Genomic DNA, 72,089 nt, shown 5'->3' with positions numbered 1-72,089 from the left:
ATATTTTCATAAATGCAGATAATCAGCAATTACACAGGCACACAGTACACTGCCGTAATGTAAGGTATTCATATATCATCATATAGGATGACTTAATGTCTCAATACGCATGCTAAAATTAATAATTCCTTTTAATAATACATTTATTCAAATTCCGATTTCTGAATTTGTGTTAGTACAATAAATACTGGATTCAATATCACATCTATTTTATATTTGTGCAAAAATCCATTTTTAAGGACTATTATTCACAGTATAAACATTTAATATAATTTAGCCATGAACTAGTTTTAATTAAGATACATCAACGAATTTAAAAAATTGATTTTCTTGACGATTTAATGTATAAAAAGTTAGTTTTCATTAGAAAAAAAAGAAAATATATTGCCACAATAAGATGCTTCTAAAACGGTACAAAAATATTTATGATTGCAAACATGGCCTTTAAATACACCTACATCCAATAATTATAAAATATGAAATTGAATTATTAATAGAAAAATGGAGAAAATATGATTGGTGGTTTGTTAAAGCACCTTGTATATTATACTCGTATTATACAAACATGTAAAGCAGTGAATTATATTTCCAAATTGTTCAAATGGTCCCCAAGTTAAGTCTAAGTTGGGGAGCCACAAAACCTGTACCGTTACATTAAAGAGGGCCTCCAACTTTTTTAGGCCCCAGGACCACCAAGTTTCATGCTACGTCACTGAACGTAGCCATTTCTTTGCTCGTTCTTGGCAATGATATCACTTTGAAAAGGTGTCATTGATATAATTCGTGTATCAAATAACATATATATAACGTGTAGGAGTTATTATATGTAGGTACCGTAACTCTGAACATATCAGCCGGGTTGATTCCAATATTTATAAACTTTGGTTTCGTAAAGTTTAGCGTGCAGTAGGCATATTCAATGAGTTATGAAGGTGAAATCGGTGAGACATATTTAAATGATTTCTTATAATATATAGTCTCACTATTTACGATTGAATCGACCATGTTCAAAAACATTTGTAAATTTAATTTTTAAACACTAACAATCAAATAAAACTACTACTAACAAAACTGCAGACATTATTCTACTATATTTATACCTAAAATAGGGCGGTGATCGAGACTTAAAAGCTTTGTATACTACACTCGGATTATTAAAAAACATTTAAAAGTTGTACACTTTCACATTTTACAATAATATATATACTATAGGAATTTTACGCTAAGGCCGCGTTCTAATATAATATTTCAGTACATATTTAACTGTGTGCGTTTAAACATGACTATAATTTTCACTGTACTTAGAAGTGAATACCATAGTTATACGTGTTGAAGTCATTGGGTGGGGGCGGTTAGGTTAGGTTCTTACGTGATAGGGTGAGTAGGAAGGACAAGGCCGGGCATGTACGTGATAGAGGAGACCAGTGTTGGCTCGGACCGTGGTCGGCTGGCGGCCTCAGGGTCCGATATTGGGACAGAAAGCATAGCTTACCATTTGCGCCAGTGGTGGTTCTTCTGACGACTGCGACTGGAGAAAATCGCTGTTCAGTTGCTGTATTGATCGCTGGATGACCATCGTCCGGTTTTTCCAGCCCTGGCGGTATTTTTCCGCCCGCGCTGGGTCCTGTAGTACATTTTTTTCTTATTCAGTCTATTTAAAAAATATTTCATATTACTCAAAAATTTATATAACATTAAAAAACAATTGTAGATTAAAAAGTTAATATAAAAATTAATATGCATATGTCGTAGGCATATAGCCAAATCAGGCATTTTATTAAATTTATAGGCAAATAGTCAAACAATTTAATTTTCATACAATTTTACTAGACACGGGGTCCGGGACATGAGTCTTATAAAAATATCGTTTATAAATTGGTCAATATTCTCCCATCGTTGTTCATAGTTTATAATATTGACGTATGCAGTTAATTCCCACGTAGTGATTATTATTTTAATAACATTGGTCCTCGATTTTCAAAATATATACCCGATTGTTGAGAAAGTTTTTCGTCAGTGAACCTCTGCGAGCTCACTTCAAGTACTCCATCATATTAAAATGTCGATGCTAAAAAAGTCCTGAAACAATTTGACTTTAAAGCTATCAAATAACATTTGATAAGAGTGTATACTGTATAGTTATCTTAAATGATTATTAACCATCATCGTAATTTGTTACGATAAAATACGATACGAAATAATAATATAGGTACTAAACTTCAACTGCACTGGATCACTGTTGTTTTTGAAATATAAAAGTGCTATATTATATTTAAGAAATAAATGTAATGAGCATCACATTTTAAACTGAAATTTTAAGTTTAACAGATACATTATTGTATCAGGCAATACAAATTATTTTTGCACTTTTATCCCACTACTAAATAAGGTACTATAGAAAAAAAATAGACGATTTGCTTTATTATTCACTTGACACTAATACCTGACAATTTGTTACTATACTGAACGTACATTTGATATGATGTATGTTTGCAAGACGAATACAAAACGTGCTGCCAATCACAAAGTAAACCCACCACCAATAATAGTGAAGAATTTATTTGTTTAACTATTTTTGATCACTAAACAGAATTACTGATAATACCTTTAAGGATCGCTATTACAGAGATATATTTGATAAGTTTTGACGCCCTATATGTAAAGTTTTTATGCTACCTCTATTACCCTATCACCTTTAAAACTTATAGACACTTATAGCAACTATTTAAATACAAAAAGTTTGCGAGGACTTATAAACATTCAACATTTGATAAAAACGTGTTAAATCTTCATGTTTCTTTGTCATAAAATAATTTTCAAATTTAAAAACTTTTGAATTAACAAGTGCATTTTTTAAATGTTTTTCTTATGGATAACTTTTTAAAAGTTTCTCCACGAAGTTTTATTCAGCTGCCAGTCATTTTAATCATTTTATTAATACGGTATTGTTTTTAAAATATCAAAAAATGATCGGATTATATTAATTTAAGTCCAAAACAATAAGTATAAAGATTATTAATAATTAATAATTAATTAATAATAATAATAATATATAATAATAATTAATTGTTGTGGACTATACCTCTCCTTACATTGATTTACTGATGAATTAAAATATTTAATAACAAAAACATAAAAGGTGTAATAAGTCATTGCATGTATGTATTATGGCATTATGCTATACATTTTAATAGACTTGATATGTACTACTCTATGTCTCTGTATAGTAGGTACACACATCGTTGACACATGCCAAGACACACCTTAAATGGTACGAATAATTTAAACGTTTTAAGAAACGGTCCTTTTTATATGTACGTACTTAAAAATTACAAACACCAGATTTTTTTAATAAATTCTGTTTTAAAGAAAAAATTTAGGAGAGTATTATGCTTAGTGAATCACTCCGTATATCTCAATAGCCAGATAGGTAATTGTATCCAAAAATATCTCTATCTCATCTGGATGTTTTTGGATTATTTTTTTTTTTTTTTTGTCATCTGTGCTCAACACTGACGAAAACCCGTGGAAAAATAATTATATCCGAACCTCGTCATCGCCTTCCGTATAATAATTAAATATACGTAGATATATATATATATAAAGATACCGAATGAGTTTTGCGAGAAAAAAAATAAACAACGACAACGATTCGGCGCGCGCCTTATATCTTACTATACTACTGCACTACCAAAGGACGAACAACAATAATTACGGGCTAAATATATGTATATAATATACACGAGTACGGCGGTGTCACGCGCTTCGGGGCTAAACTGCGAGGAAATTGGCCGTTTATTGCCATCCCCGGTTTAATGGTTAAAGGGGGTTTTTTTAATTTAGTTACGAAAATAGAGAATAACGACACTGTCGTCGTTTGTATGATGATTTTCGTAATAATAACATGCACATTATTGTTGATGTATATATAGTATATATACTCTGTAGCAGCACAATATGTCTGCGTGTACCTCAGCGCGGAGCTACCCTACCTACGCGCATCTTTCAGAACTTCCGAGAATTACTTCTCCAGAGTAAAAACAATGTAATTTTACCCACACAGCAAATTAATGTTGGGTGTATGCATTTTCTTAAAATATTATAGTATAATTTCAGAGTTAAATACATATAATGTAATATGGCATTTTAGTATCAAACAACTACTTAACGATATCGATAACAATAGTTATAAAATATCATTATTTAATTATTTATTGAGTGCAACTATTTTCTACGAAGGTATACGATAAAAACAGCTAGTACGTATATGTTTTGAAAAGTTTATAAAAGTGATTAGTCAATCAATTTTTTTTTTTTTTATATATATATAAACGGCAGATATCAGCGTAATAAACGTTTTTTATAATATAATTATTGGATATAATATTTATTTTATTTTATCATAATATCTGATCATGAATGATAAATTAACTGTATAATATGGTCTAATGAGGTATTTCCGAGACGAAATTGAAAATGTTAATTTTTGATTTCATATTTCTGTTTGTAGTATAAGATGATATATCTAATGTTTTAAGTCTAACTTTAAAAACATTAAAAATACATTTAACTATCAATTTTTCAAGAATTAAAAAAAAATATATATATATATAGCTGCGAAACAAAAAAAGCTAGTGACAACAAAAATAGGTGATTCAAGTGTCATACAGCAGTATTAAGGCTAGGCGATTTTAATGTAATATCAATTATTTTTTCAATAATTTTTTAAAATATGGTTCCTTAAGAGGTAGGCATTTTGTTTTTCTCTATCGTTCTCGCATGTAATATAGTAACATAGGTATTTCGTATTTATACTACGTTTTTTAAAGAAAATATTGCTTGTGCATTGACGGGATATTCTTTTAATATTTTTATTTTCTATCAAGATAAATGTATTTTAATTTACATTTTTTTATTTGTAACTGTTCATAACTTATAAACAAAATAAAAAATAAAAATATTAAAAAATATCTAGTCAATGAAAACAGAAAATATTTAAAAATTTATTTATTATAAATAGATAATAGGTCCAAGACTTAACCAGAGTACTGTAATCGTAAAATTACTGAATATCTTTTTACTATACTAGGTACGCATAACACTCAACGAAAACAAAGTGTGATGAGGTTCCCCCTTAAGGTGCTATGGATTAAGCCAATAATTCAGTTATCTGAACTTCAAGCATTGATGACTTTAATTGATTTTTTATCAAATTTAAGTTTTTTTATTGCGTAAAAATTCTCAGAAAAAAATTATGCTTCAGAGTTAAAAATTTACATCACCTTTCAAAAATATAGTTTCTTAATGATATTAAATAAAAAAAAACATCGATATTTTTTATGATAATAATAGTACTTGTACTTAACCTAAGCTATCAAAATAATTTTCCTGTAAGGTATACGCGTTGATTAGGTAGTATATGTTTAAGTTGACTTCGAGTTAAAAGTTTTGCGTCTGCAGTTTAAAATCAATAATTAATTATTCGTCGAATATACACCAAGAATACGTGTATGTAAATTATGTAATATATATTATATATATTATATATAAATTATAAATGTACCTACTATGTACAGTATACGGGGTGGTACTCATCGTGGTTTTCTTCGTATGCGACAAACTACATATACCCATTGAATTATTTGTAAATGTATTTACTTTTCTACCCACCTCCTGACAACATACTTTAAGATTCACAATACTATATTCGTTTTGTTAATGGAATTTAGTAAATCGATTTTCGAAATATTCATATTATTATAAATTAACTCGATGTTAATATATATACATATTAAATTATACACTTATATGTTACATTTGGTTATTTAGAATTGAAGAAACACGCTCAAGTATAAATGTTAATAATTGTTTCTTGAACTGTGTATACTAAGAAAAATTATAAAAATGTATGATTCTCAATTATAAATAATAAGGTATAAACATATTTCAATATTATGCAACTTGAATGTAGGTATATTGTCTTTCAAAAACTTAAAAAATAGTGACAATGCAAATTATTATATGCTATTTCAAAAATGTTTATACTTAAATGAAAGCTTTCAACATAAAACTAATATAGCTCAACAGTTAGATATCGTATAATATATTACATAATAATAATCATACATTAGAACAATAAAGTAATAATAGTAATAACACATTACAGCTAGTGAGTATGTACTATGTACTATATAATATTGCAGGTATTAAATATAAATACGATAATAATTTTATGAACAGAATTACATATTAATATAACCGAGTACCTGGTTAAAGTTGGACGAATGGCAATAGTCATTTCTAGTGTTACATTAATAATTATTCTATGGACAATAATTATGGAGTAGGTATTATGATCGCACGAAAACATTTATTTCATAAAATAGATGTAAGTAATTTAATTAACGGATTAGTGATGTTTTTAAATTTGTTTATAAATATGTTGATGTAATCTGGTGAGACACGACTGGCTGCAATATCGACATATAATATGTACATTTATAAGTGGAATTGCAGAGGTCCTCAGACTGCGTGAGATTGACTGGACTAGAGAAGAGTTTTACCCCTATGGAATTTTTGGATGTTACCGCTAGCTTTTTATAAATAGTACTACTTTCGTACACAGGATGCTTTGTGAGACTTTCCCAAACATTTGGTTGGGAGATTGTAGTCTTTTAGGAATTGTCCGAAAAATGTTCTTCGCTGTATTTGACGCAACGAGGCTTATGAGAACAATATGATTTCGTATGACCTTTGTAGCAATACACTTGGCTGTAGTGGCATTGAGGCGAATCAAGATTTATTTTGAATAGTTTTTCAATCAAAACGGAAATGCGCAGATATATTAAAAATATTATCTAAATTATTAATGTTATAACATTAGATAATTATTTTATAATGACTTAAAATTACGTAAAGATGAATATTTTTAAAAACATTACTTATCGAGATAATCGGTGTTTTAAATTATCTTCGCACAGTTTATTAACAATTCCAAAATGTATACACATATTATATTTAGATAAACATTTATAAAGTTTCAACAATGGATAAACTTAACAAACAAAAATTATATAATAAACAATAAACATATTAATATATACTATTATTGACACGACTTGCTATAACGGTTCATCCCATCGGCTGAACCTAAAACACGTACACATTTATCATTTTACTATTGACTATTAAGTGATAAACTATATAGATTATAACAAAATTATGTTGACTATTATACGCACATGCCATTCAACTCAACTATAAATCGCTAATAGAATTATACATTAAAAATGTATTATTGTAATTAAAAAACTTAATATATACATCTTAATTCAAACTTTAAGGACATAAACATATATATTAAAAATATACTACTATTAAAAAAAACATAATTAATTAAATTAAAATTAGTATTTATTACTGAATATTGTAATGTCATAAAAGTAATCAACTGTTGGTATTTGATAGTAATTTTCTACGATTTCTTTTATAAAAATCCTTGTACTTGTTATGTCGTGGTAAGCTCGATTCTCTGCACCTGCATATATATATATATATATATTAATATATTGTATAAATAACACTCGTGCGTAATAATTATATATTTATATAATTTGTTTCATCTTTGGTATTTTAGGTATTTAGAACACGAACTATATTTATATTTATTATTATACTCAGTGCAATGCCAAATACCTTTTTTTTTTTTTTACTATTGTTATAAAAAATATAGAGATATCTATTTTGGTTATAAATAAGTGCAGATAACTGTAGAGCGCGGATTTGTATGCATTTGCGTATTTATTCTGGTTGATCTATGATATGCTTATTAGTGAGCACAAAATTTGTTTCAAGACATAAAGATTTGAAAAATTAAACTTTTTTTGTGCATATTTTTGCATATTTCGACATTTTTTTTATGTTAATGGCTTATTTAACAATTTGAATTGCATATTTTATCTTTTAGGGCATATTTCGATGTTTTTTTTTTTTTAGTTTCAGTTAATATCAAAATAAACTAATAGGTATACTCGTATATTTGTAGGGATAAACGGTTTTCCCAAATATGATCTTAAGAATCGGTGAAATAAAATACGTATACCAAGATGACGAAAGTGACGAAAAAAATGAAAAAAAGTAGATATGTATCTACAGTAGGGTTTTTTAATTTTTGAAATATATTTTATTAATTATTAAATGTTCAAAAAATAAATTTTTTTGCTAATTTTTTACGCATATTTTAATAGTTTAGTAATAATTTTAGTTTATGCATATATTTATGCATATTTAAGATTTTTTAGTGCATATTTAATTGGTTTTTAATGCATATAAATCCGCGCTCTAGTGATAAGGATCAAAACATCAAACACAAACATGAGCGATGAGCAGAAAAATCAATGATTGACGGATATTTATAGATCTGTATTACATCCAAATATTTGCGTATATATCTGTACTTTTACTTAACCGTTTGATGATTAAATTTCTTTAAAATACAAAAACATGAAAAGAATTAAATATTAATGAATATTATTTTTAATGGACATAACTAAAATAAGTCTAAAGAAGTAAATACATTTTTATATACTTGATACAACATTTAATACCCTTGTTGTATCAAACTGCCCCATTGACGACTTCTATAATCAACTTTCATAAAACCTATCATCACGCATATACTTTGTATATCTCGTATTAGTCGTAGTATAACTTGTGACTATCGAAGTATCGATAAACTTCTAATAATGGCATACCAATATAAGACCAATGCGACTTGAAAACCTCTCAAGTTCTTAATTTAATTCTAAAAAATTTTACAATACAATTTATAGTAATCATTAATTAGTGAACATCGCCTTAGATTCTCCTCTTAATTACTGAAGTTTTTACATCACGCGTATCGTATTTAAAAAAAACAAATTATAATACAATTTTAATTCTCCTCTCGTATACTCCAATAAAACGACAATTATATCTTAAAGACCTAAACTATTTAAATAATATAACTATAACCGTTCATGGAAAAATACGTATACATATACATTCCCATGAAGGGTCATGGATGGGTTAATTTCTTCTCCAAGTCACTTGTGCCACAAATCTCCAATATAAAATTATTATGTATGCTTATCGTAGTGTACAATGCGTATATATTCGTGATACACTAAATAAATTATGTATTTCCTAGTTAATTTAAAATAATTTAGGTAAACCCATAACATATATTATATATTACATGTATTATTGTATTTTGGCAATCGTAAAATAAAATAAAATATATACTTACCTAATGTATTGGTAATTATCTAATCTATATTTATACATAAAGTGCTATAGCTGGAAATGGGATCATGCAACAAGTTTAATAAATAATATAATAAAGTATAAAAATAATTGAACAAGTTAAACCAACATAATGATATAAATGTAAAAAAAAATTGTATTCTCATCTAATGGCCATGATGCCAAGGTCCAAGGATTACTTTTTTCTGTAAATAAAAAAAATGGATAATGTACGATGTATCTATAACGAAATATCGAATAAGTGTATCTCGGGAATTGTGTAGCTAAATTGCCTATCTAACACGCCGTCCTACTGGTATACAAGTAACAAGATAACAAGTAACAATACACCAATAATAATATAGTCTATTATTTATATAATACGAGTAATTATGTATATTAAAATAGAAAGTTTAATAATTCAAATTTTCCAAATTGAATATAGTTATTATTAATGTTAGTTTACATTGCATAAACATGATATATACCTATCTAACCAGTGATAACTAATGAATAGCAATTAGCAAGCATTAATAAACGTGGTTTTCTTTAACACTAAGGCTGTTGAAAGCGAACCATTTTTAAGGGGTGGTATTTACGCAATATTCGATATCCATCGTGAGTTATATGTAACTGTGTGTGTGTTATGACTGATCATTAGTGTGCGTGAGTTCCCCGAACGCTTTATGTAATTAATGATAAACTACGGTTAAGATTCTTGGAAATCAGTGTCGTACATACGCGCAATCACACTCACTAAATTTTGCGATAAAAAAAGCTTTTACATGAAAATCCCAAAAAGAGGAAGAAATATTCACCAAGTATCAAAAGTCAGATTTTAATTTTAAAAACATATTTGAATTCTTTATTCTTTTTTCTAGGTTATGTAGGAAATGGATTTTCGATTTTTTGTATTGTTTAATTACTATAATATAGTAACAAATTAATTATATTTATAAATAGTTTTTTTTTCAAAATTCACATTACTTTAGTGTTACTAAAAAAAAAAAATCGTAAATTCATTTCCTACACAACCTAGAAAAGAGAATAAGGAATTTAAATATGTTTTTAAAATTAAAATCGAACTTTTGGTACTGGCTGAATTTTTTTTTCGCTTATTGGTCTTAACGCACGGAAAAATGACGAGAAAATGACCCACTTTCAACAGTCATTTTATCATTTAATAATGATCCTTTCTTCTTTCTACCACAACAATATGATCATCAATAGAATTAGGATGTTGATGAGTTTTGCATTTTTTTCCTTTGATTTTATACAATGCTATTTTAGCTAAAAATATGTTTCATGCTCCTTTTATTCAGATTATTCTAATTTTATTTTGCATTTTTAGACATTTTTAGCTATCAATGCATTTTATTGTTTTTAAACGTAATTTTTCAACATTTTATCATATTTTGGGTCATTTTTTGTAGTTTTTGTACAATGTGTGTGCATTTTTCTCAAATATAAATTTTAGATTTTAAAGAAAATTTATATAATATTAAAAAAAATAATTTTGATATTATTATAGTAAGGTTTTTGTTGTGATTAAATTTATTGCGTACCGATAAGATTTAATATTTAAGTGTTATACATTGATAAAATAAGTGGTCTTTCAGACATATAACGATCGTGCACACTTATTGAGCATTATATTTATAAATTGTATGGTATAATGTATATTATTGTTTATTAATATTATAATTCATATTTTAAATAATCTAACCTTATTATCACACCCCTATCTCTAATAAAAGTTATTATTTTTAATAAATATATTTTTTCACTTATTTAATTAGATTTTTTAGATAATTTTTTGAAGTTTTTAGTGCATTTTTGTGTGTTTTTTAGGTCATCAACATCCTAATTCTAATCATCAATTAAAATATCAAAATTTTGTCACTTGCAGATTGCAGACATTTGGACTACGTGAGTTACAAATTTCCTAATTGAAAGTTGTGTAGTTTACATAAACACCCGACTATCGCGAATGCCCAAACAACATAGTATATCTATATTACTATATTTTATTAGTTATTATTATTGTAATATATAAATATGTAACAATAATAACCATACAAAAATAAAAAAAATATATAGAATAGCTATAACAGAACCATAATATAAAAATATACACCCCTACACTGGCCCCAATTAGCAACCCGTGTGCATTCCAACGAACAGCCGTCAGATATAGCAGCCGTTGAAACAAAATAACACAATAGAATAATATCATAACCATATAAAAATAAATTATTTGATTTTAAAAACAACTTAGTCATATAAAATATAAAATCACAGACACGCCCATCAGCCACATTAACCATCTTATATTCATTGAACTAAAAGTCTCAAATATAGATACATAAGAATAGAAACTATTTTAAAGTGCCATTATGTGTACTATGACTGTGTACGTCGAATAACAAAAACTATCTCTGTTAGTGCTTTCTTGAAATCTCATATTCTAATAAAATATTATGAAATAATACACAAAGTGCGGGGGAGGGGGGTGGTCAATATTTATTTACTTTCATGTACCTATTTCAAGTGTATAAGTGAATTTATTTTACTAGATATTAATTCAGCATATATGTACCTATACAATATACATAGGTCATATCGTGTCATATTATTTAATAGTTATATTAAAAAAATAATAATAATAATTTATGATATATTAAAAATTGAAATACATTTTGAATAATTTGTCGTCATATATATTAAATATTAGATCATTTTCCTATATATCGCTCACACGACACGAAACAATGCGAAATAATAACGCGCGTGTTTCACGACAGCGATGCAAGGACACCAAGTCCATGTGAACCTAGCCTAATCAAGTTCCGCATATATATTATATTATGTACAACTTTTATTAATAATTATTTTTATTTTTCTGGGCCTCGGGGGGGGGGCTGTGAACACTCAACCCCCCTAGGCACGCCCCTGTGTGCGTTTACTCTGTAAATTGTTTTGATCTTCTATAGTGCATAATATTATATTCTTATGATTCGAACGAACGTTTGAATATTTACAGAATATCAGTTTAAATTAAAATGTTCAAAATGCCATGTTTATCGTTTACTTGTTAAAGTTTGTTTTTAGGTTTTTAGTCAGTGGCAAAACTATAAAAGAAGAGACTTAGGGACTTAGTACCACCTGGTTAAGATTTAGATCTCCCCCTCCCCAAAAAAATATAGTTTAATTTTATTTTTTTGTTATTCTTGTGTAAATAAATTTAATATACGAGTAATAATAGTAATATATGTACTCTGTCCAGCGAGAGAACGCGCCGCAAATCGACAAAAATCAGTTTTTCTGCGCATCCCCAAGATACCCAGGCATAAGTGAACCAGTTTTGATAGCATGGTGACGCGAGGAGTTGCGCAGAATCGGCGTGTTCTCTCGCTAGATAGACTATAGGTGTACACAATTTTGAGTAGTTCATTATAAAGATTGGCTTGCAATATAGACATATTATAGTCACATAAATAAATAAAAACACTTCGTCGTAGATCAATTCGTTTTTTAGGTTTAGAGTTTTGTTGTGGGATGTTGTCACTTGTCAATAGGAATTTTAACCCTAATACGTTTAAACTATTAACTTTAAAAAAATGTTATACTTTATAATGTTATTAACTTCTAAATTAAAATAGAAGCAAGTAATTTTTATGTTATTTTCTGTTAAGATGATAAAATGGAAGCGCAATCGTATGTTTGGTAAATTGTCCTGTATTTGTGTATATATTATAAATTTATAAGTATAACGTAATATAGGTGGAATGTTTTCATGTACGAAATACCCATCAAGTTACATCATTGAATCTGGTTACTATTAACACTTAGCTCAAATATTATATAATATCAAGTAAATCTAATCTGCTATTATACACTTACACCGAGTCATCGACATAAAATAAAGTCTCCTTCCTGATAACAATTGCCCAAAAGACGCCGATCCATATTACATTACATTAGTAGGTACATTACAGTCATTTACAGATGCACAATACGTCATATCATAGTAGTATAATACACTTTAACAATCAGGAGTAGTGGCCTGTAAATATACGAAAGGTAAGAAACTAAGAAAACCACTCCGGCGTAGCGCCGTATCACACTATCTTCTCAATCACCACATACAATAACTGGTTCGTTGACGCATTACTCAGGCGCGGTCGTATCTTCCTTTCAATTTATAACTGCATACCACCTTCAGAAACTATCCCACTTACTAATTCTATAACAATTAATTAGTTTTTTTTATTCTACTGTGTGTCTGTGTTGTTATAATTATTTAAAGTAATACAACTTATTAGTTATTACTTATTAGTTTATTACTAATCTTATTAATGTTAAATAAATGTTATACCTAGCGAAGTCAGTGGACACCCACGGCAGTTTTTCCTTTTTAAAAGTGAATTTTAAATACAAATTTAGATTCAGAAGTTCACGTTTAGCTTCGTCAAATAAAATATTGAGTTAACTTACCTATCAAATCGAATTAATACTGAAATATCGAAAAATACAGGCAGTACTTATTATCGTTAAATTTGATAAAACTAACGAAGCTAAACGTGAGTTGTAAGTTTTCATATAGGATTTGGACGTGTAGCACTATATTATAGATATTATGTAATGTTTGTCGATAATCGTTTTCTTAAGAAGACGCTACACCCGTAATGTTGTCTTCGTCTTGTATACACACAACATAGCAAATTCGCGTCCAGTAAAAGCTATTGTATTTTCAGTTTTAATATTATATTGCAGTGAATTTACCAGCTATTATCAAAGTTAAAGGTTAGCACATTATTAGCGATGCTATATTGAATTTTTTTCGATTATTTAGTTTTTAAACTTGATATGAGCCCTTTTTAATTTATAATTTTTTACAAGCTCTTACTTAAAAATTAAAATATTGATATTGTTTTTTTAATTACACAAAATTAAAAAAGCATTAGGTAACAATACTTCTATTTTAATGTTATTATAGTAATTTAAAGTACCTACATTTGAAAAAATAATTCACCATTATACAACACATTTTAACAATATCATTTTTAAACGCTTTTTATAGTGTAGATTTTAACATTCTTTTCATTTTTAGGGAATTAAAATTAACAGATAAATTTTAGCCTTTACTAACAAGTGTTGGACCAACACTGCTATAATATACGATAATAATATGGCTACTGTAGTTGGTAAATGAAAAAATAAGCAATTTAATGGTGGTAGGTGGTACGTTGACGATGTACAGAATGATGAAAACGAAGGTATTTTCGATTTAAACCATAATTTTAGATAAATTTAACTACCCACTCAGCAAAATCGAAAACACGGGGAGATGTTTAATTTCGAAAACACTGACACTCGTTTAAAATATACTCGTGATATCATGTTTCCAAAGGCGGGAGATATCATTTGAAATTTTAGAACGCATATTATGTATAGTTTTACCGCAGAATAATTTAATCAATTACCCGTTGCCAACACATATTTAGTTTGATTAAACATTTGATACGTACAAAACATGGTGATTTTTTTCATATTATTATATCCTAATTACATTTTTATGTTTATAGATATAAAAACTAATACTTTTTTAAGCAACAAAATAATTCTTAATTTTACGAAAACTACTTTTCAGATATTTATAAAATAATTAAATTTCGATTTTTATGTATGAAGATTCTCGTACATATTTTGCTTAAAGCTAATGAATGTATACTGTCGTTTACAAAACTAAGTAACTTAAAAAATTATAAGAGCATAAAATATAAACTCTTCAAAAAAAAAAAAGTAGAAACAAGCAACTAAAAACCCTTCAAAAAAACTTTAAACATAATGAAAGTTTACTGTATAAATATAATTGCAACGAGTGATTACATATTAATAGTATCTACACACAATTTATGAAGGTTATTATGTTAAGGTTCTTAACATTAACTTTGCTGGTAAGTGGGTACCGTTCTATTGTACATTAGGTGTCAAGTGGATCATTATTATATATATATCGGTGTTAATTTTAAATTCAATGATATATTATTGTATACGAAAAACAATTCTGGGTGGAAATGGTCTATCAGCCTATATCACCAAGTGATTATACTCAGTGATATGCTTTTTTTTATGTAGCTATTAGTAATTTATTTTACTTTAAGTATTATAGTGGGTATTGATATAATTTTTTCCAAAAATATTGCATATTTTATTATATTTTTCTGTGAATGCCGTAAAATAGTAAAAATAGATAATATACAGAGTGATTGTTTTATCACGAACCACTCATTATTTTAAAAAGTATTCATTTTTTTACATTGTTTCAAGTTGTTAAAAAATCAATGTTTTTATTAATAAAAAATATTTTTAAATATTTATTATTCTTATATTTTTTTAAGTTTTTTACTTTTTTGAATGACAACATAGTTTCAATTTCATATTCTAAAGCAGAATAATTATTTGAGTATTTTGATACACAAAAATCAAATTTAGGGCGAGTAGTTTATGAGTTATACGTATTTAAAGTTTATACAAGCGGTGTAGTGGAAAAACATTTTGTGGGGTAACCAGTATCACTCCACTCCACGCATCAAAACTTTAAATACTTATAACTCATAAACTACTGGCCCTAAATTTGATTTTCATGTATCCAAATACCTAGAAAAATATTCTGTTTTGGAATATGAAATTAAAACTATGTTGTCATTCAAAAAAGTAAAAAAAACTTTAAAAAATATATTTTTTTTAATAAAAACGTTGATTTTTTAACAACTTAAAACAATATAAAAAAATATTTTCAAAAACATCAAAACTTTTTGAAATAATGAGTGGTTCATGATAAAAGAATCACCCTGTATAGTAACTATAAATAATATTTTAAAATAAATATCAAGTGTTATTACATAAAAGTTTAAGTTCCCACGAAGCCACAAATGTTTTTAAATTATAATAAAATAATGAACATATATAGTTCAACGTTTAAATTAATAATTTTGTACTAATTGGAACTTATAAGATCTATAAAAAATAATTTATTTTTGTACATACTCGTATTTTAGATTTTAGTTTCACAATGAACTGCTAACTGCTAATAAAGAATCTTGTATTAAATTTTCAAAACATTGATAAAAAAAGAAGTTTTTATGAATTTCTAACTCCAAACTCGTAATTTCAAATAAAATAGTTTACAATTTAATCAAAAATCTAACTTCAAATGTATATAAAAAAATTTATGAGCTAGGAATTGGAAGTTATTGCATTTGCAATGTGCATGTTTTTTGGGCATTATATTTATTCCAAAAAATTAAATTCACGACAGTACGAGAAAAATATTAAGTTTATAGTGAATATTGTTTAGTGATTTTGTAGTTTTAAGAGCATATTTTTCAAATGTTGAAAATTTGATAATTTATGGAATGATAGTAATACAATTTAAAAATTTGACTATAAAAAAAATAAGTGCATATATTTATACTATTATAATATAAGGCATTAATTGAAAAAAAATTTCGAGGCAGGGATCGAACATAGATACTGAAATTTTATAGTCAATCAACTATATTCACCGTTAAAATGTTTTTACTTCTAAAAATTTCGGTGGGTATCCGGACCCCAGACCCTCGCGCCAGTTACGGACTGATTATAAATGCACAAGTGTACGCATATTTAGTAATTTTTAAGTTCCGACTATTCCAAGCTCTAAATTTGTGACCCATCAAATAAATTTTTATCGAGATTTATAGAAAAAAAAAAATGAAAATTTTTTATGCCTATAAATAGCTCAAAAATATTCGAAATATGTTATTATAAATAGAAACAATAATTTAAACTTTTTGTGAAAATTCGTTTTTTCTTCATTTTCTGTTGATTTTTCCCAATTATTGTAGATACTTTGAATTTAAGTTTACCTCTCTATAAAACAAATTAGATTTAATTTGATATACAAAATACAAAACCACCTCCATTTTTGAAAATTAAGACATTTTATATTTTAATCACACAAAAAAATCATATTAGATAAAATCAATACATTTATCGCTATGCTCAAAATCTAAAACTAATAAATATTATGTTCTGCATTATGTTAACTTGAAAATCAGACATAATAATTGCACATTATATAGTCATTATTCAAACTATATTATACATGATAATATAAGATAAAAAATCAGTACTTTACAGGGGACATTAAACCAATATTAATATAAGAGAATCTGAATGAAATGAGAGTATGTGGTGTAGTTTAGTGCAGTATAGAAAGCAGTGATACGATTTATTCATTTGTGAGCAGTTAATATATTAATCAAAGATTATTTAATACATTGTTTGTGTTTGAAAAGTTTCTTATCTAGATAAACCCATAACTTCAAAAATATTTTGAAATGTGAAACATGTTCAGCATAACCATAGTTGATCACAGGAACTACTGCTTCTTTGCTTTATCTATTAGTATAATGGTAAATTTAGGTATTATACATTGTATGCACCTAATGCTCAACATACACTTATATATTTTGATTTTTATCCATTTTTTCTTATGCCCAAAAATTATAAATAAGCCATAAAAACATATTCAATTTTGAAAGTTCATTCAGCATTTTTTTATCGAGTGTTCTACAAAACTAGGAACCATAAAATATTATACTCTAAACATATATATATAGCTAATCATACAGTAATATTAGTTATGGTGTAAAAAAAATAAGAAATAATTAGTTATATGTTTATTTTTTTAAAACCAAATATTAAAGTAGAATATTATAAATAATAAATGTATATCCTATATCAGTAATTTTAAATTGTATTTATAATTTATATACTTATTGGTCAATAAAATTTACATAAGTAATAAAAACGATCAGTACTTTCAGATAAATTTAAATTTGTTACTTTATAATTAAACGATATAAATTGTTATCTCATCATACCAAACTAATAAAAATTAAATAAAATAGTATATATAAACGAGCATAAAATTTCTCTGTAAATAATATTATTATGTATTAAGGTAACTTAACATATGTATTAAAAATTTGTTGTTTCAAATTAATTAAAATTTAAAAACCAAGAATAGTTATTGTTATTTTATTGATTTACATTTGGTTATTGCAAATTAGTTTTGAATATATATAAAAATAGTGGCGCAAGAAAAAAAATGAAAATACATTAATCTTAAATTTGTTAAAGCAAATAATTAATTATGTGTTGATTTGTTTGTTTAATAAACAATTTTTTTTTATATAATGATATAAAAATCATTGATGTATGAAATTAAATAGTAGTTTATTATTTTAAAATAACAAAATGAGATATCTATTGGTTCAAATTTAATATTAAGCTTCAAAAAAAAAAAAATATATAAAATTAATAAGCAAGTAAAAATGTTGAATTACACATACCTAAGTATTTAAAACTATTTTAAACTACTTAATGTCAAAAAAAAAAAATTAACATTAAATTATAAGACTAATTATTATACCTAAGGCAAAACCATTTATATTCTTCTAAATTGTTACTATGCTGATAGCCAAACCAAAAAAAATTTTAAATAAAATAATTTATAAGTCTTAACCAACTTATTATAACTAATTTAAAGTAATTAAATTACTATGAATCTATGTACAAATTACAAGTATACAAATTATAATAATTAATCAATTTAGCAATGTAATATTCTTAAATTAAATTTTACATAACTTACTAGAAGTTAACATTTTATATATTCACTTATCCCAAATACGATTTTAAATTAATCTTTGTGTAACATAGTTATCCACATAAAATAATGTCATCAATCATCTATTTAAACAATTATTAATAGAAAAAAAAATAAACAAGTAAAATGATTATTACTTTTATAATATATATATATTTATATATAAATACATATAGATACATTTACATATATATTTATATGTATTTATACAATACAAACAAGACATACATAAATATATATACATATATTATATATCAATTTACTTATATTTTTTCCATACAATTATATCATTTACTTTAAAAATACATTTATAATATAAGAGAAATGGGATGGATGCAAATATTCACAATTCTAATTATTTACAATTTTTTTCTTCTTTTTTTAAGTAAAAATAATAGTTATTATTCATCTATATTTCCAACAAAATAATTTGTTATGTGAAAAAATTCATCAGCTAAATGTCATTAATATCAAAAAAAAAAAAAAAAAAAAAAAAGGAAAAAATTAAGATTATGAAAAAGTTCTATAAATCAAAATTTAGTTCGGATATACACAGCACTTGTATCATGATCACTATAACCCAAACGTTTTGCATGTTTAAATACTTCATTTACATTTGCCATGACTGGACAAGGTTGTTCCAAAACATCTGACCAGACTAATGATAAATTTAAGTCCTTTTGAATATGTTTTAGAGCTTGATTTGTTTGAAAATTATTGTCCATCATAGCTATAAATAACAGGTATACACAATTTATATAATTCTTATTAAATTAAATTAAACTAAATATATATCAAAACACAAGATACCTTTTCCTTTTTCTATTAACAATGGACATTTTAATGAAGTCATTTCTAGAATTTCTAACATATCTTTTTGTGGTATATTAGCTCTATCTGCCAGAGCCATACCTTCAGCTAATCCAGCTAGAGCTACTGCTTTGACTGAATGTAAAATCAAATTCATTTTAGTGGCTGCTCCAACGTCACCTAGAAAATAATTATATTAGAGAAATTTATAAAATAAAACAACATTTAATTTACCTAGATAAAATGAATTGGTAGAAATTGCACAAAATGATGATTTACAATCATTGAACAAAGTCTGATCGCCAGCTGCCATACAAACTAAATTCCCTTCTTCTGCATCCTTTTTACTTCCCTGAATCATAGCTTCTAAATAGCGGCCTCCTCTACTCAAAATAGCCTGTAATAATAATATAATACATTAATAAATCATATGATGTTTGTAATAAAAAATATTTAGTATGTGCTTTGCAACAAACCTCACAAATGTCTTGAGATGTTTCAGGATCAATACCAGTCATTTCAACAAATCCTTTTTCTCTATTTATTTCAGGAAGTACACCACAATTTCCAAATACCATCTGTAAAAGTCACCAAATATAAATAACTATATAAAAATAATGACAAAAATCTTACATCTTTAGCAACTTGTGGATCAGAAACACATGAAAATGTTATATCTGCTCCTCCTATAACATCAGATGGAGTTAATGCAACTGTGGCTCCAGCATCTTGAAACTTTTGACACTGTTAAATCAAAAAATAAATATTTGTAATTTATAAAAAAAATATTTAAGTAATAATGTATTAACATGAGATTAATGTCAGTTATTATTTTTGTATAATTATCATATTTTAATTAGATCCTTAATACTATTTTATACATCAATATTAATTATTTTTATTTATATAGAATAAATAAACATAAATATTTAATACTACTAAGTTTGAGTTTATCCATTAAAAATAACAATATTTTAATTTAGAACCTATAATAACACCTGAAAATAATAATTTATATTTTTATAAACATAAAAATAAAATAATTGTTATATAACTATAAACAATAATTTTATTGGTGTATTTTATTTTAATTATAATAAACATCTCATTTCAGATATAAAAACAAGTACTTATCTAATATTTAATACAGGAATGACATGATTAGTAAGACGGTCAACTAGTTGCCATAAACAGGTCTTTCAATAATCTTAATGTTATTTATCTTTTTAGAAATCACTGGTCTTAATACACAATATACTATTAAAATGTTATTACTTATTAGTAAGAAGGCTATTATTCATAAGTAAAGTCCAATAGATACAAATGTTTACATATTTATAAGATTAAAAATATTATTTTGGTTTCACAAATATTTTTTTAATTACATACTATAATATTAAAAACCTATAAAAATATAAATAAATTCAGAAAAAAATATTGCACCATGAATTATATATAATTTATATAATTAATATATAAATTCAATGGGGTTTGAAGGAAGAAATAATATATAAGAATGAACATGTTAGGTTAGTATGTTGATATATTAGGTTAGTGTATGTAACCAGCATACCACAACTATTTAATTTATAAAACTTTACATTGTGTATATAACAAATCAATGATAATCCATGTTGACATAATAATATTGTAATAGTATAAATCATTGATTGATTGTAAATAATAAAAAATGTTGTTTTAGTATTTTAAATTAAATACAAAATAATCAATACTGCAACAGATTATAGATAACAAGAAAAGCATTTAAATTATGTACTGTATAATTTATAGGCGTTTTTTCGTTCTAGTCGATAATAATATAATTAATTTTTACATCAGTTAATTAATTACATAACATTTCAAATTAAAATTACTACTAAATACAGTAATATCATGTGTTCTGGTCGATCGACCTCGGTCACATTACAATATAAATTGTATTTTGACTAACTTTTATACAAAGACAATTTATAAAAACTGTGTAACTTAAAAGTTAAAACTCGAACATACATGAATATATATAGTGTATCTAGTATTAACGATTAAAATATGAAAAATTTGAAAATACCAAAAGTTTTATTTGATTCATATTATGTTTTAACTATCAGTTATTTAAAACATATATTTATTTAACTAAGGTGACTTCACAGTTCATATGGCTTCGCCTGGTTCGATTTAAAATATTTAACTTATAAGCTGGGTTTTGCATAACTGGGTACACGAACTCGTGTACGTGCAGCATAAAAATCCTTAGCTACGATTATTTGGTATCTATAGTAAGTTTTTGTTATTAAAAAGTAGGTTTACAATTTTACCACCCGATTAACCACGTTACCGTATTGTTGAACTTAGCTCATAAGTGTTTATGTACACAGTATAATAAAAAATATAACCATAGCTACCTAATTTAACCATTGTGAAATTTTGGGGAACTGTTCGTAACGAACGGACTCGATCGCGTACACTCAAGCGTGTATAGTGGAAACTCGCCTTTATAGGCAACGACTTGTAACATGTTACCATTATTTTGTTACCTACGTAATAATTAAATACCTATACAAAGAACGATACAACACTACACAGTGTAGTAGAAACCTAAAACTTGACTTAATTTATGGTGGTCCGTTGTGGTAAGATGGTTATTAATTTAAGTATTCGTATTTGAAATACACTAAATAATATTAGTAAAACAACTTGCGAAGTCACCACATCACTATTCTTCACAAAAATCAATACATCAACCTCATTCAAAACTTTCAACATTATCCATCACAAAATAATGGAATAATGGCTGAAGTGTTGGATAATCTACCTCTCTCCAACAAACTGAGAAATATAAAATTGTATGTAAAAAAAAAATTAAAATATAATATTAAATTAATAAGAAGTAATCATCATTCGAATTATAATAGGCCATGTTCACTTAGCACATGCTTATCTCATCAAACATCACCAATAAACCAACACTAACAAGTATTCGATACTTGTAATGCAACAATAGAGTATATAATCTCAAACTAACCCAATCCCCACCAAATACACCGAAGTCCGCTAAATCCTCAACAACCTTCTTAGTTCTTACATTTAACCAAACCCTCAACGAAGAGAACACCGTCGACAAGGGCGTAGTCAGGGGGGGTTTCATAGTTCAAACCCTCCCATCGAAATTTTTTGTTTAAATAAGATTGAATAGGTTTAAATGCCTATTATATTTAAAACTTGTATAATATAACATATTTATACTCTAGACCCCTCCTCCCAAAACAATTTCTGGCTACGGCCTTGACAGTCGAAATTAGTTCGATTTTACAGAATTAACTATATAGAGTATAGGACATAGGACGTAAATTATAAATTTTCCAAAATATATCAATATTTGTACTAAAATATAATTTATATCAATATATATTTTTAATATTAAGTTAAATGTAAGCTAAAACTTCTGGTATTTGAAGCTTTTTACCTAATACAAAGGAAAAATATTAGTAAATACGCATTTAAAATTGTGTAATAAAATTGTATTATATTAATTTAAATATGAAAATTATAATACAATATATTAATTAATATTTGAATAATTGATTGTATTTTAAACAAATAAGGCATTCAGACAGACAATAGATCGGATGACTTTGACAGGTTGAGGAGTTATATAAATCTGTATCCTAATATTTGATAAATATTTTGTTTTCTTTAGGATAACTAAACATGATAAATATCTATTTTAATCATTTAAAAATTGAAATATAGCTGATTTTATTAGAAAAACATTAATAATATTTTTTTTGTACTATATTTTTCGTAATATACATATAGGTAGTTATGTATTTTTTATTTGCAAAATGTATTTGAAGTCCTTAAAAATGTATTATGTAAAATTAATTATGGAAGTTTTGTTTAAAATACTGGTCAAATATTTTTAACTGATAGCGTTGCTGTATAGAATATTCGAAGGCTATTGTTAACGCATATACAAATAATTTTATCATTAATAAACCGACAATTGACTCTAAAATAAACCTCTAGCGACGTATAATTGTCCGTCGTGGAAAAGAGTTGCAGCACTGAATAGTACATACACCACTAAGTACAGTCCATGAGTCATGGAAGTGTTCAGTTTCCCAGTGACTGATGTCTGTTAAATTGCTTCGTCCCTTCAATTTGGTATATTAGATTTCCAGTTTGGAACTGTGTTTATTCTTTTTTCGGTACTGCATAAACCTATAATGAAGGTCTGTACAACGAATAAACGGCGTCCATTGAATTATTCCCGTTGTTTGGTTTAGCATACTCAATTAGCAGAGTGGTTTCATGGACCAGCATATGTCTAATACTTAATAGTTAAAGCACAAGTACACTGTGGACTGTCGGTGAATAAATGATGATTTTATTTCGATACGCCACTGTCCACGATTTTTCGCGACGGACAAAAAGCCATTGTACATTTTGCCGTAACAACGACGAGGAATCTAGAAAATAGCTTGAAACTGCTTGACAAATAAGTTTATTATTGCGACTGGGCCACGCGCTACTAAGACTACTCATTTCCAATATTTAACCATCGTTATAATGTAATTATGTAAACCATGATTTTCGAAAAAATTATTCAATACAGTGCTACTTTTTTTTCAGTATGCGCTAAAATGACTTTGGTCTGCTTGTTTAATAGCAAATAATAGCAAAGCAGTAACGGTATTTAAATTAAATTAGTATTATTATAAGGAAGTCGTGCGTGAGGTGACTGATTCTAATTTTGACATATTTTGAGTTGTCACTACAATAAAAAGGTTTTAAACACGATCATTTTTAGTTCAGCAAAAACCAATATTGAATATTAAAATTTATTATCATTCGATGTTACTAAAACTCATTTGGTAATATTAGTAATAATATTATCTATTTGCTTGTTACTGAATAATAAAAACATTGAAGGCCGGTGAAAGTAGGAACTAAGTGTATTGCCGTCAAAACACGATCATCGAAAACCAAGACTTTGTAATGAGCTTTTAAGTGTCAATAAAAAAGGTATAACGATAATTATAATATTATCTATTTGAATAATATTTAATATTTTCCAACGCACTATAGTGTTTCTCAACCAACAACTGGTGTGTCGCGGGAAGTAGTAAGTACTAATATTAAATGCACGAACCTTGTTCACACCACTATATTTACAAAAATTAATAAATATTATTCTTATTTTTTTTTTAATGTGTGTCACCAAAGAATGAACATTTTTAATAGTGTGTCGCCATAATACAAAGATTAAGAAACACTGCTCTACAGCTTCTACTCATTTGAATAAATACAAAAAAAGACCGTTAAGTAATAAGTATAGCCGTTTCTTTCCCGATGGTTGACGGTTAAAAATCGTTGCTGGCAAGCGCTCGACAGTATAGCCACAGGACGGTCAGAGCACGTTGGTGTGGTTGGCCGCACTGACACCAGAGAAACTGGCTTAGGAGCGTTTAATACAGTTGTCAGTCAGTACCCACTACTCAGTATCCATATTCCATATCGTTTTAAACGTTACGCGGCCGCTGACATTTTATGATTATCGTTTTTTTCACCATTTACCCGAGTAAAGTGTCTGACAACTCGGAACAAATGAGATCTAACCGGCATATAAAACGCATAAAAAGGTAAACGCACAAAATATTATCTATTACGAATGCAAGATTGTAATATTTTTCTAACAGTTTCTATTTTACATGAAATATTTCAGATAACTCAAAAATGGATTCATTAACGATTATTTTGACGACCATCATACTTCACAAATTAACTAATGTAGTGGAATCGACTACCGTTTGCGATAACGAAAGTGCTTGCAATTGTGTCAATAATACCGTGTCATGTACTATGTTACAACAAGACGGAGTATTTGTCCTCCCAAACGGCACAGAAATTGTGCATTTCGACAACGTTCCAATTACAATTGTCAACAACAGCACGTTTGCCAATGGGAAACTGCAGAAAATTACATGGGTGGCAAGCAAGATTGAATTAGTTGAAGCCTTAAATCATAATGATCTAAAGTATTTAGATTTATCTAGAAACAACATTTTTAAATTGTCAGATGATATATTTCACAACTGTCTCCATTTAGAGTATGTAGATTTGTCTGACAATCAATTAAATATTTTATCAGACGATTTATTTTTACACACTAGCTCATTGAGAGTGATCAATTTGGAAAAAAATATTTTTAATTCAATATCAAAAAATTTGTTCAAACATACCATCAATTTAAAAAATCTTAGTATAGGAAATCCAAATTTAACTTTTCTAGATAAAAATGCAATGACAAACTTGTACAAACTGGAATATCTTAGTATTGAAAATTGTGGGATAAGAAATCTCAATCAAAGTTCCTTTGGTGTACATGTATATCTATATAGTATCTTACTAAATAACTGTACACATTTAACATCAATTGACAATGATTTCATTGGTTCATCATTAAACTTAAGAATTATAGAACTCAACAATTGTGGGACGATTGATTCCTTACCACCCAGTATTGTTTCTCTTAAGAACCTACAATATTTACGAATGTCAAATACACAAATTCAGCCAAATTGTCAAAATGGATGGTTTAGCCAATGGTTCAATAATGAAACAACTACTGTAGTTGGTTATGAAAAGTATTCAAATTTTATAGAAACACTGAATGAAATTAACTGCCCGCCAAAAATATACTATACAAACAGTCCTATTACATTACAGTTAACAAAAAAAGGTATCATTAATTGTATGGCTTATGGAAATCCACTTCCAGCATTTACTTGGCTAGCGCCTGGTGGATTAACATTTCATGAAAATAAACAAGCTGATATGGATATAGCACACCACCCAAACATCCACAATTGGGATCTAAATCAAATAGTTAGTCAATCGCTTATAACTGACAAAAATGGATCTTTACATATTCTACGAATGCTAAGAACCCATATTGGTAATTATACTTGCTATGTATCAAATAAATATGGAAACAGTTCTAAAACAGTGGAAGTACATCTAGACAGCGGAGTATTTTTCAATATCAAAATAAATGCATTGTTATTGGGAATATCATCAGCATTAGGATTTTTAATGCTAACTATATTATGTTGTGCTTTCAAGTTATTATTAATAAGGTTAGTATTAATATTAATAACTTATAATTAATCTAAAAATGTTTATAATAATTTTGTTATAGACTGAATTGTATGAAAAAAAGAAGTCAACCAACTGAAACAGAAATGGGATCTGCAGAAAAACCAAAAATTTTTCCAGCAAATGTTTAGTTATAAATAATTGCTACATGAAATTTTTCTTGTGGTATATATATATATATTTTTTTTTTTTACCTAAAATCAGTTAAAATTATTATTAAAATAGTACAAAATAAATTGTGAAAATATTTTTTTAATAATTTTACCGACTTATTTTATATATCTAATTATATAATCACAGAAATTGTTAGAATACAACTGTAATATAACTGTATTCATTTATATTTTAACTAGATAAAACTCAAAAGCATGAATCTAAACCAATAAACATTTTACAATTAGTGTCTTTAGGTAATTCAAAATATGTTTAAGTATAATGTAAAAATTAATTAAGTTATATTATTTTTAGAAAAATTATAAATATAATTCATTAATAGAAAAACTATCATTTTTTTTATTCTAATTAACTATCACATACAAATATAATATTTTTAAGAATAAACCTAGAAACTAAATTCATAAATAATAAGAAAGATCATTTTTTGATTAACTGATAAAATAAATTATAACGTTCATTGACAAGAAACAATAATAAGATTATAGTATAAGAAATTTTTATAACTGGTTAAAAAAAATTGTATAAAATTCATAAATTAAAAATAAATCTGATAATGCCATAATAATTTAATGATATTAATTTAAAATAAACTATACGAAACTTTATGATTTAAAAAAAAAATAATTAGTATATTTTTTCAATAGGACAAATTAAAAAATATTTTGACTGAGGGCCAGTTCTACTGATAGAAGAAAAAATTTAAATTGTAATTTACTGTACACGAAAAGTTAAGGTTTGATATATAATGAATTAATGAATAATAATAATAAAAAAAATTAACATGTTATTTCATTATATTTTCAAATTATTATTATTTTTGTATAATTAAATAAAACTAAGGATATTTTAAATGAAAAATAAAATTATTTTAGTAACCTCTATAATTAATACTTAAAAGATAGTAAAAACTATTTTATATTATTGTATATAATATTTTTCTTTTTGTATTACATCTTATATTTACTATTAAAACAATAATTATTTTACATTTAAAATTTAAATATCAAAATAAAATGAATTTTAATTTTGAACTTATCTCATTTTAATATGATTATTATTCATAATTGAAGATTTAAAATTTCAATGGTTTAGGACAGCGTTTCCCAAAATGTGTTCTGTGGGACAATCTAAATGGTTCCACCAGATGTATGTGATTATTAAGAAGATTATTTTTATTATATTTGGATTATTATTTTAAATTATTAAAAAAAGCGAGTTCCACGAAACACAAACTAATTCTCAAGAGTGCCGTAGTCATAAAAGTTTGGGAACTGCTGGTATACAAATTAGAAAGAGGAAAAGTAGGTAACTGCTTAACAGTATAGTTAATGTCAAGTCTACCTCATAATTAAGTCTATAATTATGATAAATTTGAATTCAATGATAAAAAATATGAGCGAAGGTTTGCCAATATAATATATTAATTGGTATAATATATTTTATGATTTTTTAATTAAGGCTCAATGATATTGTTAATATTAGAGTAAGTTCACTTAATTATATTTTTTTTTAATTGTTATATTGGTATGTACTTATATCAATGGTCAGTAACTTTTTTGGACTCTCGGGACACATTCACAAATTAAAAGTTTGTGGGCTAGACAAGATTAAAAATTGTATATTCTTAAATTATTTACTATGAACAAAAATTCTGTTTAAAACTTTAAAATAATGAAATTTATAAAAACAGTTTCGTCATTCTTAAATTTAAAACAGGCCGTATACAATAGTGGTGCGGATTGTCAACCAGAGATTTATATTGCATATTATTGTAATTACCTCAAGAATCAATAATAACTTGCTGTCGATTGGTTTGAATAGTATCATAGTATAATTACAAAATTAATTTAAGTTTTATATCTCCAAAAATAATAATTTTGAATTGCAATAACTAAGTGTTATACTAATTTAAATATAAAATTTTAACCAAATCTTAACTTTAAATACCTATTAAAAAAAAAATCAAGCATTTATTTTCTACATTTAATTACAGTATGGTATTACTTATGAGGAACCTTGTATTAAATCAAGGTTTTTTACTAGGCAATCATCTTTTTATTGATGTTTATAGAAAACAAATATTTAAATAATCAAAATAGTCAAATGATAATAAATATCTAAAAAAATGAGTCAACGTGAAGTTTAAGATTATACCATGCATAAAAATGCTAATTTAAATACTTGAAAAAATTTCAAATACCTCAATTTAAATTTTATAAAAATTTTTTAACTTCAAATAATTAGTAAAAATATTTATAGAAAAAAACTAGGATTTTTTTTTTAAATTCCAATAATAACTAATGGACAAACTTGTATTAAGTTTTCAAGTTTTTTACAGAACATATTTAAAAAAAAAGTTAATTTTTCTGGGACAAAATGAATAAAAATATTTTGAATATTGTACCAAGTAAAAATTAGAACTATCTGTGGTGATTATTTTGTGTATTACAACTAGGAAGACTGATGTTGTAGAAAACTAGTTTTAAGTTAAATTTCTTAGTTTTTTTTTTTTTTTTTGATTTTCCCGAATATTAAGAAAGTACTTCAAATTTTAACCTCATAATAGTATCAACTAGATTTACTATTTTTTCGAAAATAATATTGAAACTTAAAATCAAAGCATTTTATACAATTTTAAATAGTATATAATAGCAAACAAAAATATTATACTGAATAATTTAAAGTTAAAACACAAGTTTTCAACTTAAGACAATTGTTGTTGTTTTTTTTTAAATAATGTAGCTTCATTTTATGAAAATTGCCAGTTAAAATAATACCATAAAATAAAACATACCTAGTTAATTTTATTATTAATAAATCTTATAAAAAAATACATATTAATTCATTTTTATTTGATTGTAAATGTTTCTTCAAAAATTAAGGTAAAATACTACTATTCATTTACCTAATCATTAAAAACTAAATATAATTTCTTACCTTATCTGGTGTTCGATTCCAAACGATCACTTTATGTCCAGAATTCAATAGGTTTTTAACGATTCCTGAACCCATATTGCCCAAACCAATGAATCCAAATCTCAACTTTGACGGTAAGATATTCTTGTTCATTAATGATTTAGATATAGTTGAAATATCTAACTGGGCAATTTCCTAAAAATCATATCATATCTTTATAGGTGAAATGCCAAACAAATATTTTTTTTTTTTTATATTTACCGGAGTTGTAACTTCAGGTCTGTCTAATAAAGTATTATTCTTCCGAAGTGGACTTGTATGGCTATTTGTTAATCCAAGATTTGTAAGTATATCAGTGTTGTTACTAGATTGTCCCACTTTTGAGTTTAAACGGGGTTTTTTAGGTTTATCCTTCTTAGGCCCATTAGAGGTAGATTCAACTGGTTTGGAACGTCTCTTCTTGGCTTTTTCAGGGCTTGGCATTGATGCGTTGCGAATGTTGGACTAAAAATTAATTATTAATAATTTAGACATTTTGTATAACATAACAAATTATAATGTTCATCACAAAATATTTAGGAAAAGTAACTACAAGTTTTAAATTTTAGGAAATAATGAATACTTAAAAATAAATATAGGTTATCTGTTTTGAATATTTATTAAATTTTTTGAAATTAATAGACAGTTCTTAGCCACTCAAAATAATATCTTATATATACATTAGTATAAAAAATAGAAAAAACATTGTCTAACAAACTTAATATGAAAATAAATAAAAAAAAGACTAAAATACTAGTATGTAGCAACAACTATCATACTAGGTAAGATTAAATGTACAAGATAATTGAGAAATAATACGTAACATAGCAGAAGTTAAAAGGAAATAATAAAAAGAGTATGTCAAGCAAAGACACCATTTAACCAAAAAAGGAGACTTATAACTTTAAGAAATGTTTTCTGAAAACATACTTATGGAGTATAATGCTGTATGACAGCGAAACGTAAATGATTGCCATAGAATAGAGAATAGAAGCTTTTGGAATGTGATGTTATAGATTAATGTCCAAGTTAAGCTGAATGGATATGACAACTAACGAGGAAGTATTAAAAAGAATATAAGGTAAAAGAACTCAATGAAATTATATTAAGAAAAAAAGAAATTAATGAATTGGAAATATTCTGGGAAATACTGGGTAACTGGAATTAATTAAAGAAGGGTTTGCGGAAGGTTAATATTATAAGGGAAGATCACGTTTGGAGTATATTGTATATGTGATAAATAATGAAGGGCCAAGATTATAACTTTTATAAAGAAAAAGCTAGTAACAGGAGAATTTCTGTCAACCAGTGTTTCCTAACCTATAGGTTACGAGTCGCAACTGACTAAACAAATCCATAAATAAATACATGAAAATAGTTTTAGTCATAAATTTATAAATGCTTAAGTTGTGTTATATTTGATACCTCTACGTAAAATAATGTGATCTGTGAAGAATTAAAATTTAATGACAAAATTGCATATAATAAAAATGATTATTAATAATACTATATATCAGGGATGGGCAACTGAAAGTTATTAGGGGGCCAATTTTTAGAAAATAAAAATTTAGCGGGCCAGAGTATAGAGAAAGAGCAAAAAGTCATTCAAAATATGCATTTTAATTTAGCATAGACGATTGACTTTGAAATTGTATGATGTAATTTAAAAATGTAATACGGGACAGATAAAAAAGGTTTGCGGGCCGCCAGTTGCCCATCCCTGCTATACATGGTGGATCACATAACCAACAAACAGTAAATTTGTGGGCCGCCATTATAAAAAGATTGGGATACACTGTTGTAAACCAATCATGGGATAGAATAAAAAAAAGAAAAAAGTTAGAAAAGTAAATGACGCTTATAATGAACATTGAATATAAGTATAAACATACATTCACCAATTAACAATATACTTTTTAATAGTTAACAATAAAGTTAACAACAGTCAAATTGATTGAAATTCAATATTTTAAATCAGCAGTTCTTAACTTTTCGTAGAACACGAATCCCTGATGAGATTTTTAAAAATTGCAGACCCCCCCCCCCACCAATTTTTTTACAAAACATCTAATGTTATCATTACCAAAATTATAATAATTATTTTATATTATAAGTTATAGAAGTAGACATAAAAAAACATACACATTTATAATTATTTTATTTTTAATATCCTTTAAGCTGCCACGGACGGTCAACATGAGTATCACGGTCCCCCATAGGGCCACAGACCACAGGTTAAGAACCGCTGTTCTACATACTTTATTTGAACAAATAAATAAATAAAAAAAAACTGGTAGTTCACTTTTTGAATTTTCCTTTAATATACATTTTTAGATTCCATATATCTAAACTACAAGACCCAGCCCAATACATCAACAACTCTGGGGATGTGAATTTGTATAAAAAATTAATTTTTTTATATTCATAATAAACTTAGGTTTCCAAACAAAATTAGCTCCATGTTGATTCATGGTCACCGACCAGTTTTTGTTGCGCAGACTATTGTACCTTTTTCATATATTTCATGATTTTTTTTGTGTATATTGTATAGATTAATTAAGAATAAAGTTTTTATTTTTCAATAAACCTTCATTATTATTTTTTGTACTGTTCTATACTAAATTTTTTATTGTTTATTGGATTTTTTTTGATTTCAAATGCATTTCTAAGTTTTGTAGTACTAAATTCACAGCAATAATTATATAGATTAACTAACTAATGTATTAACTAAATTTACATGCATTTATGAGCACACCATTAGACACAATTTTTTTAATTGATTATTGTGATCATTACCATATTAATATTATTATTTTATTATCTCTTTTTAAAGTATAAACCGATAAAAAAACAATGACAAATATATAAAGAGTTAAAAAATGTAATTCTTATGTAAACCAAAAGAAATATTACAATTTAGTTTAATAGTATTTTTAATAATTTTAAGTAAGAATATTTTGTACATTTAACTATTTGCTCTTTAAACTCATATTCATAAATCATGGTTACATATAACACATTATTTGAGAATTAAACTTTGTTTTAGGAGATAACCATAATAATACTATTAAGTATCTTCATATCTCTATTTAGGTTTTTATTTTTAAGTTATATCGTTGTATAGTAGAATTTGCTTAATGGAGACACCACATAATAAATTAATTTGTGATTAAACATATCGAACATATGTATTCATTACATTCAAAATAGGTTTATTGGGACAGTCGGATAATAGGAAGAATTAGATCACCACCCGATGTATACAAATTAAGCAGATTTTACTGTATTTTTTCTATTCATACCGTTTTAGTTTTCTCAGGTTGAAAGGTAGGAGTTTCATTATGAACTAAATTTTCAAATCGTGACTCAGCTTCAGATAATCCATTATTTACTCCCTAAACAATTAAACAAAATACATTTTTTTTTTTAAAAACAATAAAATAACAACTTAACAAAAATACTCACTTCGTTAGTATCATTCTCCGTAATGTATTGTTCAATAGCCTTACAAGCTTCTTTAAAATGCACAGTCTTACAACTATAGCTTAAAGTATCTTTAAATTGAAAATAAGGTTTTAAACATCCCAGTTCAATCCAAGCACTATATATAAAAAAATGTTGAATAATATTTATAATTGAGTATAGATTCTTGGAAATCAAAAAAATGCATGACAAATATCACTACAAAATTATTAACACTTAAATATTTAATTTAAAATATTAGTATGCAGTAAAGTTTATTATAATTATTAGATAAATAGTAACTACTATACACTAAAATAAAAAGTTTAAGTAAAGAAAAGTAAATCTTATTTAATTTAAACTTACTAATTATTAGTTCCATAGAAGAAAATACATTTGCAATTCTTTTTCGGTTTTTTATTAAGCTGGACAGTTGGCTCACTTACCTAAAATAGACAAAATACTCGTTTAAAACCAATGCAAACGTATAATCATGTATAAATAAAATAGAATAATTTTAAAAACAAAACTGAGTGTGCACTATGTCATCATACATTAGAACTGGAAAAGCTATACAATAAAAAATTAAAACTACATAAAAATGTCCTAAAACGTGTAGAAATGGACCCCTATAGCACTATCCTAACTTGCCAGTGTGTGCTTGTCCTGCAGCACACCGGGTAGGGAGGCTGCTATACATTGAACAATATTAGACATTAGGTAGACACTAATACTTTATCATTGTATACTTCTGGACAGTATACCTCAGAGTCCGACCCCGACAATAGTTACATCACATTGTAGAATTATGACATATACAATACAGTATGTACATAAGACACATATGGTTGACAATTGATTCACATGCCGATATAGATTTTATTCAGGTCAAATAAATCAGACACAGTGAATAGCAGCAGTAATCAACAGGGGTCCGTAGAGCCAGCAGTAAACAAAAAGCAAAATTATAATGACATATACACATCAACAGTTCATAATCGATGTCGTTGGACCATCAGTTATCATTTCTTAAAATATATATGCGCCCGACGCACCAAAACAAATAAATCGACGAGCGTATAACAATTATAATAAGAATGCAACACACATTAAAATGTTAAAATATATTTAAAAAATAGAATTAATACTACGAATTTAAAATCAGAAATAATACTCACACGTCCTGGCCACGGCGGGAAGCCCTTCATCTTAGCCCTATGAACAAAAACACAACGGTCATTATCGACGCCGTTTAGCAAATCGCGCTCTTTTTCATTTATTCGTGTAAATACAACAAACACCGGCCAATAGCTACGTGCCAGCGGCGGAATACTCACCAAACCAAATCGTTAACTTCGTATTTCCATTCGGTTGTCATTTTAAATGTCCAGAGATATACAGCGGCTCAGTAGAACAAAAATTTTTCAAAAAATCCAACACACTGAGTGGCGACTGGCGATATGGCATCGGCGGGCGATGGTAGTCGAAAATAATGGCGGCTGCGGCGTGTCCGTGTTGTTGTGGTCTGACTGGGAAGAGGGGACGCTCAGCAAACTGCCACCCCACCCGTTGTCCCGCGCGGACGAACGTTATCGTTGACGCCAGTGCAGCCAACATTATGGCTGCGGCGGCCGTTATTCGGACGCGGCGTCCTTTTCGCGGCAAAAAAGTCGGAGCCCGTACGTTGGCGCGCGCGCGCGCGCATAACATCAACAGTACAATATTTTAAAAACAATCACGGACGCCAAGAAATTGCGCCACACGCGAGCACGGGCATGCGCGCCAACCTCACCGATAGTGGCGTCGGTCGACTAGGTCGACGATAGTCGGCCGGATAATAATAATAATAATGATATTATTATCATTATATTTTTTTAATTTTTAATTTTTTTTACCACATGGTAAACATGATACCCGGCGGTAATCGTGTCGATAATAACGACTTCGACACTCATCATGATAATATGTATTAATGTATTATTTTAATTCACTATGAAACATTAAAAATATAAAATAGTAATCGTTGTCGGCGATTATGGTAAGTGTTGTTACTTTTTTCGGCCAAATAATAGAATAAGCGGGCATTGTTGTGTTTACAGAAGGAACCGCGACCGTACACCGAAAGATCACGCCGACCGGAAATATAATATATCCGTCGTGCACGAGAATCGATGACAACCGTGTTTGCCGTACCGAAATCATATTGTTATAACTTATTATGATATAAACAATAATGTTAATAAAATAGTTTTGGAATAAAAATTTAGATAGGAAGAACCGTATACCTACAATTATTTTGTTGGCAGATAAATGATAATAATGAACCTATAAATTAGACCAGTGTACCAAAACTCTAAAACATATACCTATATGTACTTTTGGATCTCAAAAATCTATAATTGTCGATATAAAGCACCAAGTCAAACGTGTATTGTTGTATTTACGTTGTGCATGGTTTGAAAGAAAGAAAAGGTATTGTTAATTAAAATTAATAATAATTAATATTTATAGATTTATCTATACCCATGTTGGTTACACTCTATTGGCTACATGGTATTTTTATTATTTTTTGATCATGAGTACGGCAAAAACACCGTACATTGTATAATTGAAAAATAGGTACACAAAACTACGGTTGGTACGATTTGGTTACAAATACTCAACGACTGTGGTTCATATATTATTCATATTATATTATAAAAAATTAGAAAATCGTATTATCATACTAATTAATTCCTTAGCAAGCTGCTGCTTACTGCGTCATTTTCATAACGGTTTTTTGAAATTCGAAAATTTAAAACACGGCGGTCGGATACGAATTGTATCCCTTATACGCACATGTCGTTACAAAACGTTTCAATATAGCACTCTTTAAAATACGGCACGAGTTTGAGTTCTGGTCGCAGATCCAAGCTCTGATTTATGCATGTGCAGATGGAGCACTTGCACTTGGCCCCCAGGTTCTGTAAGTTGTAGAAAATTATTTTTTTTAAATTAATTCCACTAAAATGTAATACCAACTGTCAATGTTCAGACTTTAGTATATTCTTATCATTAAATTGTCGGTTGAATTTTGGTTATTTTTGTCATTTCATACCCCAGTGCTAATAAGTTACCATTACAATATATTAAAATAATAATAGAAAATTGTTTGAACATCAGAAATATTTGATACCTAATAACTAATTTAAACTCTTTTATGATAAAATTTAAATAGAAATTGGTCATTTTTTATTTAATTTTCATTATATAGAATAAATTGTTAAATTAATAAATTATTTTCCATTTTTATAATTTTATGGAAGACTGAAATTAATTTATTTTAATTTAAATTTATATAATAAAATCCTTAAGTATTTTTAATATTTTAATATAGTATAATTTTGTTATGTTATTTAATTAGTATTGTCATTGTCCTTAATTTACTAGACCAAGTAACTAAATTGTATTTATAGTATACATGAAATAATGTACAAATATTTTATGAATTTTGAGATAGGTATTTTGGTATTTAACACTTTTAATATATAAATATATTTTTATTATTATTAAAATTCCCCCCCCCCCCTTCTATGTAGAATTTGTCTAGAACATTTTTTTTGACTTGAATGCCCCAAAAAAAATTGTGCACTTTGCCCTAATTTTATTAAATCAGGCCCTGCGTAGATCCGGTACTTATTTTGTTATAGCTAGGCAGCTAGGTAAAATTTATTAAGTTTAAACATTTTGATAAACACTAAAAGTTACTAGTTAGTTTAACAAAGTATTTATAAATTTATATACTTAGATTCACAATAGCAACTGCACCTGAGAATTGTTGATGTCTTGATGGATATTTTGGTAGTAATATACGAGTAAAGAATATAATGGCGAGTAAACAGGAAGTCAAAAAATAACATAACATTTGGATTTTTTCGTGTTGCGTAGTAGGTAACAACTAACAATTATTTAGTATAATATATGATTTGATAATTTTGATGAGATTGTCCATTACTCCATTGTCACCAATATAACTATAATATATTACATAATTATACATAGCGTATTGAGTTTGTGCTATGCAGTATTATTATAGGTAATAACATTTAATTTAGAATATTAGTAATAGTAAAAGACAAAACGTGTTTAAAAATTTCGTGTTTCATGCATGAAAACTGGTTCTTTTTTTCCATGTCATAGGTTTTTGTGTTGAAAAATGTTAAATTGTATAAACATTTGTAATTTAATTTTCATCATAGAATTCTAGTTCTTATATAGGTATAGTGGTATAGATACAAAAGAACCTATTTTATTATTAAACTTCATAATTTACAAAAAATACTATTTATTGGCTTTACATTTGTAAAAAATAGGTTCAACCCATTATACAAATAGGAAATAAATATTAAATTCTAAAGGGAAAAAAATTACAAAAAGGTTATGTGACCTAGAAAAAACTATTATTTTTACGTCACAATATATTATTTTTGTTTGACAAACAATTCTCCGATCGAAGTGTTTTTTTCCTTTTTTATGTATAAATGTCTGATGTGAAACAAAATTCATAATTGATTGAATAAATGTCTTTATTTTAAAATAAATATAAGCAATGTTAATTAGGCTATTACAATTACTGAAACTTATAATATTTCGTATAGTCGTATTATACTATATAATGGCAAAATTAAATTTATTTTAACTTTAAAATTGATAAGATAGGTATTTGATAAAAAACATTTTGAGCAGTGACGGAAACAGCTTCTTTTTTCAATAATATTGTATAGTTAGTTTATTTGTCTATAACTAATAGAACAGGTTAAACTTTTTTTCCAAAAATATTGCTCGTATTTTATTATTATTATATATTTTGTTATTAACATGTTATATAAGTTAAGGCATCAGTTAATACATACTTACTGTAATGGTGTGAATAGATTCATATCATAATAGCTTATAATATTATGTTTATTTATATAATATTAAAAATAATTGAGGTACGTAATTACCTCAGATTACCTTAGTTTTCACCTCAATATTTCACACATCTACTTATAAAATTATGTCTTGATTGGAAATTTAAAAAAATAATCCATCATGATATAAAGACAGATAATGTTTTAGCAATTAAGTTAGTGTAGTAAATAAGTGAATGCACTCGAATATCAGTTATAATAACGCAAAATTGATTCTGTTAAACGCAAATTTTCCATGATGTAGGTATACCTTATTTTTGAGTTTTGTTAGAGTATTTAAGAGTCCAAAACCAAATGAGATATAACATTATAACATGTCGCATTGTCACACACGATGTGTGGATGTAGCATCCTCTTAAGTATTGTAACTATACATTTTAATATATATATATATAGTAATTATATTATGTGTCTTGTATAGTTAATGTTTCTAACTAAACAAACTACATAAATATCATTATCTTGCCACCTATACGTATAATTGAAGCGAATAAAGGTCACTGAACTTTTTCTTTGCAATCAACGATGACAACGTTGTCGAATGTGACAGAAGTGAGATCGTAGGGTTTTTACTGGAATAGCATTTACACCTGAAAGTTTATCTTATTGCTTATTTTTATTTGTTGAAATAACACTATTAAATTTACCACGCTATTCTTAGAAAATTACTTTTTATCTTTGTACAATATTAACTGTGTACATTTCAATCTGCATCTATATTATACATAGGTATACACAATTTTTATAAATATATACATATTATACATTTGATCTTTCTACTGGCATAATTAGGTATATAATAGAAGAAAATGTAATTCATAATTCCATAATAATTATATGCATATTATGACAATGTGATAAATTAATTACTACAAATATAACAATTAATATATATATATATATAATATTAAAAACGAATTTCTAATGATAAGAAATAAGTTTGTAGTTTGTTGCTGAATAGTTATAAATACAGACCGGATTTTTGTGCAGCAAATACCTAAAAAACGTGCAATTAAAATGTTAAAATGTGCAAAAACAAAATTTTCATTATAGGTACTTCAAATTTATTTTTAATACTATTTTTTTTTTCATAATGTTATTATTTATTAATTGGCATTAACTATCTATCATCTTAAAATATAAGATTAAAAAAAATATAATTTAAATAATAAAATAATAATAAACTGACAATATGTATATTAAGTGACATTACAATATTTGATTAAAATGTATAATGATGTACATTTCGAAGTTTTTTTGGTGAAATTATGTCTTTTGTCACTTATTTGTTTAACTGTGAAAACATACGTTCTACGTCGACACGTTTTGTTATCAGACATTGTTAGTAGCCGCTTATTATAATAACAGGATCTTCTTTTAAATCTACGTAATTTCCATTTATCTTATTGAATCGTTGTATAGTCTTAAAATATTGTATTTTAGATTATTATCAAATATTGATTTGAATTTTTCATAGAGTATTTGTCCCTTTTCATTCTCAGTTGTCTTAATAGTCCATCGACCATCTTTTACTATTTCAACTACATCTATATGATTATTTAAAGTAGAATTTTGTTTTTAAAGTTTAGTAATTGAATTTGGCAATTGGAACAAATGTAATCGAATAAATGATAAATCAGATAGATCATAGATGTAGTATTTAAAATGGATTTTACTCTTTTGACAGATTGGGCGTCATTTTCTATAGTAGATACCAATTCTTTAAATTAAAAAAATAATACAAAAATACAAAAATATTTGTACAAAAGTACATTTTTATAAAAAAAAACCCGAAACGTACAATTTTGTGCAAAAACCCAAAAACATGCAATTTTGTACAACATAAAACTTTTTTTAAATTATCTACATCTCCTAATTTGGATTTATAGCTTGTTTCTATAGAATTTAAAACACGCCATAAAAAGATACAATTGCACGGGAATCCGGTCTTTAGTTATAAAGCATAAAAGGTTAAGTAATAATTTAATTATTAAAAATAAAAATATTGAAACACGTTCGCATACAAAAATATGCTATCCAAAAGAAAAGTGCTTTCCTCTTTATAAATATATTTTAAATAAATAAGGGGTGTAACCTCTGTGAGTCTTATAAAAAAACAAAATTATTATATTTCCATTATTTCAGGATATATCGTAATTCGTAATGGGTAAATCCTTGCGGAACACCATGTATATAATTAAGCTTAAATAATGTTTACTAATGAGTAGGGCTCAGATTTATATGTAAATATATAATTTTACTGTGCCTTGATAATTTATTTAGATATGTATGATAAATTCGTTTCAAGCGATTTCCAATGAAATGAACTATATTTTATTTTACATTTTTTTTTACACATTTTACCATACGAGTAAATACACATTTTTACATATTTCTGAATAATTTTATTATTCCTACATATTTACAGTATATAAAATAAAAATCCTGGTTTAGACTACCTAGAATTAATTATATAGATATACATTGCAGGCCGAGCTCACTCCTTTGGACATTGAATAGTACGAAATTTGTACCCATTAGCTCTGTTAAAGTCGAGCGTTCCTTTAGTGCTTTAGTCGGTACAAATCTGTGTTACGACCAAATCGTAGATCATTTAACTTTGAAAATTTGAGCATGTATATTGTGTATGGTATCTCATTGCTATCAATATCAAGATGAATAAGGTTCAATTTCATAATAATTTAAATTCAAGTGCCTTATTATTTTTTTATTTTCATTTTTTATCATTTATAAAACAATTTTTAATTTTTTTTCCAGTAATGTTTTTTTTTGCTCAGGACTTAAAGCATTTGCTTATTATTATGGATTGGCTTAAAATGTAGCAGAATGCTATGGAAGTGTATGTCATGTTAAAACATGTTCAGTTATGAAATTTAAAAGTGCTTTTTTTTCTTTTTTCAACAATTTTTTAAAAATATGCTTATTTCTAATTTTTCTGATAATTTTTTTATTTTTCGACCAGTTTTTCTACTTTTTATGGAAAATCCCTCGGAAAATCTATAAACAATAAGGCAAAATGTCTCGAAAGTGAAGTTTGATTTTTTTATAATATAAAGATATATTTTGATATTTTTGATTTTTTAGTTAGAAACTTTTCCTAATCATTTTATTTCAATATATAGTACAGCTAAAAATTGTGTTTAGTAACTACTTTATCATGTAAAAAGAAAGTTTTTTTTTATTAAATATTTTTGCTAAAATTTAAGTTTTTTAAATGCTTATTTGAGTGCTTATACTGATATTTTGAAGTGCTTTTTAAGCGCTTATTTTAAAGACCTTAAGTGCTATAAGTCCCAAGCCCTGGTTATTACTGTATCGTGTGTTAAATTTGATGCACTCAAAGCTGCTAACATGGAAAGTAATCAAAATCATCATAGTTATTATTGAATCTAATCCACTTATTATACTGATCAGCAAAAAAAAAAATAATAACATGCCTTCCTTTTAAGTTTTATTTTGATAACGAATTTAAACTTCGCTGTTTGTGTGTATGTTTTAAATAAATAATAACTACAATGGTAAGACTTAATTTTCAAATTCTATAGTAATACTATTCTCATCTGTATTATTTTTTTTCCTTGTATTTTGTATTATTTTATGAACTCTCTTTGCCCGAATAGCCGATAATCAATCAATTAAATAAATAATTTAAAATATATTGTTATTGCTATTGTCAACTATATATATATATATATAGTGTTGAAATATAAAAATATTCGTCGTGTTCCTAATATCTGTCTAACTTCAGTTGATTTTCGGTATTGTTTCAAAGAGTACACATCGAATAATTCTTTAGAGAGTGAATTCGCTTCTCTTTAAGATTATCTTAAATCTTTCATTAATATTATACGCGTATTTGAAATAAATCATGCAAGATAATAATGATATCACGTTCGATTGCAAAACCACACCGGCCTCGATGGGAATCATTGTGAAAAAATCTCAAAACGCTCAGACCGCGAAGATTTCGGAAATCTATGCAGCGAATGATCGGGATCGTAAAGACTGCTGTGATGGCGCCAGCCGTAGAAACTAAACTGTTGGCTCACTCTTCGTCGTTACGCCAGTATTCCAAAGGCCCGTCGAATGTGGTGAGCCCCTTTGAAGTCACTGGCTCGTCAGCGAGGTGATCTGTTTCATTGCCGAATATTTCGATAAGCGTGACGCCTATCGAAATAGAAATGCAAACTTCCGCAGACGATTCGTATAACGCGGCAATGCGACATCAATAGTCGTTAAAAATAAACGCGGATGTTTTTGGAAACGGACAAAAAGGTTTTTCCGACGTTTGATTTGCTGCTGCGCTTAATAAATATACGGCGTAGCATAGAATTTTATATTTGTACCTATTTTAATATATAGCTTTATACAGCTATATTCAGTGTACTAAAAATTATGTTTGACGTGAATAATGTTTTTTATTAATTTATTTAATTGTTAATTATTGTATAATTTTTTTTTTATTGTAAAATTAGTTTATGTAAGGGTTGTGAAAATTGTGAATAATGTATTGTAGATAGATACTTTTGTATTTTTTTTTTGTACCTAACTGGTTTAAAACTAACCTGCAAGTGGCTTATGACGACACGGTAACGCTTTCGGGCTCTCCGTGTAGCACACATTTATAGAATTACCCCAGCCATAAGACATATACATCAATAAGGGCACGAGTGAGAGTAATAACATTTAAATTATAATTAAAAACCAAGTTTGTGGGTTTCTTAGAAAAAGTAATAGTTAGAAATTTATTAATATTTAAGGAAAAGCCGTTTTGTAAGTCCAGGTGTTAAAGCTTATTAAATCACTCTGTAGATCCTCAGTATCAGACAGAAAAATGTTCGCATCATCAACAAAAAGTAAAATATTAGAGTTGTTAAAGGAAAAAATGATATTATTAATAAATAAATAAAACTGAAAAGAAGACAGATCACCTTGTGGAATGCCTGAGCTCTGAAGTGACTTCAATCTCTTCAAATACATAATGATTTATTAAATCTCACACGTAGAGGAATAAAGGATGAGATGATGAGAATCAATATAATAAGGGATTAGAGAAGTCAATTTTTTTTTTAATTTTAACATTAATAAACTATGATCAATACTATCGAACGCCTATTCATAGTTAATAAAAATAGTATCAGTTTGAGACTTGAGTGTTATGTGAAAATTATTGTAAATATAAAATAAAATGTTTAAAATTAATAAGATTGGTTAATGTTGATTTATTACTTATATAAACACGTTGTTGCGAAATAATTTATAATTTATAACTTATAATTTTATAGAAAATTTTAGGAATTGTTGAAGTAAAATAAATATTAATTTATGTATAAGAACTTATAGTGCATTTAACTACTATCAGACTTACTGTAGAAACATTATCTGTGTCGGACGTCGGTACATAGGTTTTTTATTATATTTTAATTTTAAAGCAAGATAATAAGTACCTAATATGAACATAGTTAAATTGTAATACATTAATATTATACGTACTTAGTCGATATCTCGATATAATATTTATAAATCGCATAAAGATTTAAATATCTTACAAAAGACATATATAAACACAGACGATCAATAAATTCACTGTATAATTTGACACGACATTGATTCAACACACCGCAAATTCGTTATACTACAGAGGGAGAAAAAATAATAGAAGGCTAATCTAAATTCTCTTTAGTCTATTCTGTTTATTGTTTAATAATATAACTGGATAATAATATATATTTGTTTATTATACTTGTAGATTTTAATTACTAAAATAATGTAATTCTTTTATATTATTTTCCTAAATATTGTCAACTAATAATAACAAGTTCTAAATGAATAATATATTATATTATATTGTAATTTATAGACTCATTATTTAAATTAATAATAATTGTATACCTGTAGGATCCATGAAATGTAACTAATTTAATTTTAGAATATATTCAGTTGTTAATTATTATAGAAATATAGATATACAAAGTGACTTCCTGTTGAGTGCCAATCGTCAACAATCGATTTTGTTTTTAATCTTTCTGTGCATTTTTCTCTTTTTTTTTATTTAAACATAACTAGGTTATTATACATACATTATTGGTTCTATATTAAAAACCGTTGTATACTACTAAAGCATTGCTTTTAATAATTTCCAATATTTGAAAGAATCATTCATTTTAAAACACTGTACCAAACTCTACAAAGGTGGTATACTATACTGAAGACTGAGTAAATAACTGAGTGATATCTCACTATATAATTGATATAACACAATTTTGATTTAATACTTTCAACACATATATAAGTAAATATGTAATTTTATTTATAATGATACCCATAAACAACCGCAAATAGCAACAAATCGATATATCCAATAATAATACGCTTTTTAACTCTCCAATTTATGGCAACACATTTTTATAATAAATATATTCTATACTGTAAAGAATCAATTTAGTATATAATATAATATAATATATATATACCATCAATTTGATATACAGGTAAATAGAAATAAACTGACCGCAAACGGCACGAAAAAGGTACCGACCGCAAATGGTCTGACCGCATCGGTGCCGACAACGTAGACCACGTGCCAATATTTTTTAATTTTCATAGGTTAGGTAAAATTTTTACAAATTCATCTGTTTTTTAAAATTTTATGAGACGTATCACGTATACAATATGATTGCTAAAAATTATTGAATGAAAGTCCGACAGTTTCAAAAATAAGAATAAATGTAATATAGGATTGTAGGATACAGAAACGAAAAATTATAATAGGTACTGTCGAGACCATTCGATAATACGATTACAAAGCTGGTTATACACGGAACGATTCGAACGCGCACGTCCACGTTTTTATTTGTCTTGATTTTAGGTACGCAAACGCGTGTAAATTACACACTAGCGTTTAAAATTGTGTCAAAAACCGCGTCCCTACCAATTTATTTGATTTTTCCGATCAAAATAAACTCGCATTTGGGCGTTGGAAACGTTTCGTGTGAATATAGACATTGGAAGCCCATCAAATCAATCGCGACAATATGTAACCAACTCTGCAATAGTTTATTTTTTATTGATGCGGGGAGCCTTGTTCGATGACAATGTTCTCAACATTTTTGTGGGGTCGAGGGTTGAAAAAATATTCAATGTTACACACAGACACAATGAAGTACAACACGATCTGCAAAACCGGTTTGTACCTTCGAACTGTAGTCTCCCTATAACAATTCGCCGAACTAACAAAACCACCCTTAAATTCCATTCTTGTTTCATACGACAAACCATATATAAAATTATATTACTTAACACGTAGGCGCTACGAGCTGCGCAGCACACATACATTTAAAATACTTACACAACTCAGTGTAAATATTTAAAGCAGTGTTTGGAAAGAACGTCGTTCATGAACGCACGTTCACGCGTTTACGTTCATATACAGTGAACGATATGTGAACGTCATTCGTTTTTTTTTAAAATAGAACGCGAACGTGAACGACGTTTATATTTTTAATGAATTTGATCGATTTTTAAGACTCAATTTATTTATCATTTAATAAATATATGTATAAAATATATAATAATAATAATGTTTTTCTATTATAATTCCTATGATATTTATTTGATTGTAACTCATATAACATGTCAGATATTAAAAATATAATTCAGATACTTTTAAATTGTATATGCTGTAAAGTCTAAATTGTATTTTTATTTTTGGGTTGAGTGTTATATGTTTATGGATTTTTATATTTACTGCAGGTTAACAATTCATAAAAAAAAATTAAAAAAATTAAATGAACGACCCAATGAACGCGTTCATTTTTTGAAATAACGTGAACTTGAACGCGTTTGTTTGAAAAAAACACGAACGTAAACGTGAACGAGTTCCTTTTTTAAGGACTGAACGTGAACGTGAACGAATTCATTTTTTAAGTGAATGTTCAACGTTCCGAACACTGGTTTAAAGACATCGATTCGTATGTGACACTACAGTATACAATCTTTGAAAAAATTCTGAATATAACACTTATTCCGTTTTTATTTATTTTTGAATCATAATTAATAATTTTAATAATATAATTAAATACGAATACGTATCTAAGAGGAACGGCGCATCCCAAATAGCTCCCGTCCATTGTTTGCTTATTCTAAAACGGCTCCCTTCGAAAAAGGTTTTACAAACACATAAATTCCCAAACTACCAACAGTAATACCGGTAGGTATACAAATTTGAGCTGCTCTAAGTCTCTAGTATAAGTAAACGAATTTTACGATTTTTTAGATCAAAAACAATAATTATTAATTTTGTTATCTATTTAGTATATTGAATAAATTATGCATGTTGATTGTTATTATTTTTTTTTTTACCGTTACTTGTAGGACGTACAAATATGGAGTATATAATTACAAAAATAAAAATAAATTAATTTACAATCATTTTTTACACTATGCACAATAAAAATTAATATTAGAAATCCGGTGGGTGTGTGCCCAATGTCCATAAAGACTTATGCAAGCGCAATGGAACAGTAACAACAGACGAAGAAATAACTACTAATTTTTAATTTGGAGCCGCTTTCATAAAGGCGATACAGATTTTATTAACGCAGAGAGAGCTAAATGTACTATGAACAACACAGCAAAAGAAAATTATGATTTATACCATCACGAATTTACGCACGAAATGTGGTTAATTTATCAGACGAAAGCAAACAATTTATTGGAAATAAAAATTCAATAAAAAGGTGTTTGCGACGTATTCGCAGCAATATCTATCCAGAAATTTCAAAACTAAATGATATTTTACTGGAAGGAACTCATTGGAGTATGAGTGTATGACTGGTAAAGAAAATTCAGAGTAGTTTTTATTTTACGACATTAAAAATAGTGAAAACCGTATTATAATTTTCTCTTCACAAGCGTGCATTGACGTATTAAAACGTACCAACATTATTTATAAGGACGGAACATTTACTACTCGCCCCTCCGAATTTTATCAAGTTTATATATTACACGCAAGTGTAAATAATATTTATTATCCTGTGGTGTACGCTTTACTTCAGCGTAAAAATAAAGAAACTTATATTGAATTAGTGAATAGTGACTACTTTAAAGATAAATTTGAATCACATTCAATAATTTCAATCGATTTCGAATATTCTATGGTTCTGGTAATTACGCAAGTATTTAATAATAAAGTATCGGTGCAATTGTATTTTTACCATTTAAACCAATCTATCTGGCGAAAAGTTTAAGAATTGGGATTAGCCATTAGATAAAAACAAGAAAAAAATTTAGAAAGGCTGTAAAAATGATTCCTGCCTTAGCATTTCTTCCTGCAAATATTGTAAAAAATGTAATTTATATATTTTTTAATGTATACATTTATGTAATCTTTGAGCATTTAAAAAATATGTAGAAATATCATCTCATTACTATCCAATTATTTTAAACCATTGGAAGGATTAGACGATATTTTGGTGTATTTTGATTCAACTTACGTCATCGGAACCTACAAATCCATAACAACGGAGTACGGTACAATTCGCTTTCTACGATATCTACCAATATTTTCACCGCACATGTGGAACGTTTATAATGCCACAAAAAAGGTTATGGTTCAACAATAAATTAAAAAATATTGTAAGAATTAAACATTCTGGGCCTGCTAGGCATGTGCCCACCCAATTTTTTATATAAGTACCAGACTAGTATAAGTTCGATGCTCAATGAAAAATGAAAATATGATTTATATAGTTAGAAAAAAATTAGTTTTGATTAGATTAGGTATTTCAATAAAAATGAAAGATTTGAATATTTAAAGAGTTTATGTTTTAATAAAAGGTAAGCTACCATTTATTATAAAAATATAAAAATTATTCATTTAGAATAAAAATACTAAAACTTAAATATATCAAATTATAATATGAAGAGGGAGTAAAACCATTCTGAACTTAACTTTTGAGGCTGGACAGGCCAGTTAGCAATTTTAAAACTTCGGGCCAAACTATTTTGTTTTCTTACCACAGTAATTATTTATTATTTATTCACTTACATAACTTTGATAATATCGTTTAGAAATTTTAGCATTTTTATTATACCACGTTCTCGAATATGACTGTGTTAAATCGTCACTTGCAGACTACAAATCAGGTAATTTGAATAGGTACCTAATATGCAGTCAGAAAAAACGAGATCTATAAAAATTAAAACTACATAATATAAAAAGACGTTATACAAATATAAAATCGTCCGTAAAATCCATTTCGCGCGGGAAAGAACCGAGAAGGCTACAGTCAACTAAGAGCCGAAATTTTCACCATATAAAGAAGAGAACATTATCTGTAAACTATCGTTTTTATTTTTTCGATATCGGAACTACAAAAAAAAGTTATTAGCATAATAGTTTTTAATATATCATTATTAATTGTATGTATAATTAATGATCCTGAGTACGGAGACCAAAAATGGAGTGATTGCAATCAGTAAGTAACCTTTTTGTTGAGTGACCGAAATTAGTATAGATAACCTTTTTATGGCTGCGTACAAGTTGATTCACAGGTACCTGTTTATCTGAACCTTAGAGTTGATTTCCTGGTCATTAAGAGGTATGTATGAGTTGATTACCGGTTTATTATATACACAAGGTAATTTTATAAGCATGCTCACCCCATTATTATGCTTAAATTATGCATATATTCAAATTCTGATTTTTACATAGTTTCAAGTTGTTAAAAAACAACGTTTTTATTAAAAAATTATATTTTTAAATATTTTTTATCCTTATATTTTTTTGAATGACAACATAGTTCTTATTATTTTATTCCAAAGCAGAATATTTTTCTGAGTATTTTGATACATAAAAATCGAATTTATGGCGAGTAGTTTATGAGTTATAAGTATTTAAAGTTTTGATTCGTGAAGTGGTGTGATACGGGGTTACCCCGCAAAATGTTTGTCCACTACTCTTACTACTAAACTTTAAATACGCTTAATAAGCGCTGTAATATTGTGTAATAATAACTAATAATAATATTTCATATAATTAACAAAAGTTTATAATTTTATTGTATTTAACATTTATTATTTTTACGTTTTATTTTAGAGTACCTATTTTTCTATAATAAACATATAATATATTTTATTGTTATTTGTTAAAATACTCCATATCCTTTATAACCACTGAACTAAATACATGTATTTATTTCAGTGTTTATAACTTTTTCGCTTTATATAACGGTGGAAAGTTAAATTAATATTTATAATGGGCTGTTGTCTGATCAAATCGATTTATCTGATTTATTATCCTTACTTAACTTCAAGGTCCCTTCTCGTTGAAACCGTTCTAGTGTTCCTTTCCATTGCTGTTTATTATGTTCAAGTAATTATATAAAAATGAGCATATTAGGCGTTTAATCCCTCTTTCGAATTTTAATTATTACCATTACCATCTGTTAATTTAATTTAATATTCTGTTATATTATTAAGTATATGTTATTGTCATTGTTGTGATTATGTAATTTGTAAAAATTTTCAAAAGGATTTCTAACCCGTTTATTATAAATAAATAAATAAATATTTGGTAACTTAAAATTTATAATGATTAGATACTGGCATTTTTTCCGCGAACCTACTGTACAATTAACTTTGGTTTTTGAGTTTTAACTTGATACTGCAGTTAATTAATATTATTCCTAAAAATTAATTTTCTTATGTATTTATAATAAACACTCAATAAGAAGTGGGTTTTAATTTATATTTGCTGTATCAGTAAATTAGGTCACAATCACAAAAGACATTTTCCAATTAATTTGGTTCTGGAAAAAAAAGAAAGTAAATTAATTTAGCCCTAACAAAAAATTAATGTTTTACTTAAGGTTTTTTTTTTTAATATCTAATACATTTTTTACACTATTCTACCTTTGCAGTTTATACACTACTACGCAGTGTAACTTACACTACAAATGTTCGATGAGTATGAAATAGAAACGTTATAATATCACAAATACAATAATTTTAGTGTAAATGTGTAATTGGTAATTATTAAGTTTTTGTACTTTCTAGTTAATAATATTATATAATATTTAGCCGTAACCCGGCGTAACCCAAAATACCAACTACCGTTTTTTTCCTGATACTCAATTTACTGTTTTCATAATGTATACAAATTATCACGGACCCAATTTATCTATCTTATTCATTTTTTTGTATAATATTCGTATGACTAGTGAACATACAGACTAATTTCACCTACATATAACTATATTATATATGAAAGGATGAGATTTATATGAATCAGTATGTTTTTTTCAGAGTTCTTTTATAAATTTGTCCTTTTACAAATTTGATCAATAATTTCACAAATCACTCAATTTATTTATTATTATTGCATATATTCAATATAAACATATATAATATATTAATATACTAGCTCAGAAACCAAAAGGAATTTTTTTAACTTATAAATTATCATAAATTATTATTCACTGGTCACTGGTCGCTTGTCAATGTCATAGATGTTGATTTACTTGATATTGTAAATTGTATATGTGAAGTAGTAGGTTGTCGGTTATTTACCTATATTATGTATTTATGTTTATGTATAAAATGCAAAAGTACAACGGTGTAGGTACTAGGTACCTACCTATTACTATAGAGTATAGGTCAATATTGAGTGGTAAAAGAGTTCAGATTTGTTTACGTAACAAAACACTGCCGCATAATTATATAGTTAATAGTAATACATTTGTATAAATAGTGAAAAACTAAATTATCATAATAGATATGAATATAATTTGATAGGTAAAAAAATGTAAAAATAAATATTAAATGTCCCCGGTAAAAAAGTCACTTGGAATTATTATATAGTTTACACACTAATACACAGAACATAATATAATTCGGTGTTGGTATTTTGTTCGACAGAACTATCCAACAAAAAGGTTTAAAAACGGGTTTTAATTTAATTTTATACCGTCTAAGTCCTGCATATCTACAGCGGTGGCGTAAAAAGGTATCTGGACATAATTTACCACCACCCATGGTGTAGATAAAATAACCTTCAGAATAAGGATTTTCTTTACTGTTGGCTTTTATCACGATTTGAGATACGAGCACAGAATTTTCTGTGATATGAGTATATCTTAAATCATCATCATATATTTTTTAATCACTTATCCTCAATTAGTGACGTTTTATGAATTATTTTAAACTAGACACTTAAAAATATAATGATTTATTTTTCAGAAGCTTTATTACAAAATACTAATATTATTAATATAAAATTGTTTCTTTAATATATACATTAAAAATAGGTGTTATGCAAAACACGAGTTGCAATGTATTAAAAAAAAAAAAGATTCTTTATTAAAATTAAAATGCTGTTTCCCAATGATTTCCATTCAAAATACTTTAATTTTCAAATTCCACATTATAAAATTACCTTATATTAGAATAGGAAACTCATGTTACAACATATGCCCTATAATGTCGTGACAAATTAAGCGTGTTCTCATATTTTTCAAAATTAATTATATTACAAAATCGTTCTATGATGTGAATACACCATAAATTAGGTAGTCAAAATTAGAAGACCGAAGCCGTAATGCTCACCAAGAGGTGGGCGCAAAACTCTCCTTGGTTACGCATCGGTGGCGTCCCAATTGCCATCAGTAGCCACATCCGCTACTTGGGTGTCATCCTCAACCCCAGGCTGTCCTTCGGGAAGCACTTCGAGATGGTGGCCAAAAAGGTGTCCGCGTCGGCCGTGGGCCGTGGCTCTGGCAAGGCTCATACCTAACATCAGCGGGCCCAGCCAGATGAAGAGGAGGCTGATAAGCTCATTGGTAGAGAGCCAGCTCCTCTACGCTACTCCCATCTAGCCCCCTCAGTCGACGCTACGGCCCGAGGAGGTTAGGAGGTCTCGGAGAGTGGCTGCTTTGAGGACGATAAAGGCGTACAGAACGGTCTCGAACGACGCAGCCTTCCTCCTGGCTGGCAGGCCACCAGTTGACCTGATCGCCGTGGAAAGGGTCAGGCTGAAGGCAAGAGCCACGCTTCCACCCCGGCCAGGTGAGCCGCCCCACACGAAGCATTTCCATAAGGTAATGCCAAAATCATTTAAATAAAATCTCAAAAATAATAATGATTTCGAAATAACTTACTTACCTATTTGATTAATAATTCATTTATTTTTAACATATAAAGGTACCCAAGCTAATTAAAATAATTGAGACCCAAATTGCATACCAAATTTTGGTCTTGATAAAAAATTGAGACTAATTTACCTTTTAACATAGCTTATAGGTATTATTGTAACCGTTTCCAATCTATACAATCACTCAATCGGAAAAGACTATAAGAGGAACACAGTGGCGTCATTTTAACCTCGCAGGGTATACATTTGTGTGATTAAAATCCAATATTGTAGTAATTTGGCCCACTTTATAAATTGTTTTGCTTGAAAACTTGATAATAGTTTGTGCTTAAAGTGGCCTGCTGTATACGCCATGTGTAATAAAAAAAAAAATGAAATGACGCCACTGGAGTAACATATTATAAAGAAATAAGAATTAACATAATTCCTATATCGGCTAATCCTATGTAGGTAAAAAATACGAATAGGTACATCTAAAATATATATTTAATTTTATATTTTCATTTCACACGTTTCTTAAAAAAAAAATTGGACTAAGTATTAACTTTAGGTATATCGACACAATCACACTAATTTAATGTAATTTGTATTAATTATATAAATTGGGTAACTTTGAATTAAACAAAATAAAATATAAGGAACTTTAATAAAAGTGTTAAGAAACTAAAATAATTAGACATTTAAGTGTATGGAATTATTAATTTCAAAAATAATTTGTATCTATGTGCATATGCCGTATATATTATTATACTATATACTTCTATAAATTGTTAAAATTCTGTTTAAGTTTTCGTAGTTTTAATTATAATTCAAATTATATTTATTGTGTACCTAAATATTACAGCAGTGGATATTACAAGAATAAAATAAAATTGTATTTATAAAAATAAAAATAACAAATAATGAAATAAGTATTCATCCTTAACAAACTTTATAGTTGTATTTTTCTTATAAAACCATAATAAGTTTTTTTTTCTCGTTTTCATCGTACTCGATAAACGACGAGTCACGTCTAGATTCTGAGCCATTAGCATTAACGTAATGTGCACTATCATAATTCAAAACAATTTCACTACCACAAGCATGATCTTTTATTAACCCGTCCTAAAATAAAGAATAATTAAATACAGTTATTTTTTTAAATAATAAATCATCAATTAATTATTAATAGTTTTTCATCTCAATAACATCAAAAATATTATAACCTTACCTACCTTTTTAGTATACATACATTATAGACTCTAATAAAAACATATAGTTATAAAAACTAATAAACTGATTTTAAAAATGATTTAAGTTATATATTGTGGACATTTTATAAAATGTGTTACAGTAAAATAATTATAATCATAGAAAACACAGTTTATACATAATATTAACATAGAGTTAATTAATTCTTTAATTTACAAGACGGTCTAGTGATCTATTTATTATCGTAGGATGTTTGTTTCACACTCTATTATCCAACATTTTAAAAATCAATTTAATGAGATGAAAAAATTATACAAAGGTATATTATTTTTTTTAATAATTTATGTATTATATAATATATTGTTAAAAGTTAATTACATTTTGCTCTAGGAAAATAGTTTATACATCTAATTGAGATTTTAGATGTAAATTTAGATGTATTTAAGTAATATACACAAGAAGTATTAAAATTTTACCTATAAATTAATTGGACTAACGACGTGCAATCCTAAATGTATTGATACTATATAATTAAACATAGAACTGATGAAAATTCAGATTTAAGAAATGTTTGTTCAAAGTTCCTTCTAGGAGAGAATTTTCTTATTCTTAATTCATATCTTTTTCAACTTTCTCTTTGTTATATTAAATTCATTTATTATTATCTATATTTAAATGAATACATCATTTAACAAGAAAATTTCAAATAAAAAATTGTTTGGAATTATTTCTAAAGCTTTAAATATTTTTTATTTAGTCTAATCCAGCGATTCCCAACCCATGGGCTGCGGTGTGAAACTGGACCGTGGACCATATAATATTAACATTACTAATGTATATATTTAAAATAATGTTATTATATATTTTTATTATTTTGCCCGGTAAAGATAAGGACAGGTCAATCAGTTGTAGGTCGCACATTGAACCTGTGCCTTAAATAATATTATATACAGGGTATAAAGTATAACAGATAAATTTGACCAAAAAAAATAAAAAAAATTTGCTACTTAAACGTATGAAAAATTTTTTTAATATTATATGATATGTCAATAATTTAAGAAATATACTCATGTTAGCAAATTCTCAAAAATCATATTTTTAAAAGAGTTATTACGTTCCAAATTAATTTAATCAAAAAATATTGATATTTTAAAATAATTCTAAAAAAATAAACTACTTGACTTAGATAAATATTTTTACCATTAAAATTATTCTTATAATCAAATTCACAAATCGACTATTTTAAATTTATCCAAAAAATTTTAATTTTTTTTTATTTTCAGTACTAAAAAATAAACATAAAAAAATAAATTATACATGTAGCGCTAGGGTCTCTTAATGATAAATAAAAAAATTGAAACTGTTAATTAGAACAAAAGTTATTCCAAAAGTCAGTTCTATCTGTTAGACACTCTGTACACCTTGTATACATAGGTCATAGGTGTGCTATTAGTGCTATCATTAGTGGGCCTCAAAGATTTTTTTTACAAAATTGATGGTACGTACAACTAAAAATGTAGGGAATCGCTGGTCTAATCTAATTGATTTTATATATTATAAAATTAATATTTCAATTACACATTTTACTTTCAAATTTTAAAATAAATTAAATATTAATAAGTTATTTATCACATTAGAAAAATACGTAAAACAATTTGTTTTTATAATGAATTTTGACCGAAATTACTCTACAACAACACCTGCATTCAATAATTTTAAATATAAATTAAACTTTATGATAATTACTTCATTCATAGGGTTCTCATAAACATTATATCTTGAGTTTAATTCATCTTCTTTGTGATCAATTACTTGAATGACATTTGTTAAAGGCTGATGAAATAATCTATACAAATATAACAAGTTATTATAACTTAATAAGACATAGATATTAAAGTAGTAAAATATGATTTTTTTACCAAATAAATTAAAATTTTTACCTAGATACTAGATGATTTAAAGATTTATTTCTTGAATAGAATAGAAAATAATATAACATCGCTAATAATAAAATTACGATTAAAAATAAAGAAATATAGATTGAAATCATATTTTGTTTGTAACCTAAGTCTTTAAAGACAGGCAATTTTCTTTGACCAGCATCCTGGAAAATGTAAATGAAGAAAAAAATGATGTAATGGTATTTTTATATTGAATAAATATTTAAATATAGTGTTACATCGCAAGTGTTGCCTGGTTCGACTTGGGATCCATCTCCGCAAACACACATTGGTCCTTTTGATCCAGAAGTACAAATAAAATCGCAATGGATATCATTACAAACATTTGATCCTAAAAAAATTAAAATTTTTATTGTTTATGTGTGACTATATTATGATTGATACATTTGTATTTGTTTGAATTATGAAGTTTATAAATTCGTATTTATTGTTGGCGTAGATTTAATATTATTAGAACATTATTTAAAGCCCTTTAAATTTATTTCTCGTTGAAAATTAAAGTAAATACAATATTGTAATAAAAACTATTATTTATTAATTTTATTGGTACTAGTATTTGGTTTTTCTATAATATTTAATATGACACATATAGATTTAACATATTATATAAAAAATAATAAAATAAATCCTGAAATTAATGAAAAAAAGCTAGGTAATAATATAAAAAGTTATTTCTCTTGGACTAGTGTTGCAACCCACGATATACCTCACAATTGATAGGATACAAGTGGTCAAAGCGCAAAGATCACAATTTACTACTTAGTCGAGGCGTCGTTTTTAATATGAGTGCTTATGGCCGGATATGTCGTAAATTCGTAATAGTGCGGTGAATTCAGTCCCGGTAGGGCCGACGAGTTACCAAGTTGAACTCGGTGGGCCACTTAAAATTTGGGTCGGAATTAATGTCTGTCTTATTGAAAAATGGGCCGGTTAAAAACCTAAAAATCGGTGGACCCATACCTTGCCTATCCGGCGCTGGGTGAATTTTATATTTTCTATATGTTTTATTCAACATACTTAATATAAATAAATATTTAAGCACAATTTTTCACCCCCGAAACACCATTTTTTTTTAGTACAAATATTGTGCTACCTTAACTCAGTATTGGAAAAATAATTAATAATATCATTATACCATTTATTTGTTTGGCCTGTTGACTTATCATGAATATTTCGATGGTAGCAAACACTTGAACAGGAACTGATTCACAATGGACATTTTCAGTACCGAAAACTTTACATTTAAATATAGAGAACCCGGTTTCGTGGTTAGTCCAGAACAGTTTGTCTTCGTACAATGATATTTTCTCAGGCAAATGCTAATTTAAAAATTGTTTCAATTTATAGGACTCTTAAGTAACAGTGTACAAAAGTAGCTCAATAATTATGGCGCGTACTGTGTATTAACTTTCTTACTTCTATCGCATTCACCAACACAGTAATTTTAGTTCCGTCATAATTAGCTCTCTCGATTGTTGAATTAACTTGATCGACCCAATATACCATATGTTTAATTGGATCTAAAGCTAAATCAGTAACATACTGTAACCCTTGATGGATTATCGTTTTTACATTGTATCCACTGCAATCGGATTGCCTAATTATAGTTGTAGGTGTATTCAATATAGCCCATATGGTTTCCGACCAAAACATTAATCTACACATTTTAATTAAATAAAAAAATTTGTATTATATTTGATTTACAATAAAAAACAAGTTACCCAGAATGTGGATCAATTTCAAACGCCATAATTGTTGTATGGACATTCGCACTGTATATTGTGGCACAACGTTTAGCATTTAAGTTACATACAACAATATCTCTAAAATCTTGTACAAAGTAAACGTTTTCTGTTAGCCAATCGATGCGAACTAAAGTAGGCTGTAACAACTCTGTCATGTAAACTTTATGCTGTTGTTGCATATCCATGCTAATAAGAATGCCAGCTTGTTCTAAAAATAATTAAAAAGTAGTTCTATTTTAATTCATGCTTTATAGTTAAAAAAAAAATTATTAATTTCAAAATCTTTCTTTAATATGCTATGTTAGTTTATTAAGAATTTTAATTTCTTATCATTATAATATGCAAAAATAAAATCAGTAACAGAATTAAACATATTATACATTAATTAATATTATATTCACTATTTCCATTTTCCTTCTACTTTGATGTTTCTTTTTTTTAATCCTATAGCCTTAATCATTTAGAATTTATTTAATAAATTTAAACAATCACTTCAATGTATGATTATTTTAACAGAGTAAAAAAATAGAAACACACGTCTTTGTTTTTCAAGAATAAAATGTAATTTTTAATCCTTTTTGAAATAATTAGAATTTACTGTTGAAAGAGCAACCAGTTAGGTATCCTAGATAATTAAATTTAACATTGAAAAAATATTTTTAATTACTCGATGTCCAATAAATAAGATTTCTTCTAATATCAATATCAAGGCTTGATACTATAATTCCTGGCATCGAAAAAAGTAATTTTGATTCTTTAAAATCTCCAGAAGTACTTCTTATTTCATCAACATTTGAATAAACTAAATCCATTGTGGGTCCTAAAAAATCAATTAAAAAATAACATTATTTAACATATAACTATATGTATATTTATTTAATCTTCAAGAAGATAATAGGCCCCATTAAATTATATTTTATTATTTACCAAAATAGAACAAAATACTTACCAAATGCTTTACAGGAACTTTTATCTGCACGCAAAACATAATCGGAATTTAAACAACTACAGCTATATGAACCATCCAAATTTGTACAATATTGGGTACATAAATTGTCGTTTTCACATTCATCAATATCTTTGCAAGTTGTACCATCTCGTCCAATTTTATAACCATGATAACAGGTACATTTCCCACCTTTTGGAGTTTCTTGACAAGTATGACTACAATCCATGTGCTTACAAGATAAACCTTTTATTAAATAACAAAAAAAATATAAATCATAATTAATTCATAACAGTGGTCATTGAAATGCTTAATACGTAATAATTAATAAACTTAATACGTTATTTACTTAATGTAGAAACATAAATAGTATAGGTAACAAATATATGTATTACCACAGAGATCTCCTTCGTCAGTACCATCTTTACAATTAATTTTCTTATTACAAGCTTGATCTAAAGGAATGCATTCTTGGTTTTGACATAAATATCCATCACAATCTTTTGCTAAAACCACTGAATTCGATAAATGTTCAGAAAGTATATCACAAGCCTTTTGACTTTCGTCTGATCCATCACCACAATCATCATGTTTATCACATAACCAATCTTTTGAAATACAACGTTTATTGTGACAATCGAAAAAATTGGATTTTTGGCATCCGCAATTCAATTCATCCTCTAAATTTGTACACTCCGACGTTCCGTTACATCTAGCCTTGATTGGTATACAATGACCTTGAGTGTTTTCACATTCAAATTCTGTTTTTTCATTGCATTTTTTTATTAATCTTTTTTTCATGTATTCGTGCTTTGACGGACAACCATTTTCATCGGAACTATCACCACAGTCATCATAACCATTACAAGTGAATTTATGAGATATACATCGACCATTGGTGCAAGAAAATTGATTATCTTTACATTTTTTTATATCTATAAATATTTATCATAGAATTATTTGAATAGATTTTTATATTATTTTTTAATAAAAAAAAGCTTACCACATGAATTGTGTTCATCCGAACCATCAAAACAATCAACCTCGCCATCACATACCCATGTTAAAGGAATACAATGTCCAGAATTACATCTAAATTCTGTAATATTATTACAACTATTTTTCAGACAATTTAATTCGTCTTGGCCATTCGCACAGTCCAGATTATCGTCACATAAAAATTGGCGCAGAATACATTCACCAGTTGTACATTGATATTCTGTAGCTAAATATATTAATAAATGTGTTGTTTTATTATTAGGAATTATTTTTTCATTAAATTACAGGCAAAGTATATTACTTAAATCACAAATATGCTGGGGAATACAGTCTGTTTCATCAGAACCATCACTACAGTCTTTAACACTATCGCACATATGTTTTTTATCCAAGCACTTTGTTTTATCATGACATAAAAATTGAGATTTTGGACATAAGTTTGGCGTGTAATGCAAACATTTAACAGGATCTTCGTCATCACCACGAGGACAATCTTTTTTTAAATCACATCGGGAATGAGATGAAATACATTCACCAGTATAACAACGATATTCATCAGATTTACACTCTCCTAATGATGTACAATTTAGGCTATTGTTTGATAAAACCAAACCCGGTGGACAACCACAAACCTTTTTTTTACCATAAAATTAAAATTTTTAAACATCATTAAAATTATAATAGCTTTAAAAATATATATTGTACCTTTCCTTTCCCAGATAAAAGGCATATATGACTACAACCACCATTATTTTGTTGACATGGGTGTTGAATATTTTTGTCAATCCCATTTGCCACGGTTAAACATAAATTTGAATCACTTTTCCAATTCTCTATTACATACATAAAATCATACTATTTTAAGCTAATAAATTAATTTAAAATAAATTACCTATATTAAGTGCTCTAGATACTCGATCTTCATCATAGTTATTAATCCAATTTAAAATTGTCGAACCTTGAGTTACCCAAACAATTTCATTACCAATTGAAACAACATCTTTTACAAATCCTGATTTTTTTATAATTTTTCTATCCGTTCCTAACAAAATAAATATATTTAATAATTTAACATTGTTCATTGTTAACAGTTTAATAACTCGTATGGATTAAAATTTATATTATAATCACCATCTTCGCTGACACTATCTATTATGCCATTTTTATAGTCAGTAAAATACAACAGTCTTGTAATCATATCAAAATGTAAAATAATTTCATCTCCTGTCAATCCATACTCCACCATATGAACTAGAGATTGAATACTTCCATCCATGTCAATTCGATCGATATGTATATGGGAATCTTCCTTCATGGCTACAAACATAAAGCTATAAGGATAGACATAAGAATGTTTAATACAGTTAAACTACAAACATAATACATAATAATATGAATACATTATGAATATTGAACAGTTATACTTACCTTTTATCTGGAACTAAAGTAACTGCAAATGGAATATGACCTTCAATTTCTTTGAAGATCGTAGTGTGTGTTTTAGTAGAGAGACTTAACACATCTAATGTTCTTCTAGTCCTATCACACCAATACAAATTGTTTCCATAGTTGTCAAATTCAAGAGAATTAATGGAACTAATTTCTGGTACAAATAAATCTGATAATTTCATCTTAACAAGATCGAAAGTGAATAATTTTTTAAATCTTGAGTCATAAATGATGATGTTGCCTTGTAATAATAAAAAATTAATTTTGACTCTTTAAAATGTGTATTGGTAACATACCAGATAATGAATTATAAGTCACTGCGGATATGCTAGATACATAATTATTCAATGATATTTTCTTAACTTTTTGGTGGCCTAAATGTTCTTGCTCGATTTCTATAATACTTGTTGGTGTACCTATAATAAGCGTAGGAGGTATGGCCTCAGCTAAGCAAAATATTCCATCAGGCGATAATGTTTTATCGTCGGGACAAGCACACGCGTATCCTTTAGAATTGGTGTCCGTCTTAGGTGCTAATAAGCATATGTCGCTACATTTTGCTTGTTCGCAAGGATTCGACATCTGAAAATTAATATCCGTATGGAGAACTGATAATTTTATATTTAAAATCATACAATACTTGAGACTCGAATAGCGAAGAATGGGAAATTTGCATACCATACACTCTGCTTTTATTTTCACGGACCAATGACTTACTATCTTTACCTGTAAACTTGTTACATACTTTTATTTCTTTACCCGTCCAATCACTCCAATACAATTTATCCTCGAAAACGGTCACCGAAAATGGATGATCTACATATTCCGTTACGACTACCTAGGATAATATAATCATTAACAATATATAATAAAAACTAAATAAGAACGTATCTATTGAAAAGATATTAATCAAGATATTATTGGTAAACGTAGAAACGTGTATGGTATATAATATTTATATTTATTGACTTACCTTTCGATCAGTCGCGTCTAAATTAATGGATTCAATTAATTGCATCTTAGCATCCACCCAATAAATTCTTTTCCCGATATAATCAACATGAACACCATTTGGCCAGTGTATATCTTTTGTAACAAACGGTTGTGGTAAAGACCCGTCCATGCCAGACCGGCCAATCATTGGATTATCACCCCAATCTGTCCAGTACATGAGACTAAAAAAATTATATATATTGATAATTTATAATTATAAAATCAGTTATATTTTTAATTCAATATAACACAATATTATACCTATCCAGAGGTGAAACAGCTACTGCTCTTGGTTTGTCTATGTTCTTATTATGAAGAACTGTACACACCGAACCATCATTTTTGCACACTCCAATATGTTTCATTTTTGCATCGGTGAAGTACAAATTATGTGTAACAATATCAATAGCAAGATTCTCAGGTGACCCAAGACCTGAAAACATACCACATAGTTATAGCTCACAGGTAAATATTAATCAATATCATAGTATTTTAATTAATATATAAATAAATATTTCATATTTGTATTGCCAATTTGATCACCAATTAAATTAAATGTTATTGAATTGTATAAGTTAGGTATTTACTTATAAAAGTAAGCTGACGTAAATTATCTGTAGTAAAACTATTTGATAAAAAACATTATAAATTTTAAAATTCACAAATTTGTAACGTTTTTTAACATATTTACCAGAATCGACAATAATTTCGGGTTTAGTCCCAGTCGTGTTTCCTCTAACTATAGCTTCCATTCCTTCCAAAAAAAGTGTCCAGTATACAGAAAATTTGTCTGCAGCTAATCCGGTGGCATGTTGCAAATCATCAAACAAAGTATAACTTTTAAGTGACACCAAGTTTAAAACTTTTATTTGCCGTAATGATGAATATATTAAAACCGGATCATCGCCTATACATAATAATTAAAGTTATAATTAAATTTTACAAAATCAATAAACTACCTATTCTATACTGAAATCAATTGTTTAACAACTTTACCTTTTACTTTACACTTGTGATTATCGACTAGTTCATAATCTGGATCACAGGTGCACGTATATGAACCTTCCGAATTTATACACGTTTGGTCACAAATACCATATTGATCACATTCATTGATATCTATTAATTAGGTATATGTCAAATATAGTTTTAATAAAGTTACTTTATTCAATATTAACAATTTTTGTTTTACCAGAACATTTATTGTTTAAATAATGCATTCCTTTTGGGCACACGCACATGACACCATGTGGTTTTCTTAAACATTCAAATGCATCAGAGCAATTGATCGAGTTACATTCAATTATGAAACCTGAAATATTAATAAATAATAACCGATGTAAATAATATAAGTATATCAACTCCATGAATTATCAAAATTATAAGCTTTAATGCTCTCGTTGACATTGATTTTATATGGTCTATGATATTATAAATATTAAAATATATATTATAAATATTAAAATATATATTATATATTTTTTTAAATATATTAGCTTACGTCATGTATCTCAAAAATTAATAAAAACTATTACTTAAAAAGTATAAAATTTGCAGTACACAAGGAAAAAAATAAACAACCGCCATCAATGCATTATTTGCATTATTTAAAATTTACTTAAATCAGTGCAATATTTGTTCTATCTTTCTGACTTACATACAAATATATAATAGAACAAATTTACATTTAGCATTTTGTATTGTTAGCTTTATTATTAGAGTGATTTGTTATATTATTAAACTTCAAATTTAAAGTTAAAAACATTATCTGTTCAATGTTCATATGAAAAATGTATTACGATATTTTAAGTTTAAAGCCAGAAATTAGTATTTTTAAACTGTATCATTTAACATATTCATAATTCGCAAATACATTTAAATATCGTAAGAAATCCAACGGAACAACACATATAATGTACTTAACTTTAAATTTTATAATTGGTGAATTCACTTAAATATTAAATCTAACAACGCACAATTGGTTTTAATGAACGCAAGTTCGCTATGATGCGCGTGGCAGTATGAGTTATAATTTAGAAAGAGAAAAACAAATAGAGCACTAAGTACTGACATCGTCTTCAATATGCTATACCGTTGTACTATCTTTGATACGAATTATAGCTTCTGAATAATCTATTTAACTTTTTTGTGTTAAATATTACAGTAATTTACCTATTATCAAATTAGAATATTATCTAGTACAAGCATAGATTTTTTTATATCAATTTTAATTCTAAATCGAGTTATAAATATTTTAAAATTGTAAATTATCTATACATTTTTCTTTTAAAAAACACAAATAATGTTGATACACTGCAAGTTTACAAATTTACACAAAATTTGACAAATAGACAAGAAGTCTATGCCACGTAAAAGTATATTTTTAATATATATATATTATATACATTCATTTTATAAAAAAAATCTCCTAAATTTTACTCATTCTCCATTGTGTTGAAATAAATACCAGTTTTATTATTGCAAAGGCCACCTTCATCCGATGCATCAAAACAGTCATTCTGATGATCACAAACGTTTTTAACATCGATACATTTTTTATGATCGTGACATAAAAATTTTCGTTCTTCAATTAAACATTTTTCTGGTTCAATCAGTTGAATATCTAAAATAAAAAAAAAAGTACAATTGAATAATAAAAATAATTATTCAGATTATAACATTTAATACCGCAATGAGTTTCATCTGAACCATCTTCGCAATCGTCTTTTCCATCACATCTCCACAACTTGGAAATACAATTGAAATTATCGCACAGATAACCGTTGGTACATGATACCTATAATATACAAAATTATGGAATATAAATAAAATAACACGTTGAAGACCTCGTGTGAAAATACACCTCAAAAATTAAAACGTCTATACCTTTTGTCTACATTTTTCCATATCTTCATCGCTACCATCGTGACAATCAATGAATTTGTCACAATGCCAAGATTTTGGAATGCAAGTACCATCGGAACATCTGAATCGCCCTTCCCGGCATGATTGCGTCTGAGATGTCTATAAAATAATGTTATGAAATTTATAACAATTTTTCTAAACTTTGGATTCAATACGTACATCATGACAATGACTTTCGTCAGACTTGTCGGAGCACTCGTGTGATTTATCACACATAAACTGAATGGGTAAGCATTTGCTGTTATCGTCGCATTTAAAAAAATCGGGCGCCAAACAATTTTTCATCAAATCTAAATGTAGAAGTTATAATTTAAATAAGTTTGTAATAATTTTTATTTTATATAAATTCAATACTGCAGAATATAAATACTACTCTAACATACCACAATCAACTTCATCAGCGCCATTGTCGCTACAATCCTTGATGCCATCACAAAGTCTTGTTTTATTTATACAAGTACCATTTCCACAGTTGAATTCGTATTTGCTACAATCTTTATCTGAAAAAACTAATATATAGGTACACAAAATTATCAATAAGGTAATATAATCAATCAGAGAATTAAATTTAAAATTTAATAAATAAGAACAGTGGTGGTTCTGGCTATATATTTATATGGGTCAAGGCGATAAAATATTTAAATATATAATATATTATAATGTATATATATATATAAATATTATATTTTTACAGTTCACGATATAATTTAAAGAAATAGGTAAGTTTTACCATATACCTTAATGGCTATATACAGGGCCGGATTTAGACTCCCGGATGCCCGGGCCAAATCTTTTTTTGATGCCCCTGACAGAAAAAAAATTAAAAATACCCAATATCTAAGTAGTTAAGGAAAAAAATTAAAAATTTGCAAACTTACACATTATGTCTATTCACCTAAAATGTATTTATTTCTAGTTTGATATACCACTGTTCATGTATCACAAATTTAAAAATTCATTTAAAGATATCAATATTATAATAATTTTATTAAGCCTTCATAATTTGAAGAGTTAAAATAAGTATATTAATCTCATTTTATTTTATTTATTAAAATTTTGGAATTTAACCTTCACACTGTTACATTATATTTTTTTTTTTTAGTATTTCAATATTCGGATGCCCCCAAGCATCTGTTGCCCGGGGCTAGTGCCCCTAAAGCCCCCCGTCAAATCCGGCCCTGGCTATATATACATACTTTAATGTAAGAAGTAAGAACATAATTTTAAATCGCAATATTTTTAACATAGCCATAACTTGTTCGAAGACACATGCTGTATTGCTGTATATATATTTTAAATGATGAAACAACAATTTGATATACGTCTTACACAAAGTTATTACTTACTACCAACAAATTCTGAAAATGTGCAGCAGATGATTAATGAGAATATCAAAAAAAATATTGACATTGTAGAATTCTCCCGCATTGTTTTCCATACAACCTAAAGCAATAGTTTAAAATTATTTATTTAAATTATATGTAGGTACAGCGTATAATTAATAATAAGTAATACCCAAGTACCCAACATAATAATTATTAGGGATGGATCAAACTTCAATTTTTATGAACTCAAATTAGAATTCTAATTCAAACTTGGTTTTATTCTCAATCTGTTGGAGATCGAATATTAACTCAAGTCCATTTTTAGACAAACTTTTTGATCATTACATTTTATTTATTAATCTATTTTAATTTTAAATATAAATATATCATTTTTAACTGATAGAGCAATACAGGAAATACGGCAAAATAAAAGTCTAGGTATTATATAATTTCTATAGTAAGTATATATTTTATATTGTAAAATATAAATTGTATTTGGGTATAAATGGTGTAATTCGTATCGATATCGTAATTTATAATCTTAAACTGTTCGAAATGTATGAACTCTAAGGTAGATATTTAATTTAAAACTTAAAGTTATAAATTTTAACGAACTTCGAAGTGTTAGAATTTCTCGAATCTAAGGGTGTTTGATAGTTTAATAAGTTTGATAATTTCCATATCCCTATAATTATTATTATTACCTAGTTTATTTCTACTTAATATACATTGACAAAAAAAAAGTGTAACTACTTCGGACTTCCGTATCTAATACACCTGGTTAAAATCTTAAATCCGTCAAATTTTAAACATCTGCAATATTCAATATAATTTAAATTGAGTATCTATATAATATAATACCAATTTAACAAGAAAATAGTAATTTAATTTTAAAATAAATAAATTGGATTTAGATTGGCTTTGAAATCTAAATTTATGTTTAGGTATTTAGAAATGTGATAATTTATCAAGAAAATTGTAATGAGGTTGATTAATTTATATTTCATAATTAGATAACAACAACAGTTATTTCCATTAAATCTAATTTTATATATTTTATATTAACATTAATTAAAATAAAATTATGTTTGAAAAATATTGATGGTACTTACCTAACAAATATAAGCTATACACATATAATATTCTTACCTACTAGTTGTATTTGATTTTATTTACTTGAACTCGAAAGTTTAAAATGAATGCAAATCTAGGTATAAGTTTTTTTTCAATAAGTTCTATCATTTTGTATTCGCAGAATTACTTAGATATTAAAATACCTATAGAATTTCATATTAAATGAAAATAGCAATGCATTACTTACGTATTAGTTAAATTTAAAAATACATATTCCCATACAACATTAAAAAGTATTATAAATCAGGTAAAATTTTAATTTTATTTTTTTGCAAGTGGTATAGTACATTAGTACCTAATAAATCTATAATTTGAAAAATATCTATTCAAAATTAAGCGACGTTACAATTTATCAAACTGTCATTACATGTTCTATAAAATATTTATGCAAAAATATTTAAATGAAAATAGATTCATTCATATGTGTTTCATAATTAAAATATATTAAAATTAATAAACAAAAAAAACGAGTTCATTAAGATTTTCTATAATATTTATAATATTTGTACCTGTATATTGTATGACGGAAACAAATTTATAAAGACTCATATTTGTTTCACTATGTCCAGCGTTACTGTTTAAATACGAATTTTCTATCTTAGTGGGTACTAATTATACTAATCGAAATTATTAAATACGTACCTTTCAATGAAGTTTTTTGGTAGATATTGAAATATTAATAATAAAAACGAATAAACAAACAAAAAAAAAACAATTTTCGACTAACCGATGACTACAATATAAAAGATTGATATTTAATAAAAATAATAATTTATAGATTTACATCTATAATACCTGTAAGAAAAAACAATTTAACAAATTTAAAACGAGAAAAAAATTGATTACCTTATAGTTGTTACCACAACAATAAAAGTATGAGTTGAATTCTAAAATGAATATCCGTCGCCAATAATTAATGAATTGTGGAAAATTATCGAATTATCTAAACATCGAAAGTAGGGGAATTCGTAATAAGTCATTCTTGTAATTATATAATTTTATTGTACGAATATGATAGTGGTGAAGATATATATATAAGTATAGGTATATAGGTATTGGCTATTAATTTAGTTTAAAGAAAAGAATATTGAACTATATTTTAATCTACATAATTAATTAATTTACCTACTATAATAGGAGACCATTTATTATTATTATTATTATTTTTATTCCGTGTATAGTAAAATGTACAGGTATATACTATATTATGTTTATTGTTTTAATTTCATATCAAGTTTCGTACTGTCATTAATACTCTAAGTATGTTTGCAAAAAATGTACTCATTTCAATAATATATTTTAAAAGTAGTGTCGTACCTATCATATATTCATATATACTATATAGGGTGATTTAATTGATTCACCATACATACTCGAAATTTACTAAATATTAATAATTTATAGTAAATTGAAATTCAATGATAAAGTTTGTTAATAAGTGAAAATGGAAATTAGATTTTTCTAAGTTCCATTTAGTCCTACTATTTAGTACACTAATACACCTACGTGATATTGGTGAATTACCAAGTGAGTAATTAATTAATGATTGATATTTGGTGTTTTTGAATTTTCGACCTATTTACATGAGTTATTAATATTTTATTTTAATGTCTAAATCTGAAAATATAATATGTTACTGCCGTTAATGGAGTAGTTGTGACATAATTTTGAATTATGAATAATAAAATATTATATAATTATTTTGACGGGTCCATACCTATTATACTACTTACTTATTATTATTTTAAATTTTAAATTGCCCAATATTATTAAATTATAAGCAACCATTAAAAAATAGTAGTTTAAATTTTTCAAAAACTAAGTATACACACACACATTTTATGTATTATATTATGTAGCTTAGAATAAGGTAAATGTAAAATACTCATTTTTAAACACATAAAAAATATAAATGCTAGAAACAGTCACTGAAGTCAGACTCTACTAGTTAATACGACTAACTCTTTTTTAGTCAATTTAAAATGTTATTAATTTAAGAATTGTAGTTAACTAACCTAAGCATTTCTCTGGTGACCTATTTGTAGAAAATAGAAATTCGTAAATAATATTGTTTTAAATAATACTTTTTGCACAAAATTATCGTCACGGATAGTCAAGGCTTAACTTTTTGCGTCATTGACTCTAAAAATATGCTTATACATACTATATAATTTGAATTAGTTATTAGTTATTGTATAATTTAATAATGTATAAGCGTATTTTATGGCATCATAGTTTATAGAAATAATAATAATTATTATTAATATACTAATATTATATTTATCTCATTATTCTCATTATTTATCAATTTTTCATTATCACTATTATTGTTATGTCATACAAAAAACTAATTTTATCTTAAATATCTATATAACTGTTTTTTAATTTTAATTAAATATTATAGGTTAATATCCTAAATATTTTTAATTCTGTACAAAGCTATGACTGTACCGGTTTTACAATATTATGATGTTATAATATTATTATTGTGTGTGCATACAAATTATTATAGAAACAAGTTTATTGGTTACTAATAGAAAATTGAATCTAGTTGGTACTTTAAGTGGTTAAAAGTTCAAATGTTCTCATTTTTCAAAATAAACGAAAAAAAAACTAACAATAAACAAGAATTCTTATGCAAAATTAGTTTTTGACTACAACGGCGGATGATAACTTTTATCATAAATTTAATTTTAAACTTACATTCTTGTTTTTGGATCTAATATCGTCAAAATGTTTAATTGACATTTGCTATTTAGTTGATCAAGCATATGAATATATGATGGCCCTGTGCCCTGTCGCCAACGGGATTGGTAAATTGGGTTCCAAATGATTTTATCTCAGTAAATTGAGTTCTGGAAAAAAAAAATAGTAGGTAAATTGACTCGCGAAAAAGTTATATAAATCAAAATATATCTGGTTTTTATAATATAATGTTCTGAATAATAATGGTATAAATAATTAAAAATTGAGTCCTGGAAAAAAATGTTAGTACGTATAAATATAATGGTAAAAATAGGTAAAAACTTAAATGATAAACATTTAACAAATTATAAAAAATAATAATATTATTACATAGTATATTTTGTCATTTGAATATTTGATCTTTTAAGTCTTATTTACCGAGCGTAATTTTCTTTTTTTGTATTGTACTTCGTAATTTAATATGTGTCTCAGATTGTACTTGTAATAGTTCAACGTTCAACCACAAAACAGAATTATTCAAAAATAAATTGTATAAATACAAAATATTAAAGTTTTAAGTTTTTAATATTTTAGACCTAGTTGCCAATAGTTTATAGCCGGGATCCAACTTACCTACTACCTTTTTTTAGCCGGGATCCAACTTACCTATTACCTTTTTATACCCGGGACTTAATTAACCGTTTTCAAAATGAGCGGTGGTCGTTTAGGCAGTAATAATTATGACCAAAATAATAGTCCGTTTGGGCGACTATCTTGTATACCATTTGGGCGAGTGAAATTATTTTTACCCGTACGAGGTAAAAACCTGGTGACAGATACGGATGATATTATTGCTAACCATCAAGGCTGTGAATTTAATGCACTTAAAAACTATTAGGTAAATATGCATGCATATATGCACAAAAACTGACAAAATAATATATGCTCTCATTTTTCAAAAATATGCAAAAAAAACTATTAAAATTTAACTTTTATTCTTATTTTTTATTAATTTTAGTTTAAATATTAGTTATATTTTACAAATTGGTATGCTACCAACTGTCAATGTTCAGACTTTAGTATATTCTTATCCAGTGGCGTACCCAGGGGGGGGCTTAGGGGGCTTCAGCCCCCCCCCCCCCCCATTGACCGTGTTATGGAGTACATTTTGTATTTTAAAAGACAAATTTCAAACCATGATAATTCTAAAAACGGTATTGAATACAACGTATTATCTTTAGTAACAATGATCTAAAATAATTTTAGGCGATAGCAATAATTCACAAAAAAAAGAAAAATTGAAAACACTGTGTGAGACACGTTGGATTGAGCGTCATGACGCATTGATTACATTTAAACAATTGTATGTTTATGTAGTGCATGCTCTTGAAGATATTTTACATGATCCTAATCCTGAAAGCTCATGCAAAGCTGCATTATATTTAAATTCAGTGACAAAAATTGATTTTATCGTTGCACTTGAAGTTACAGTAACTTGTTTTACCTACACTTTGCAACTCAGTATTTCTCTGCAGAGCAAACAACAAGATATTTCTAAGGCATTATCCGACGTCATGGTTATTCGCAGTGCACTAGAAGAGCTACGAGAAGGTGCAGATGAACACTTTAAACAAATTTTTAAGGATGTTTCAGATATTGCAAATTTAACAAATGTAGAAATATGCATGCCTCGAATATGTGGTAGGCAAACACAAAGAATAAATATAAATTCAAAAGATCCAGAGACATACTTCAAAGTATCAGTATTTCTTCCTTTTCTTGATTTCATCCTTCAAGAATTGGATACACGATTTAATCAACGGCTAAGTGATATAATACCTTTGCAGGGACTTATCCCGTCAAATTTTAGTATGTACGACGATGCAACTATTTTGAAGGCGGCTTCTGTCTATGCTCAAGATCTTTCAACTGATGATAATTATATTCTTAAAGCAGAGTTGCGCGTTTGGAGGCATCAATGGAGAAATAAGCAAATTAAACCAGATTCGGCTATTGATACGTTACCCCACTGCACAGCTGTCGTACCAA

General features: G+C 26.8%; 4 protein-coding genes and 1 long non-coding RNA gene across 5 annotated transcripts in view; 3 read left to right on the top strand and 2 right to left on the bottom strand.

The window, feature by feature from the left end:
* Positions 1–18,551: 18,551 nt before the first annotated feature.
* Positions 18,552–35,105, bottom strand: LOC132927771 (cytokine-like nuclear factor N-PAC). The gene is made up of 12 exons (XM_060992366.1): positions 34,903–35,105; positions 34,744–34,780; positions 33,932–34,011; positions 33,569–33,704; positions 33,406–33,498; positions 30,326–30,568; positions 30,086–30,259; positions 20,447–20,557; positions 20,290–20,391; positions 20,048–20,210; positions 19,814–19,993; positions 18,552–19,733 (listed from the first exon to the last, which is right to left on the bottom strand). The coding sequence occupies exons 1-12, from the start codon at positions 34,941–34,943 to the stop codon at positions 19,534–19,536; spliced, it is 1,560 nt and encodes a 519-aa protein (XP_060848349.1). The 5' UTR covers positions 34,944–35,105; the 3' UTR covers positions 18,552–19,533.
* Positions 25,284–27,230, top strand: LOC132927780 (leucine-rich repeat and fibronectin type-III domain-containing protein 5-like). Its single transcript, XM_060992374.1, has 3 exons — positions 25,284–25,455; positions 25,539–26,952; positions 27,015–27,230. Exons 2-3 carry the CDS (start codon positions 25,550–25,552, stop codon positions 27,100–27,102), a joined length of 1,491 nt encoding a protein of 496 aa, XP_060848357.1. The 5' UTR covers positions 25,284–25,455; positions 25,539–25,549; the 3' UTR covers positions 27,103–27,230.
* Positions 35,106–35,240: 135 nt separating the features above from the next.
* LOC132927789 (uncharacterized) lies at positions 35,241–35,847 on the top strand. The gene is made up of 2 exons (XR_009661846.1): positions 35,241–35,603; positions 35,665–35,847. It is a non-coding gene; the product is annotated as an uncharacterized LOC132927789 (long non-coding RNA).
* Positions 35,848–53,530: 17,683 nt separating this feature from the next.
* Positions 53,531–70,188, bottom strand: LOC132931963 (vitellogenin receptor). Its single transcript, XM_060998086.1, has 30 exons — positions 70,059–70,188; positions 66,243–66,339; positions 65,280–65,405; positions 65,056–65,186; positions 64,858–64,995; positions 64,660–64,768; positions 64,439–64,594; positions 63,164–63,283; positions 62,968–63,090; positions 62,663–62,878; positions 62,233–62,404; positions 61,952–62,153; positions 61,619–61,816; positions 61,275–61,560; positions 60,958–61,219; positions 60,661–60,860; positions 60,422–60,571; positions 60,235–60,362; positions 59,831–60,161; positions 59,534–59,755; positions 58,926–59,465; positions 58,534–58,776; positions 58,252–58,404; positions 57,561–57,792; positions 57,256–57,496; positions 56,975–57,158; positions 56,058–56,170; positions 55,819–55,982; positions 55,625–55,724; positions 53,531–53,791 (listed from the first exon to the last, which is right to left on the bottom strand). The coding sequence occupies exons 1-30, from the start codon at positions 70,101–70,103 to the stop codon at positions 53,636–53,638; spliced, it is 5,538 nt and encodes a 1,845-aa protein (XP_060854069.1). The 5' UTR covers positions 70,104–70,188; the 3' UTR covers positions 53,531–53,635.
* A 561-nt stretch (positions 70,189–70,749) lies between these two features.
* Positions 70,750–72,089, top strand: part of LOC132925141 (52 kDa repressor of the inhibitor of the protein kinase-like) — a 1,405-nt gene continuing 65 nt past the window's right edge. Inside the window, exons 1-2 of the mRNA XM_060989566.1 lie at positions 70,750–70,909; positions 71,307–72,089. The exon at positions 71,307–72,089 is cut by the window's right edge and continues 65 nt beyond it. Coding sequence (XP_060845549.1) covers positions 70,750–70,909; positions 71,307–72,089 — 943 coding nt within the window. The remainder of the gene's footprint in view (positions 70,910–71,306) is intronic.

The sequence above is a fragment of the Rhopalosiphum padi genome, chromosome 1 (assembly GCF_020882245.1).
Source record: "Rhopalosiphum padi isolate XX-2018 chromosome 1, ASM2088224v1, whole genome shotgun sequence".
In the NCBI taxonomy this organism is placed as follows: Eukaryota; Metazoa; Arthropoda; class Insecta; order Hemiptera; family Aphididae; genus Rhopalosiphum; species Rhopalosiphum padi.
The sequence above is the reverse complement of the archived record's forward strand: the minus strand, read 5'-3'. Positions and strand labels throughout refer to the sequence as shown.

Bases quoted from the DNA above. Each gene is read 5' to 3' on its own strand.
- LOC132927780 (XM_060992374.1), top strand. From the start codon at position 25,550: ATGGATTCATTAACGATTATTTTGACGACCATCATACTTCACAAATTA. The intron at 26,953-27,014 runs GTTAGTATTAAT...ATTTTGTTATAG, and splicing joins TTCAAGTTATTATTAATAAG to ACTGAATTGTATGAAAAAAA.
- LOC132927771 (XM_060992366.1), bottom strand. From the start codon at position 34,943: ATGACAACCGAATGGAAATACGAAGTTAACGATTTGGTTTG. The intron at 20,392-20,446 runs GTAAGATTTTTG...TGACTTTTACAG, and splicing joins ATCCACAAGTTGCTAAAGAT to ATGGTATTTGGAAATTGTGG. The intron at 19,734-19,813 runs GTATCTTGTGTT...TGTTATTTATAG, and splicing joins GTTAATAGAAAAAGGAAAAG to CTATGATGGACAATAATTTT.
- LOC132931963 (XM_060998086.1), bottom strand. From the start codon at position 70,103: ATGTCAATTAAACATTTTGACGATATTAGATCCAAAAACAAGAAT. The intron at 65,187-65,279 runs GTATGTTAGAGT...TTCTACATTTAG, and splicing joins CGCTGATGAAGTTGATTGTG to ATTTGATGAAAAATTGTTTG. The intron at 59,756-59,830 runs GTAATATACTTT...TAATATATTTAG, and splicing joins CCAGCATATTTGTGATTTAA to CTACAGAATATCAATGTACA.